Source organism: Prionailurus bengalensis, chromosome C1 (assembly GCF_016509475.1).
Source record: "Prionailurus bengalensis isolate Pbe53 chromosome C1, Fcat_Pben_1.1_paternal_pri, whole genome shotgun sequence".
In the NCBI taxonomy this organism is placed as follows: Eukaryota; Metazoa; Chordata; class Mammalia; order Carnivora; family Felidae; genus Prionailurus; species Prionailurus bengalensis.
The window spans coordinates 8,754,272-8,812,093 of record NC_057345.1 but is presented as its reverse complement, the minus strand read 5'-3'; the positions used below and the strand labels follow the sequence as shown (position 1 = coordinate 8,812,093).

General features: G+C 52.6%; 2 protein-coding genes across 9 annotated transcripts; both read right to left on the bottom strand.

Moving 5' to 3' along the window:
* Nucleotides 1–288: 288 nt before the first annotated feature.
* LOC122479939 (migration and invasion inhibitory protein) lies at nucleotides 289–10,122 on the bottom strand. Of its 2 annotated transcripts, XM_043573778.1 has the most exons (10): nucleotides 10,014–10,122; nucleotides 8,335–8,524; nucleotides 7,754–8,089; nucleotides 7,257–7,341; nucleotides 3,582–3,690; nucleotides 3,448–3,500; nucleotides 2,618–2,747; nucleotides 2,338–2,434; nucleotides 1,441–1,566; nucleotides 289–1,185 (listed from the first exon to the last, which is right to left on the bottom strand). In XM_043573778.1, exons 2-10 carry the CDS (start codon nucleotides 8,461–8,463, stop codon nucleotides 1,108–1,110), a joined length of 1,143 nt encoding a protein of 380 aa, XP_043429713.1. In that variant the 5' UTR covers nucleotides 8,464–8,524; nucleotides 10,014–10,122; the 3' UTR covers nucleotides 289–1,107. The 2 variants fall into 2 exon arrangements, with proteins under 2 accessions (XP_043429713.1, XP_043429714.1); XM_043573779.1 differs by lacking the exon at nucleotides 7,754–8,089.
* Nucleotides 10,123–20,850: 10,728 nt separating this feature from the next.
* Nucleotides 20,851–46,800, bottom strand: MFN2 (mitofusin 2). Of its 7 annotated transcripts, none has more exons than XM_043573773.1 (20): nucleotides 46,553–46,765; nucleotides 45,174–45,313; nucleotides 44,695–44,762; nucleotides 40,631–40,809; nucleotides 37,273–37,408; nucleotides 33,704–33,866; nucleotides 32,890–33,014; nucleotides 31,633–31,741; nucleotides 31,406–31,513; nucleotides 30,208–30,361; nucleotides 29,930–29,997; nucleotides 29,662–29,783; nucleotides 27,549–27,675; nucleotides 27,058–27,162; nucleotides 26,685–26,787; nucleotides 25,975–26,231; nucleotides 25,006–25,161; nucleotides 23,373–23,569; nucleotides 22,437–22,571; nucleotides 20,851–21,034 (listed from the first exon to the last, which is right to left on the bottom strand). In XM_043573773.1, exons 4-20 carry the CDS (start codon nucleotides 40,803–40,805, stop codon nucleotides 20,965–20,967), a joined length of 2,310 nt encoding a protein of 769 aa, XP_043429708.1. In that variant the 5' UTR covers nucleotides 40,806–40,809; nucleotides 44,695–44,762; nucleotides 45,174–45,313; nucleotides 46,553–46,765; the 3' UTR covers nucleotides 20,851–20,964. The 7 variants fall into 7 exon arrangements, with proteins under 7 accessions (XP_043429708.1, XP_043429706.1, XP_043429712.1 ...); XM_043573771.1 differs by having other exon boundaries at nucleotides 44,695–44,779; nucleotides 46,553–46,764; XM_043573777.1 differs by having other exon boundaries at nucleotides 26,011–26,231; nucleotides 44,695–44,779; nucleotides 46,553–46,761.
* Between the last annotated feature and the right edge of the window lie 11,022 nt (nucleotides 46,801–57,822).

The window sequence follows — 57,822 nt, the reverse complement described above, 5'->3', positions numbered from 1 at the left end:
TTTTTTTAAGAAAGGGCAGAAAAGAAGGGTTGGCGAGGATGTGGAGAAACTGGAACCCACAGAGGCCAGCCACTGAGAGCTGGGGATTCATCAGTTACTGCGGCAGAACCTCCCTCACCCTGATTAACATGTGTGTTGTGAGCCACACGGGGGGGGGGGGGGGGGGGGGGGGGACACGACACCAGGCTTTCCCGGCGTCACAGCCATGACGGCTTCCTGTGGAAGCCACAGGAGACCACAACCCTAGTTCCAGCCCTCAAAGTGGAGAAACCTCAGAAAAACCACGTGCCTCCTTGGGGCTTCAGTTCCCCTTTTATTTCATGTTCATCTTACAAAACCAGGAATTTTATATCGTTCAACCTATGGGGGGAAGACAGACACTGGCTGTTAATCCACGAGGGGGGGATATCTGCACTCACTGCCAGCCCTGCCTGGCTCTCGGCTTCCCCACCTGTGCCTGCGGCAGCTCTGGGTCCCCTGTGGCTTCTCGGGCTGGGCTGGGGAGAGCAGTCGAGGAGCCACTGGCCCAGGGACTTTAAGAGAAGCCCTCTGTCAACGGACCCCAGCTTCAGAGACCAGGAAGGGGAGAAACTCACTCATGGTCCACAGCTTCAGCCTCATCCACAGGAGACAGTCTGGGTTCCAGAGCGCCTCCCTCCCACCCGGGAGGCCATCTACCCAGAGTTGGAAGCTGCACCGAGAACCAACCTCAGGGCACTGGATCCCTTCGGCCCAGTACAGGTTGTCAGACGTGTCTTTCCCCAGGCAAGGGAATAGGCTGCCGCCAGAGCACCTCCTGGGCACTGAGGGCATCAGCAGGGCGGACCCAGCACATGTGGGAAATCTGGTGCTGCAGACGCCACTGAGCTTTATTTACAAACATGTCACCCCATCCTCTTTCACCTGCACCCCCAACCCTGGAGTCCCCACCTCTGTCTCCAGGAAGCAGAAGGGCCTGAGCCCATCCGCCTGCCCAACCCAAGAGGGTGGGGACTACATTCACCTCCAGCTGAAGCCAGGCAGGGCTCCCCTCTGGTGGGTGCCCTGCCAGAGGAGAGGGGTTAGGGGGGATGGCAGGGGCTCTGTCCTCCTCCGGGTGGCCAGTCCTCAGGGCTTCGGCCAGGGCGCGCGAGGCTGGAGTTGTGACCGGAATGGGGTGGAGGGTGGGACTCGTGTTGGCTGGGCCTGGATGGTGAACAGGGAGGGGTCAGAGGGGACCACTGTGGAAGTTGCCCCCAATTCCCACGTGATCCTTCCTGGGGAGGGTGGGGTAGTTGGCAAGGAGAAGAGCCTGGAAGGGTGCTGTGGGCTGGGCTCCTGCAGAGAGAAGCTTCCAGGCTCTGCACTCCCTGCCCCAATCCACCCCACCCCTCTAGGGACTCTGCAGACCCCAGGCCTACTCCTAGGCATCTGTCCCTCCTGGGGTACCCTGGACCATACCAGGCGGGCAGCTGACAGCTTCCGGTGCTGGGCCTCGGAGGAGACACAGGACCAAAGGTCCAGGCTCTTGGGAGCTGAGCTTTTCTCGGGCTTCGGAGGGAGAATGTCCCAGCCCATCAGGCAATGCTGTGGAGAGCAAGGGATTAAGGCACCTGATCTGTGGCAGGGCTCTGCTCTGATGCGGCGCACCCCAGGGAGGGGCCGTGCCTCTCCCCTGGGACTGACTGCCTGTATCCTGGGTTACCCCAGGCATCCCTTTCCTTACCCCGCTGACCCAGGCCCTGGGCCCCTGGCCTGAGACGGGAGAAGGGAAGGCCGTGGATACTGACAGAGCACTTCCTGTATGCTGGGCTCTGCCCCACGCCTGATGGGGACTAATTCCCTGAACTACCCACCCCCCGCCCCCGGTCTGAGGACTCATGCGTTCATTTTGCAGGCGAGCAGGCTAACTTTCTTCGGCATCCTTTCTCCTCTCCCCAGTCTCAGCTCCCCCAGCCTCAACCGGCAGAGGAGGGATCTCCACTGACCCCCACCCTTACCCAGAGGACATAAAGAATGTTTCTAGGAGAGACTCGATGGAAACATTAAGGACCTGGGTTCAAATCCCAGCTCTTCCACCTGCGGACCGGAGGCCAGTGCCCTCCCTCTGCCTTGTCTCATCTGGACAGTGGGACGCTTATCCTGGAAGCCACATCGTGGGTGGGGAACAGGCAACAAGCATAATACAGGTGATGGAAATGGCCCAGCCTGAACTCCAGGGATCTGGGCACCCACCCTCCTTGTGCCCAGCCTCTCTGTGGGCCCTGGGACAGTCTGTGGCCCTCTCTGGGCCTCAACATCCACCAGGGAACCTGGGCCCCGCGCTCAGCTCCACCCAGGCCCCACTCGGCTGCTCACCCGGGGCAGGGCCAGCGTGTCAGAAGCGTCGAAGCTCTTCCGTCGGTGGACGCGGTGCCGGTGTGGAGGGTCCAGGACAGACAGCGGGATGCTCACCCTGGGGGCAGGGGCAGTGGACAGAGAAGGCGTTGCTTTGGGCGCCTCCGGGCCGCTCTGGGACCCCAGCCCCGGACCCGGCCTTCCCTCCCTAAGACCGGCGGGCCTCAGGCTGGGCTCCTCTCCTCGGTCGCTGCCGCCTCCATGGCTGCCCCTGGGTGTCCTACCTACTCTGGCCACTCACCTGACCTGCACGGGCTCCACCAGGGTCTCGGGGCCCCGCTGGTCCCGAGGTGTCCTGCACAGGCGGCAGGGGGAGCCAGGATCCGAAGGCACCAGAAACAGGCGCCGGTTGACGCGGTAACAGTACACGCCTGCGGGGCCGTGAGAAGCGGCAGCTCCCTTCAGCCGGGGGCCCGGATCCCTGGACCCCCTTCCTACCCCAACCACACGGGCCCGCTGACGCCACCCCCCCGCCGGCAGCTGCACGCACAGGCGCACGCAGGTGTACACGTACGGAACACTAACACGCACCTGAGCTCACGTCACAAAACACGGAGGACACACACTCGCACGCGTGCGCACACACCCATCAATGTGACACGTGCAAACCCAAAGCACGGCTCTGTACGGTCACATGCACGGACACACGTGCGCGTGCCTAAACTGGCAAGCACACACGGTGTGCACGCACACACGTGTTCACACGAACGGCCCTTCCTTACGCGTGAGGCACACACGTGAATGCACCACGTGCTGCAGACACAAACCCAAAGCAAAGACTCAGGACTCTGTGACTGAGCCAGCACCTCTCCCCCACCCCACCCCCGGAGCGCCGACTGGAGGAAGTGGGGGGCACACAGGAAAGGAGGCAGCTGGCGAGAGGTAAGGTGACAAACGTCCGGCCCAGATCTCCACAAGTCCGGGCCTCAGTGCACCCTCACCCGCCCCCCCCACCCCAGGGCCTGCCCCACCCTGTCCAGACCCAAGGCCTCCCTCCCCGAGTCCCCGCCACCCCAGCTGCCTCCCTAGGCCCCCGAGACCTTGGCCAGGCTGCCGAGAATTTACACTCACATTCGTGGTCTTGGTCCACCCTGCTGCTCTCCCAGAGGCTGAGGGACCGGGGTCTGTGAAGTGACAGGGGTGAGCAGGCCAGGCGACGGGGTCCCCGAGCCGCCCTGCCCACCCCCTCGGCCAGCCCTGCTCACTCGGGGTCACTGTGAATACACTCCTCCTTGTTGGCTTCCCGGAAATCCTGCAGCTTCGAGAAGAAGGCCTCGGGCTTGCTGGTGATGGGCGAGGTGTTGTCCAGAGACCCTGGAGTGGGCAAAGCACCGGGGAGCTGCTGTGTGGCCACTGGCCGAGCCTCAAGGGGTGCTCGGCACAGCACTCCAGTCTACCTGCTTTGCCCCCCACTCTGCCTCGTGCAGACCTGGAGGGGGCCCTCTGTTCACCGTGACTGCTGGCTTTGTCTGTGCAAGCATCCAGGCAAAAAATATTTACAGAGCCCCTCCTAGGGGCCAGACACTGGTTGTTGTTTTTTTTTAAGTTTTATTTATTTGTTTTCAAAGAGAGAGCGAGCGTGCAGGAGGAGCAGAGAGAGAGAGGGAGAGGGAGAGAATCCCAAGCAAGCCCCACACGGTCAGTGCAGAGCCCGACACGGGGCTTGAACTCATGAACCCTGAGATCATGACCTGAGCCAAAACCAAGAGTTGGATACTTAAAAGACTAAGCCACCCAGGCGCCCCATGCCCTCATGAGCCTCACAGATATGGTGGCAAAAGGGGCACCTGGGTGGCTCAGTCGGTTAAGCGTCCGACTTCAGCTCAGGTCATGATGCCACGGTTTGTGAGTTTGAGCCCCGCGTCAGGCTTTCTGCTGACAGCTCAGAGCCTGGAGCCTGCTTCAGTTTCTGTGTTTCCTTCTCTCTCTCTGCCTGTCCCCTGCTTGTGCTCTGTCTCTGTCTCTGTCTCTGTCTCTCTCTCTCTCTCAAAAATAAACATTAAAAAAAATTAAAAAAAAAAACCATGGTGGCAAGAAACTAGTCACCAAAGAAACCTGTGACACGAAACCAAATAGTGACGCCTGCCAGGAAGTAGAGCAGAGTCAGGCACGCATGCAACACAGAGCTCACGGATGACAGGGCGGTGTCGGCAGGGGACCGAAGCCCAACCAAGAAAAAGCGAGGGAGGGAAACTGGAGACGGCGAGTCGAGAGAGCCCTTACGAGGAGTTCTGTTATAAAGAAAAGCAGAGATGGGAATGCAAGCTGGTGCAGCCACTCTGGAAAACAGCATGGAGGTTCCTCAAAAAACTAAAAAGAGAACTACCCTACGACCCAGCAATGGCACTACTAGGCATTTATCCACGGGATATGGGTGTGCTGTTTCGAAGGGACACATGCATCCCAATGTTTACAGCAGCACTATCAACAATAGCCAAAGTATGGAAAGAGCCTAAATGTCCATCGACGGATGAATGGATAAAGAAGATGTGGTGTGTGTATGTGTGTATGTGTGTGTGTGTGTGTGTATATACACATACACAATGGAGTATTACTCGGCAATCAAAAAGAATGAAATCTTGCATTTGCAACTAACTATGTGGATGGAACTGGAGGCTATTATGCTAAGTGGAATTAGTCAGTCAGAGAAAGACAAAAATCATATGACTTCACTCATATGAGGACTTTGCGAGACAAAACAGATGAACATAAGGGAAGGGAAACAAAAATAATATTAAAACAGGGAGGGGGACAGACTCTTAAATATGGAGAACAAACAGAAGGTTAAGGGGAAGGGTTGTGGGAGGGGGGGATGGGCTAAATGGGTCAGGGGCACTAAGGAATCTACTCCTGAAATCATTGTTGCACCATATCCTAACTAATTTGGGTGTAAATTTTAAAAAATAAAAAATAAAATTAAGAAAAAAACCAAAAACCAAAAGACGAGAGAAAGAAAGAAAGAAAAAGAAAGAAAGAAAGAAAGAAAGAAAGAAAGAAAGAGAAAGAAAGAAAGAAAGAAAGAAAGAAAGAAAGAAAGAAAGAAAGAAAGAAAGAAAGAAAAGCAGAGAAAACAGGCAGTGACCAGAAGCAAACATAAGATAAAGAGAGAAATGTTTCGGGGCACCTGGGTGGCTCAGAAGTTGGGCGTCCAACTTCAGCTCAGGTCATGATCTCATAGTCCGTGAGTTCGAGCCCCACGTCGGGCTCTGTGCTGACAGCTCAGAGCCTGGAGCCTGTTTCAGATTCTGTGTCTCCCTCTCTCTGCCCCTTCCCCGCTCATGCTCTGTCTCTCTCTGTCTCTCAAAAATGGATAAACATTAAAAAAAAAAAATTAAAACAAAAAAAAAAGAGAAACGTTTCAGCGGGATAGAAAATAGCACATTGCAGCTTCACCCCTGAGCAGAGGGAAGACTTCGCTAAGTGGCTCAGCCCTCGTGGCTCGGCCTTGTCATCCGTCAACGGGGACAACAGCAGCACCCAGCTGATAGGGTCACCGTGAAAAGCAAAGGAGAGAACAGGAGTAAAGCCGAGAGAAGAACAACACACATAATGAGCACCAGGTAAAACCACCACTCATCACTCCTCTGGGCTGTTCATATGCTGCTGGGACCGAGTGAGGAGAGAATCACAAGAGGCAAATCCTCTGGGAGGCTGGAGGGGATGGGGCAGAGCGTACAAACGCGGGGACAGTCCTTAGATGGGAGCGCTCGCTCACCCTCGGAAGAGAGAGCGAGCACAGGAACAGGGCAGGCGGGAGGCGGATGCCTCCATTTTCCACAAATGGCAAGCAAGGCAGTGAGCTGACAGGCTGGGAAATCCTTGGGATGGGGCCTGAGTCTCCACCACCCCTGGTCCCAGCAACCCCATGGAGCACCTGCCTTCAGGAAGCAACTCAACCTCTCCGTGCCTCAGTTTCCTCCTTTGCAAAACGAGGATCCAAACAGCACCCACCTCTTGAGGCCACTCACTCTCTCATTCAACAAGTGCTGTCTAAGGGCCTGCCATGTGTCCCACACCTAAGCTCAGGCTTGGGAAATACAGCAAGAAGACAGCTATGGCCCTGCTCAAATTCGTTCTAGCGTTCTGGTGGAGAACTCAGACAAGACACAAGGAAACAAGGGGTGCCTGGCTGGCTCCGTTGGAAGAAAGTGATCTCGGGGTTGGGAGTTCAAGCCCCACACTGGGTGTAGAGATTACTTAAAAACTTCAAGAAAAAAAAAGAACAAGGAAACAAGACGATTCCTGAGAACAAATGATACGAAGAACATACAAATGATTAATGCCACAGGCAATGACGCAGGGGGCAGTGGCCCTACGACAGTATGCTCGCAAGAAAGGCCTAGACTTTAAGATGGGCCCTCAGTGACGAAAAGGAACCACAGGGTGTGAACCTGGGGAAGCGCACGCCAGGCAGTAGGTATAGCAAGCGCAAAGGCCCTGAGGTGACCATGAGTATGGCAGGTTCAAGGACCACCAAGGAGACCAGAGAAGCTGGAGCAAAGAGCCAGAAAGTGGATAGTCAGAGGTCATGTCAACAGAGCTAAGTGAGGCTAGGTCATACCCCCTAAGTCTAAATGAGGACTTTGGGTTTTCTTCTAACTGCTAAGTATTCTGATCCCCACGTTTAAAAATTCATTCTGGCTGTCATGTCAAAAATGGATAGGAACAGGGTGGACGAAGCCAAAGGGAGAGCAGCTGGGCCACTGAGGTTGCTGGGGGTGGGGGTGGAGGGGGATGGGCAGTAAAAGGTAAAGAGTGACACGCATACAGAGTTTTGCAAGGGCCTAGCACCAATAAATACTAAAGAATATGGCAGCTCTGCCTCATTCATTCATTCAGTCCCGACAGCGGCTCAGGCAGGTATCTGGAAGCGGCCATACCTGCGATCCAGTCGTAGCCCAAGTATGGTCTGAGGCGCCAGCTCCTGTCAGGCACTGAAGACTCGTCACCGAAGGTCACTCTTGGCTGAGGAGGGAGACAAAGAGGGGCAAAGACTAGGCCTGCAGGCCCAGCCCGAAGGAGGTCCCACCTTGGGGGAAGGAAAGGAGCTGTGTCTTAACTTGTACCCTGACATGGGCCCCGGGGCTCGGCCACGGACTCGGGAGCTGGAGGATCAGAACGGGCCCCCCAAGTTCCCCTTATGTGTGACTCTGACCAAGCCTCGGAGCCTTGGTCTTCCCATCTGTATAACAGGCTCATCACCTTCTTCCCAAAGTGCTGAGAAACTAACACCACCACTTTTCGAGCACTTAGGGTGAGCTGGACATGACTCGAGGCACCTTCTGGAAGCCTCTCACCCCGTAAGGGGGGCTGCCCGTGACTGCATTTGTCAGACAGGCGAACTGACGTTCAAGGAAGTTCTATTCTCCCACGTTACCTTGGACGGCCTGCTTTGTTGATCCAGGATGGACCTCTGGGCCTGGGCCTCCTGAGGCCCCGGCCTGTCCGGCTCTCCTGAAAGCTCTGTGCCATCCGGGTCTGAGATGGCCAGTAAGGGTGCCGAGCAGGGCCTCAGTGAACCCAGGAACGGCCGGCGTCCGTATGCGGCAGGTGGGAGGGACATCACTCCAGAGCTGGCCCTGCCAGCCCAGGACATATCACAGGGGCCACCCTGGTGGGCACCCTGAAGGCTGGAGGCTCTCGGGGCCACCGAGGACGTCTCCTGGGACGATGGAGTCTGGGAGTCACAGCTGCTGCTGGAGTCCCGGGTTGACTGGAACAGAGAGGCCAGGTCACCAGGCAGCGCCCTGGTCACACACCCAGCTGGCCTGCACTAGGCACGAAAGCCTGGGTCCTCATTCCTGCTCCGGCCTCTGCACGTCCCACCCAGTCCCTTCCTCGCTGGGCCTCAGTTTCCCCTTCGCCACTAAACTGGGCACGCTGCACTGGAGGTCTGGATTCTGGCCTGGTCAGGCAGCCCCCTCCACACCCCCGGGAGTTCTCAAGGCGGGTGCTCACCCCTGAGGCTGCCTTGGCCACCGACCGCCGCACAGCATCTTGCCCGACCCACAGCTGCCTCAGGAGCACCAGATTGAGCTGCCGGAGCTGCACCGAGTCCTTGGTCTCCACCATCCCAGGCGTTATCATGAGGCTTCCTCCTGGGCTGCGGAGCCCCCTCCGGGCCAGGAACCAGGCCCAGCTCTTCTACCTGAAGCCAAAACAGCATGACACTGGGCTGCCAGTGGAGCCGGAGGCCTGGGTTCGAATCCCCGCTCTGGAACTCCCTAACTGTGTAGCCCCAACCAAGTGATTTAATCTCTCTGTGCCTCAGTTTCCTCATATGCCAAACAGAGATGATGACTGTCTAACTCGTAAGGTTACTGTAGAGATTTTTTTTTTTTTAAGTTTACTTATTTTTTGAGAGAGGGAGAGCAGGAGAGGGGCAGAGAGAGCAGGAGAGAGAGAATCCCAGGCAGGCTCCACGCCATCAGCGCGGGGCCCGATGTGGGGCTTGAACCCCAAACTGTGAGATTATGACCTGAGCCGAAACCAAGAGTTGGCCACTTAACCGACTGAGCTACCCAGGCGCCCTATTTTTAATTTTATTTTTTTAATTTTATTTATTTTTGAGAGAGACTGTGTGTTACTGCAGGGATTAAATGAGATAATGCATGTTAAACCTTACTATGGTACCTGGTACAGAGTGAGCATCCCACAAACGTTCTCTTATTACTAAACTGGCCACAGTGTGTTCGCTTACATGCCAAAAGAGAACAATCCTCTTTAACAATAAAATTTGGATAATATGTACAAATATGTAGATATTAGGATAATATGTAGAAAACAATTAGGGCAAGTCTACAAATGTAAAGTATTATAACTTGTGACTCCAACACAAAGCAGGCTCCTGAACGGGCTCTTCCCTCTATCCTGCCCACCCTTCCATTTTACAAACGAAGAAACCAAAGTTCAGAAAAGTTAACCAACTTGCCCCACGTCACACAGCTAGTGACAAGGCCGGGATTTGAATCCAAATCTGGCTACAGGGTCCATGGTCACTCCAGCCTCTCCCTTGTGCAGAGAGGTGCTTGGGAAGCCTTCTCCTCTCCTCATTCTTTACCACCCCCCCCCCCCCCCCCCCCAAGGATCCAGGCTCAGGAACACAGAGATGCTTCTGGAAGGGATTTCTGCAGACTAGGGGAAGGCGCTGCCTAATCCTCTCAGGGCTCCAGGCCCAGGCTCCACCCAGAAACTCAATGTCCCGGAATGTGCACCATCCCGGTTTTAACACTGGGTCGGGCCAGACCCTACTCGCAGAAACCCGGCCCGACCCCCAACCCTCCCTCCCACCCACACTTCTGGATCGCCGTCACCAGGAGCCCCCTTCTCAGGGCCAGGCTGCAGGGGCTGAGGTCGAAAAAAACAGACTACACCGGACACGCCCCCACACACGCGTCCCGAGTATAGACGATTCTTGCTGCGGCCACGCCTGGGAAGCTAACAGCGGCGCAAATGCAACGGGAAGGCGACGTTCACAAGACAAACAGGGGCAGCAAAACTGCCGGACGCTCCCGGGAAAAGAGGCTCAGCCTCCCCCTTCCTTCCCATCGCGGTTCCCGGATCCTCCGCGGGGGCGCACGTGGGACCTCCCGCCGAGTCCTTCCGCCTCACGGCGGCCCCGCAGCTTCCGCGCTCACCTCCTGGAAACCTGGAAACCCGCAAGCCCGACGCCGCTTTCGCAGCCCGTAGTCCCGCCCTTCTCGCCCCACGCGTCGCTGCCGCTGGGGGCGGAGCCAGATCCGGCCGTCCTGAATGGTCAGATTGCGGGAGGAGTCGGACGCTCCTGCGAACGTTACTCGGCATTCCGAAGCGGCAGTTTCAACATTGGGGCGGGACTAACAGAGGGACTCAATAGCTGATTGGTCAATTTCCAAGGTCGTGTACAGGGCGTCAACTACCGGTCTGGAGCGGGCTCCCGGAGGGCGAGCTCTGATTGGTCAGGATGGGGCGGCCGAACTCGCGGGGTTTGGCTGGGGCAGTTTCTAAGTCTGGACCCGGCGCTGCTCCCGCTAAGCAGAATTCTGCTGAGGGATGCCAGGCGGGGCTGGGGTAGGCGGTGGCTGGAGACCCATTCTTCCATACTTTCTTTCCGGTATTTATCGTGCCTACTTTGTGCTAAGAGGCACTGTACTAGGCATTGGGGGGGCAGAGAAGAATGAAGAGGGGTCCTTGCCTGGAGGAAAGGGAGTAAATTAGCACGAATATAGATACCTATAATGTATGGAGTGCTATGTTCCAGGTATTTTCTATAGGCCAGTGCATGCCAGCCCCATTTTACAGCGAAAACAAAAATGAAGCCATAAAAGATGAAGTGACTTGCTCAGAGCATTTTTAAACTAATCAGCTGGATTCAGCAAATTAACAGAAAGGAAGAAAGGATAGGAGGGAGGAAGGAAGGGGAAAAAAGGAAAGGAGAAAGAAAGAGAGGGATCATTTTGGGGTGATGGACATGTTCTAAAATTGGATTGTGGTGAAGGCTGCACGACTTTGTAAACTTGCTTAAATGATTGAATTTTGTGGTACGTAAATTACACCTCAATAAAGCTGGGTTTTCTTTTCATTGAATTCGTATCCTCTATACAATCCAGTCATTCTACCCCTAAGCATTTATCCAAGAAGAAAAAAAATTGTCCATACAAAGATTTGCATAGGAATGTTCACAGCAGCTTTATCCAAACATCTGTCAACAGGTAAATGGATAAACAAATTGCGGTATATCCATACAATGGATACTTCTCAGCAATAAAAATGAATAAACTATTGATATGCACAATATGGATGCATATCAAGACAGTTACACTGCATGGAAAACAAAGAGTACATACTGTACTTTCCATCTGTATAAAACTTTAGAAAATGTAAACTGATCTATAGCTCTATAGCGATAGAAAGATAAGTGGTTGCTAGGAGATCAAATGGAAGGAGGCATGGTAAAGGGGCACGAGGAAACCTTGGCGGTGATGGATACGTTCACTGTCTGGGTTGTGGTGATGGTCTCATGGTGCATGTGGTGCATATATATGTCTAAAGTTATTAAATTGTACACTCTAAATGTGCAGTTCTATATAAATTATCTTATTTTTTAAGATTTTTAAAAATGTTTTTATTTATTTTTGAGAGAGAGAGAGACAGAGTGCGAGCGGGGAAAGGTCAGAGAGAGAGGGGGAGACACAGAATCTGAAGCAGCTCCAGGCTCCGAGCTGGCAGCACGGAGCCCGACGCAGGGCTCAAACTCACGAACCATGAGATCATGACCTGAGCTGAAGTCGATGCTTAACGCACTGAGCCACCCAGGCACCCCTAAATTATATCTTTTTAAATGTTTATTTCTTTTGAGAGAGAGAGAGGAGGAGGGAAGGGGCAGAGAAAGAAGAGAGAAAATCTGAAGCTGCACTGTGCAGAGCCCAACCCAGGGCTTGATCCCATGAACCATGAGATCATGACTGGAGCCGAAATCAAGAGTCAGACGCTTAGTGAACTGAGCCACCCAGGCGCCCCTATAAAATTACATCTTGGTAGGAGTGCCTGGCTGGCTCGATTGGTAGAGCATGGAACTTTTGATCTCAGGGTCATGAGTTCAAAGCCTCGTGTTGGGCGTAGAGCTTACTTTTAAATAAATAAATAAATATAAATAAATAAATAAATAAATAAATACCGGATAAAGCTGTTAAAAGATGTGAAGCAAGTAAAGGAAACAAGAACTTGGCCTCATGGGGCACATTGTGTTTGTAGTAGCTGGAACGGACAGCTGCCACTTTCGTGCCACCACGCCCTCTCAGGAGTGGCCCTGAGGACAAAGACAAAGGCTAATCCTTGCCCCAGTGGACACAGCTGTGTGCTTCACACTTGGTCACCTACACATAAAGAGGGATGTACACCCTGAGGAACAGACACGCACAATGCCCTGGGTGGTGGCAAATGGCTGGCGGCCTGGAGCCTGGAAGGAAAAGTTTGGAAGATGGGGGGGGGGTGGGCAGGAGAACTGGGGAAGGGGTAGGAAGATGAGCCTGTGAAAACCAATGGGAGGGGCACAACGGATTAAGTCTCTGGGTCTCACGTTTCCAGTCCATCAGAGAATGTCCGATGCCGGGGAGAAGGTTGGTCAACAAACAGCTGGAATGGGGCATCTGGGCGGCTCAGCTGGTTAAGCGCCCAGCTCATGATCTCGGCTCAGGTCATGATCTCACGGTTCCTGAGCTCGAGCCCTGCATCAGGCTCTGCGCTGACAGTGCGGAGGCTGCTTCGGGTTCTCTGTCTCCCTCTCTGCGCCTCTCCCGCTCGCACTCTTATCTCTCTCGAAATAAATAAACAGTTAAAAAAAAAAAAAAGTAGCTGGAAAGGCTGATGTGCTGCTAGACGTCAGCAGGCCTCCCTCCTCAGCCACCCTAGAGTGGGTACGGGGGACCCAGGGACAGACAGAGCAGCCGTGAGGACAGGGGTCAAAGTGGCCTGGGCTCCCCTCCCAAAGGCTCACGGAGGTCCCTCTGCCACCGAACGCCCGGTCTGCTGAAGCAGGAACAAAGCTGAGCCCTCGATATACCATCTCCGAGGGACCAGCCAGCCACTGGTAGCAGATCGATGGCTTCAGTCCCCTGATGGAAGGGGGCCATTTGTACCTATTGAAATTGATACTATTCTACATACCAGCTCCCCTGACCTGCTTGCGGGGCCCTCCCCCGGACGGCCATGTGAGGGCTTTAGATCACCTGAATGCAGTGACCCGGGACACACACATGGCCTCACGCCAACGTGCCGGAGTCCAGCTCCCGCGGGTCCAGGGGTTCCCGAAGGATGAACGGCGTCGGCGAAAAAGTGAAAATAAAACAAAACTAAAATAAACCACTAAAATAAAAACGGACACAGACAACAGCAGCGTGTTGAACTGGCCGATTTATCGTAGCAAACGCGGCATTATATTTGCTAGTGATTTCCTTGTAACATACGTCATCTATGTTTTCTGGCTTTACCCAATTCTAAAATTGTTCCTTAGTGTCATCACCCAATAAGGAATAATATGATTGGGTTTTTTTTTGGTAACGTTCCCTCCTGCCCTTTGCGTATTGATTAATTTCTTTCATTGTTTTTATTATGCATCTACGTTTATCTATAATCTATAAAGTACTTGCTTTGCTGTTTTCATGAAAGGTCATTTATCTCTCAACACCTCAAGTGGAACAGTTACAGGGACATGACCTCTTAGTTGTTTCCCTGAACCATTCGTGGTTTTGAAGAACAAAAGTGTTCGCCTGGGTCCGAGGTGCCAGGAGGGGGGCCGGGAGGGCCTTAGAAACCCACGCCTTGTACGTTCTCAGAGAGACCCTGCACCTAGGAACCAATGAACCATTCTGTACTTTAACCGACTAGGTTCAGTCGTCATCTGGAATGCTTCCTGGGGGCCAAGTGGGCCCAGGGGTTAGAGTGACCTGCGTCCATAGATACGCTCCTTAGTTACCGGAGTGGGGCTTTCGGATCCATATGTCTCTCCTTCGTTGGCCGCCTTTGCTGGCAAACGCATGAGGCTATCCTTCCTGTGAGTAGGAGTCTCCATAGGGGATGGCAAGGGCTAAACGTAAGGCCGCACAATTTCTTGCGGAACCTTATTTTCTTCCCTAATGGTTCTTTTCCCAGGGGGCCTGTCGAGGGCAGTTCCCCAACAGACAATACCCCAGGTAGTCTTAAGGCCGAATTACCTAGAAGCGGGAGGACAAGAAGCTTCACTGTCAGTGGGCCGCCCTGCCGTCGCCAATCCATCCACACCCGGGCTCTGCCACTCAGGCTGGGAATAGCTCGTCTTCCAGCACCAAAGGGCCATTTTTTGGCAAAATGTGGAACAATGGGCATCCGACTAAAGGGTCCACCGATCTCACCAGGAACCCCAACACCCAGGTGGCACAGTCTGAAAGGACCAAGCTCAGGAACCATACCCCGTAGCTCTATTCTCTAAGGAGCTGAGATACGCCACTGTGTCCCCTGCGGCTATAACACACAGGTACAGGAAGCAGAGGGTGGAAGTCAAAAAGGCCTCTCCCCTCATCACTCCAATGACCCACTTCTGGAGTTTGTGTTTCCTGTGCCTGGGGGTAGGAAGCTTCTGCCCAGGGACACAATAGGGTCCCATCAACTGGAAGATGTGACCTGGTCATTGGCCCCCTCCTGCTGGCAGACCAGCGGGCCTGTGGGCTCACCCAGAAGAGCCAGGGCTGTGCAGTGGGGCAGGGGGGTGTCGGGAACCCCCTTGGGTGTCTGGCTCTTGGTGTTTCCACACCCACTGCTAACAGTAAGTGGCAACCGCGGCGATCACAGCCCAGCCAGGGCGTGACGACCAAGGGCTGGGATCCCCAGGGATGAAGTCTGGATCACCCCACCAGGAAATAACCAGAGGAGCTGCAGCACGAGGCATAAGGGAGATCTAGGATGGAGGCGGACGAGGGACCAGCTGTAGCAGCAGGGCCTGTAGCCAGGGCCACTGGTCCTCTGAGGCAGAGCCGGTGCTGGCTACCGCCTTGTAGGGCTCTGTTGGGTCAGACCCAGACCCCGCCTCTCAGGAAAGAAGGGAGAGAAGACAGCGCTCTCTGAGTGAGTTGAGGGGTGGGCTGTCTGGCACAAGCCTTCTGCACCCCTTCAGACCCTCCCGGCCTCCCTTGCCTGTCGCGCTAGCTCTGCCTGGGCTGAGTGATGTGCAGCTTGCACAGCCTGCCCACACCCCACCCCTGGCCCACACCCGCCCCGCGCCCCTCACCTCCACCACCCGCCGTGGGCCTCAATGGGGGGCCCTGACGTTCGTATGCACGATCCAGAAATGCGGAGTCGGTGCCCCAAAGGGCAAATCTTCCACCAAGGGGAGGAGAGAAATAGTGGATAAATTCTTCCCCCTTCCTCCCCACCAGGAACGGTACCGGGCATCTCAAGGTCACAGTCTTAGTCTGCAGGCACGTGTAATGGTAGCCAGCTGGATAAAGCATCCTTCTCCTAGCTCTCCCTCCTCCTCATTTTCTCTCCCTCCCTCCCTCCCTGCTCCTCTCTGGGGTTGTTCTGCAGAATCAAATGAGGGTGCGTGAGCCTTCCGCTTGAAGCTCTGCTTCCTGGGGAAGTCTGGACAAAGCACCATCCGTGTGCTGACCCCCAAGTGTGTGTCTCGGGGCCAGACTCCTCCTGAGCTCCAAGTTCTCATACCCAGCTACAGCAGAGGGACCTTAGGTTGAACAGGTCCAACACGGAACTCCTGATTTCCCCCAAACCTGCTCCACTAAAGCTCTCCCCATCCTACCACGTGCCCAGAACCCTGAGTCATCCGTGAGTCACGACGTGGCATCTGTCAGCGCATCACATCATTTCTGTCCTCAAAAGGCCTCCAGAACCTGACCACTTTTCACCACCTCCATCGCAGGACCCCATTAAGATGGAGGTCAGCTCACGTGACTCCTCTGCCCAAAGCTCTCCAATCACATCTACCTCACTGAGAGTAAAGCCAAAGTCCTTACCCGTAAGATCCCGGTCTGTTTCCAGTTCCGTTTCACACCTAATCTCCTACTCCTCTCTCCCTCCGTCACTCTGCTCCAGCCTCACTGGTCTCATTCTGTTGAAGACGTTGGGCATGCTCCTACCTCAGGGCCTTTGCACACGCTGGTCCCTCTGTCTAGAACGCACTGCCCCAGATATCCACAGGACCGGTTTCATTCCCCCACCGTCTTCCTCCAAACGTCATCTTGATCAATTGGACTGCGTTAAGAACTTCTCGTCAAAAGACACCACTAGAAGAACGGAAGAGGGCCCGCCGGATGGGAGAAGATCTGAACAAGACGGGGAAAGGGACAGAACACGGGAGAGGCACATCACCCCTGACAGAGAGGATAACTGGGGCGTGAGAGGTGCCCGGCCTCATGGGTCACCAAGGAAATGCAAATTAAGCCCACTACAGACCCCTGGAGAGACCGAACTCGAAAGGGCTGACACTATCTAGTCGGCAAGGACGAAGAGCATCCAGATGCAAAGCCGTGCGCCGGCTCAGCCCGCCCAGCAGGTCTCCTGTACACGTGCCCCACAGAACGGGTCCTGTGTGCACCAGGGGAAGTGCTAGAACAGCCCAAGAAGCACTGTTCATAGGCCTACCCCAACCTCACTCCCACGCCCTTCCCTGCCTCACTCATCTTCCCCCATGGACCTTATCTTCTGATACATTATGTCTTTGACTCCATTGGTTTGGCCTACAGTCTGCCTTCTCCCGCTAGCATATCAGCTCTAAAAACACCAGGAAGTTTTATCCACTTCATCCATTGCTGCCACTTCTAAAGCTTTGCACCGCGCCCATTAGCACCAGCAGGCACTCAGTATTTCGCTGAATTAACCAAATTCCTCATTTGCACAAGGAGGCAAAGAAGTCACTGATTTTTTTGAGGAGATTTGGGTGCATGCGTCTACACGCCTGACACACCCAAGTTCTCATTAAAAGTTGGCTGTTCTCATCTCAAGCCTGAGAGTCTGACTCAGAGACCGAGATCTCTGTCCTGGAGGACAGAGTGGATTTACCTGACCTCTGTGAAGAGGGCCCAACCTTAGAAGAGGGGTACATCCTGGCTACATACTTTGTGATTAAATAGGGACATTGTTACTGGACGACCGAAAATCCCACCTCTCGGGATTCCTCAGAACTCTCAGTGGGCAGATGAGGTAGGTTGAGAAACCACAGGCATCTGGTCTTGACTGGGGCGAGAGAACCAGGCGGTGTTGAGTGAGGAACACCCCTCTTGGAAGATGGGTCATCACCTCGGAGTAGCTGGTGAACAATTCGGTGCATTGCAAACAGCAGCTGAAGAGAAAATACACAGAGAAAGGGTACCGAGTGACCAGAAATTTTTGGTTTCCCCTATACGTATATGCGCGTGTGTGCTCGTTCATCATGTTTCTAATTGTGGGTAAGGGTAAAAAGAAAAAAAGAAAAAAAGTTTGAAAGCCGCTGGGCTTTGGGAAATCAGGACTTGGGCTCCAATCCAGGCTCCATCAGCCCTCCAGCTGCTGAGATTTGAACATTTCAAAGCCCCTAGTGCCATGCCTACTTTGGGGAAGTTTCCAGGAACATTTGTTAACCCTGGCTCCCAACCCTGGAGGGCTGATAATGTGTGTTACCGGGACAGGATTCATTAATTCAGCGGGTAGTTACTGAGTTCTGATTCTGTGTCAGGCACTGGGCTAGATGCTTGGCACAGACCGGTGAACAAAACAGACAAAGCCTCAGGCCTCGCAGGGCTTATGTTCTAGCACGTGGACACACAAAACAAACAGTATTAGGTGTTGGAGGATGGCTGTTAGGGAACAGATCTATTCCAAATGCTGCAGGGTGAGGGGCCTGAGAAGCGCCAGGCAATAGGGGCAGAGATAGGGATTTTATTTTTATTTTTATTTTTTTTAAGTTTTTTTAATGTTTACTTATTTTTGAGAGAGAGAGAGAGAGAGAGAGAGAGAGAGAGAGAGAGAGAGAGAGACAGGGCATCAGCAGGGGAGGGCCAGAGTGCGAGGGAGACGCAGAAACCGAAACAGGCTCCAGGCTCTGAGCCATGAGCCATCAGCGCAGAGCCCGATGCGGGGCTCGAACCCACGAACAGCGAGATCGTGACCTGAGCCGAAGTCGGACGCTCAACCGACTGAGCCACCCAGGCGCTGGAGATAGGGATTTTAAATAGGGTGGTCTGGTAGACCCAGACCACAAGAGAACGTTCCAGCAGGCTTGGAGGTTAAAGAATTAGCGGTGGCAACGTCCAGAGGAACAGGCAGAGGGTCAGCCTGTGCAAAGGCTTAAGGTGAGTGCCTCGCAGTCCCAAACAGCAAGAAACCGGTGTGGCCAAAGCAGACGGTGTCAGGGAGCAAGGGGCGGACGGAGGCAGTGCAGACCCCGAAAGGCCACCGGGACGATTCGGGCCTGTTCTGGGTGGGCCAGGAGCCAGGGTAGAGGAGTAACGTGAGCTGAGTTCTGGTTCAAATCTGTGGCGAAGTCCCTGGCTGCCTGCTGCCTCGAAACAAGCACAACGGGGCAGGGGTGGGAAGAAGAGGGGACGGGTTAGGTGGCAGTGTCCGGGGCCGGAGCAAGGGCTGTGAGGGACCGGGGAAGCGGTCAGGGTCTAGAGGCATTTTGGAGACCAGAACTGACAGGCTGGATGAAGCGAGCGACACCGGGGTCCAGGATGATGCCCCAAGTCTGTGGCCCGGGAACGTGGAAGGATGAGGCTCCCACCCACCGCAGTGCAGGGAGTGGGGGCGCCAGAGCCCGGGGGGACAGGTGTGGTGGGCCAGGGAGGCTGACTCGTCCCTGCTGAGGGCCCTTCAAAAAACAGAAAGAAAAGCTCCCAACCAAGTTCTCAGAAGGCAAACTAGGGTGGGCCAGTCTGAGTCATTACTTTTTAAGTGAAAAATGAATGGCTTGGAGTTACAGCGAAATCTGTCAAGAAATCACTCTAGATTTCTGGTTCTCAAAGATCAGTTATGCCCGTTGTTCTTCTGAGAGTATCAGCGTCCTTCCAAGAGTAAGAGGAACCCGCAGGCAGATTACAGTTGGAACTTCCCCTAAATAAACTTAAGGTCATTTCAGAACGCGGCCTGCAGACCCGGGTTTGCGTAAGAACAGTAAACTGAGATGCCACAGAGGGTTTCCAACTAGGTTTTATTTTAGTTCCAATGTTATCGGCAACGATACAGGAGCAGTTCAGGCAAAGATACCACCTCAAATACATCGGAGGAAAAACTCACTGTGTCAAGCACGTCTCACACTCCAGCAAATGAACGTAAAGACAGGGAACAAAGTTAGCAGCATGAAATTAAAGTGCTTTTTGCCACACTTCGGTCAGAGTCTTTCCCTCAGTGGGATAAATTTAATTTTACTCATTGTATAAGAAACTCAAAATCCCATTCACCGCCCAGGGGCTACATTCAAAAAAATTCATGTTTGGTTATTCGAAATAAAAAAAATGATTCCCCCCAAAAAGCACAAAGTTCATTGGAATCGTGTGACACTGATTTCTCCTGACACGCCGTGAAGTGACCACCATCTAGGTCTGGCAAAAAGCTCAGAACATCCTCCTGCCATGTGACTGTCAAGGCAACACCCACCACTTTGCCCCACACGCCGTCCGCTGAAGGTCTGAAAGACAAGCAGGCACCTGGAGAAGAGGCCACCTGCGTGGCCACCCACCAGTGAGCAGAGGCCACCAACTCATTTCCCGGAAGCTGGAGGGCGGGGGGCGGGGGGATTCAGGAGGACAGGCCCCACCTCTCTGCCAGAGCCCCACCTCTTTCTGGGAGAGAGAGCTTTCTGGTTTCTAGGAAGTTCTCCGACCTGAGTTGCAGAGGCTGCTTGCCCCAGTTAACACCCTGGGGACAGGAACCTGCCCCCTCTTCAACCAGTAACGATCCCAAACTCAACAGGAAACATTTCTCAAAGTCCACACGAGGTTGATGAGGGGAAGAGGCTCTGGGGGTCAGGGAGGGTGGCTGCTGGGTTTCCCACGCTGTCTCTCGGCCAACTGCAGCCTCAGCGGCGCGGGAGACTTAGTCAGGAGGACTGACTGGTGGCCAAGGGCAGCCTGGGCCAAGGCGGGGGTGGGAACACCTCTTAAGGGGCATAACGGGGATGCAATCAAGCTAACCGTGCGAGCTCTCGGAGCCTGTGAGCCCCTCACAGGGCAAGGTCAAACAGCCCTGTTCTCCGTGGACTCCACATTCTCCAACCATCCCGGACGCCCCCCTCCCTCCGCCATCTTGCCTTCTGCTACATCCTCTAACGCTCTGGACCAACCCATCTATGACCAATAATAAAACCAGGCTACACAGGCTAAAGACTGAAAACAGAACAAGGGACACAGTGAAGAGAAGGGAGGCCAAGCCCCTCCTCAACGCGGTACCAGCTACCTGCTCTCTCCACACGCCCCTCCCCTCGGCCACCGACCCCGCCCCGGCTTCTGCAACATCTTTCCCGCCCCCTCATGGCACAAGGCCCCCCCTCAGCCTCCAACCCAATCTCTGCCTCCAAGACGTGTGGGAACCGCTCTGCCGATGCAGCGAAGCTCAGAAGCTGAAAAACCAAACTGACGCTCAGGCAGCAGCCCTTCCGGAAATGCGTTCCAGTGCGATCGGGGAAGAAATCCCACCCTCCCTCGGGCGGCCCTTCTTTGCAAGCGTGGAGCGGAGCGGAGCGGACGTGTGGTCGGGGGTTAGTGTCACTGGAGGACGGGGTCTGCCTGACGCCCTCGGAGGTGCCGACCGGGCGTCCCGCGGGGCCGGCGGATCCCGAGACCTTGTCAAGCACTCAAAAGAATCTCAGTCAAGTGCACTCGACAAAGCAAAGACTCGACTCCTTGGTACCACGCGGTCCACGGTCATCATCAAAAAAAAAAAAGGCTCCTTTAGGGGTACGAGCCTGAAGATCTTCCTGCAACGGCAGGCAAAGGGGGGGGGAACTAGCGTTTCAGGGGCTCAAAATGGTATGAGACGGGGGTGCTTTCGTTCTCAGGGTGGCAGCACCAGACGGGAGCTGCCCGGGGCCCCGGTGGGGGCCACACAGCACGGCCCCTCCCCAGGCGGGCTGCGGCGCCAGGCTGCCCACTATCTGCTGGGCTGCAGGTACTGGTGCGTGAACATGTTGAGCTCGCTGTCCAACCAGCCGGCTTTGTTCCTGCGGAGAAAGGGTTAATTTGTAGCGCTCACAGCTGCCGACAGCTGACACCGAGTGCTGTTCTAAGGACATTTACTCCTCTGATAACCCCCACTTTGCAGATGAGAGAAAGAGACCCAGAGAACTTATGACATAACTTCCCACAATCACGATTCATCAGCCGTGGAGCCAAAAGTAAGGCCTGTCTGACATTCAAGCCCTATGTCTGCTTCACCTGACCACAGGCAGGCCCCTGAACTGTCCGGAAGTCAGTTTTCCTGCCTGTCTGTGGGAGGTCGGGTTGCTGGATATGCGGCCCATACGGGCTCACCCCGTCCTTGTTGGCTATGAGCAGCAGAGGTATCGGCGACCACCCCCCCCCTCCCCGCCCCCACCGCCAAGGGGTCCTTGAAACTGACTCGCCCAGGGCAGTGGGTGGGGAGGGCACATCAGCCCGGGAAAGTCCACCGTTTGCCCAGGGGTTGACACTGACGTCAGGGGCGGGAGCAGGAAGCGCAGGGTCCCCGGGTGCTGATGTTATCTCAGGCTGAGCGGGCTGAGGACCTTTGCGGAGCGCTTTCTGGTTCAGCTCTGTGGCTCTGTCATGAGATCTCGCTCCATTTTACAGACGAAAACAATGAGACTTAAGAAAGCTCAGTGATCCACCCAAACACAAGTGCCTGGGCCAGAACCCAGGCCTCTGGCTCCTTAGATTGACCCCCCTCAGCAAAGCTTGGACAGAAGCTCCGACTTTCCACAGGGACCCCGCACGGACCTGGGTGCCAGCGGGGGCTCTGCCCGTCACCAGCTGCCTGACCACCTTTCCGACGGGTAAAAATGCCGACATGGCCCCTTCCCTGCGCCCAGAGAAATGGAGTAAAGCATGTGGCGGGTCCAGCCCAGAGACCCCGGTGCACAGTAGACAGAGAAAGACCATGAACGTGCGGAGTGTCCCGGGGTGCTGGAGCCACGCACACCTGGATCCTCTCCTCCTGGCCTCGCCACTGCCTGTGGGACCCCAGACAAGTTACTTAACTCCTGGAGGCTGCAATTTCCCCTTTTAGAAAACGGAGATAGGTGACACGACCCTGCAGGGACACGGACGGGTGAGCGGCCCGGCGCCCGTCAAGTGCCTGAGATGCTGCCGAAGGAGAAGGTGCCCGTGAGCGGTCCCTTCACGGCTCCCTTCCGCCTGGCTCCTCCTCCGCCAAGGCCCCGACGGAGAGCGTCCGCAGGGCAGTAACTCTACATCCTGTCGAACGTCCAGCGCTGGCACCGTATCTGGCACCCAGCAGATGCTAGCAAACAGCTCACGCGGAGTGAAGTTCACGTCCACGCAAGACACAGACAAGCAGCCAAAACACCGCTGCGCCCGGGCCACACACCGGAGCCCACCGCCTCCGGCCTCCCAGGGCGACCTCACCTGAGCAGCTTTGCTTTGCTCTGAAGTGAATCGAGAACCTCGATTTTCTTGTTCATGGCGGCGATGTCCTGCTCCAGGTTCTCCCGGGTGACGTCAACTTGCTGGCACAGGTGGGCAAAGGTCCCAGACAGTTCCCTGAGTGGGAGAGAGTCGGGATCAACGGGGCCACGTGGCTGGTTTGCAGAACACGGGCACTGGCTAGATCCACCTGGTGCCCATCGGTCAGCCGCTGGCAGCTCTGCCCTGCACCACGCCGGTGTGGCAGAATCTTCTCCGCCCGCTGCCCAGACCAAGGACGCCACACACGCTCAGCGTCACCACAGTGAGAGACCCAGGAGCACCCTGCCTGGGGCACAGCAGGCGGGGATTCAGCTCCCAGCTCTGCCGCTAATCACCAAGTGGCAGGGGAAAAGGGACCGCCCCTCGAGCCTCGGTTTCCCCATCTGGAAAAAGGAGACGCCCGCACAAACAATGTCTACTTCAAAGGGTTCACAGAGAAAATGAAAAATTAGGTGCGGGCAAGGGGCCCACCACGCAGCAGTGTGAGGAAGGCAGGCCGGCACTCCTCCCTCCCCGACTAGCCAGGCAGGCAGCCTGGCCCCCTCCTGCCCAAAGCTGTGCCAGGAAGACAGGGCCGGGTCTTAGAATTTCAAAGCTCTGCCTACAGACCTTGAAAAAAACACTACAAGTAACGTCCCTCGTCCGCCCGCATCTCCCTTCCTTGGGGGAACAGAGGCCTAACTGGTCCCGGCCCCGAGCATAGGGTGTCCCCGGAAACAGCTTTCTCCCCATCCCTGGTCTCAGAGCCGACACTGCACGGCTGAAGGCCAGCGTCAGATGATGCTGGGGATCCAGCGGTTCCCAGGGCAGGTCCAAGGGAAGCTAGCGGGAAGTTCTGAACCAGAGGAGCCGGCCCCGGCCCCGCGGGGGACTCACTGCTGGACTTGGTGGCTGCAGTTGGAGCCGGTGTAGCTGATGATGAGTTGTAACTTCTCGCTGGCATACTCCACGAACTGACGCTTGAAGGCCCTCTCCTTGGCCCTGGTGGTCCAGGTCAGACGCTCGTAGACATACAGGAGGCCATAGAGCCCAAAGGACAGGGCAATGAGCCGCCAGCCCACCGCCTTCCACACCTGCAGAGGCACAGCGATCAGCCGATGTGGACCCTCTGCCGCCCCCCTGCCTCTCCCAAGGGCCCCAAAGAGCCTTTGTGTCTCTCCTCAGAACGCCTCCTTCCACACCTCTTTGATCCCACGGAGGCCAGAAGGGCAGGAACCTAATTCAGAAACAGGGTAACTTAGCGTTGGTCACACGAGAAGACTTGTGCTAGGAGGTGGGGGTAGGGGAGGGGCGGTTAGGGGAGTGTCGGGGATAGGGGAGCGTTGGGAGTAGGGGAGGAGGCACTGGCACCAGAAGCATGGAACCAGACACGCAGAGTCCCTAAAGACAAAAGCAGGTGCTCTAAAGTGACATTCCATCCTGAGGACACTGACGAGTAGAATCCCTCACGTCTTTCCTCAGAGGGTGGCTTCTGTCGCTCTGGTCCGTGACACTCTAGTTCAAGGCAGCGAGGTCACAAAAAGCACTGGACACAGAGCCAGAAATCAAGGCGTCAGTGCCACCTGCCGTCCTGGTTGAAACCCACGCCAAGTTTCTTTACACACGTTCCTCCCAAAAGAGGCCTGATGGTCTCTCCAGGTCTCAGGGTGGTTTGGGTAAAATGGGCTATTTGACAGGGTCCCGTGACCACCGAGTACCGGCGCCTCAGCTAATGACCCTCTGCCAGGTCACCGTCTGAAACAAGCCACACGGCACGCCACGTCTGTGGAGACGGAGAGCAAGGGGCCTCAGCTGTGTCCACCCCAGTCTTCCGACCTGAGAGCACAATCCCCAGCAGTTTTGTCCCTGTCACATCTGCCACCACTCTACGGCTCGAACGACCACAGCAGAGAGAGCAAGCCCACATCCCCAGCAAACTCAGGGTGAAAGTGTCCTGGCCGCAGTGTGTCGTGCGTCAGGACGTGGGGAGTACCCCAGCCACCAAGAAGGCAGCCTGCGATCTCAGGCTTTGGAGTGGAAAGGAAAGGGCAAGAAAACCAGGAGACAGACACGCGAGGGTTCAAGGCCCAGCCTGGTCTCTCTGTCTTAAACCCTTGCCAGTTTCGCTCTGGGCTTCCTCACCTCCTGGCCACGCCCACCTGTCTGGACTCCAGCTTTGTCACCTTCTCGGGTCCCTTCCCCGAAGCCCGTCACGTAGTAGAGGCCTTCAGGTCAGAGTTCCAATCCTAACTGTCTTTGGCGAGCCACCCAGACTTTCCTCCTCTGTCACAAGGGAGCGGTGCCGTCTGAACGTCGCATCGGCTGAGACTTCAAGAAGTCAATGACTAACACGCCGAAGCTCAGGCTGAGGCCGCACAGCTCCCGAGACCAGAGACCACCGTGAGAAGCCGCCGGTGGGCGTGAAAACACCGCTGTGTGGACGCAGGGACCCTGACCAGCACCGTGCCCCTCGGGCCCCACCCGCCTGTCCTCCAGCCCCCACCCTTCCCAGGCAGGGCTGCTCACTGACCACGCCTCCGACAACGAGAATGCCCATGGAGGTCCTGGACGTCAGGGAGGCCAGGCCGGTGACCATGGAAACCATGAGCTCTTCCTGGGTGAGGGAGCCCTGCGGCAGCGGGGGCATGCTGGGGTTGGCTGGCGTCAGGGGGATGGGGCGCTGCACCTGAAAAGACACGACAGGAGGGGTAAGAAGAATGTGGCAGGTCTCTGGTTCAACAGAACCCTCAGTGACCCTCAGGACCAGGGGTCCTGGGACAGGGACACAGAGCGGCTCTTCGGTTTCCAAAAAGGCAAAAAGAAAATTAAGCTTTGCGTGCAGCAAGGAAGGACCGAAGCTTTGTAACAGACCTGCCAGCCCCAAGGTGAGCACTGTGGGGACCCCACAAAATGCAAGCAACGGCAGCCCCAAATGCCTCGGTACAATTCCCCCGAAGTGGGGGTGTGCACCAGGCGCAGTACACACGAGTTCGACAGATAGAGACATGAGTGGTTTTAAAAATCTAAATTTTAAGGGCGCCTGGGTGGCTCAGTCAGTTAAGCGTCCAACTTCGGCTCAGGTCATGATCTCACAGTACATGGGTTCAAGCCCCACGTCGGGCCCTGTGCGGACAGCTCGGAGCCTGGAGCCTGCTTCGGATCCTGTGTCTCCCTCTCTCTCTCTCTCTGCCCCCTCCCCTGCTTCTGCGCATGCGTGCTCTCTCTCTCAAAAATAAAAAATTTTTTAAAAATCTAAATTCTAAAATGGTGGTATGTGGATAGACTTAAATCATCTATATTCACAAGTCACACGCTTCATTTGATATACGTTAGAAAAAACACTCGGCTAACGTTTTTAATTCCGCAGATATCGGTGCTTAAGTCAAGGCTGCGTGGATTTGTGGCAAAAACCCGGACCGTGGTGTGGTAGCACACGTGCCGCGGCTGAAAGCTGAAACCTGAGAATGGCTCCTAGGTCTGGAGACAGGTGCAGACTGACCTCTGGTGACACCCAAGGGTGCGGGACACTGCTTGCCTGGTCACCGTAGCCCATCAAGGCCCGGCGGCTGTTCTTGGGGCCCAGGAACCTATTCACCAGCATGGTCCACCCGAGTGAAAAATGGAACTCGATGTCCTCCTGGAAGTCAGCACACAGCTTGTCACAGTTCAGGTCGTAGCTGAGGGAGAAGCACTGCCGAGGGACCAGCATGTCTATCTGACTCCGCACAGACGCAGGAAGGAGGGGCTTCAAACCATCTGTCGGGAACACAAACGAGGGGAAAGCGCGTCGGCTCGGCCCTGTGCCACAGCGGGGTCCAGCCTCGAAATGGAGGCCGTGCCAGCCTCCACCGAGGACGCGGACCGCTCTGCAGGAACGGCCTGTGGCGCCACAAGGGCCCCTCCCAGAGAGGCAGGCCAGCTGGCCCCAGGGGTGTGTGGACCGAGGCTCCAACACCTGCTGACGTTTATGCTTCGGGTGAATTTAAGGACAGGCCAAACTCTCAGCCTGTGACAGTCCCGTGTGGTAACTCAAGCCGGCTCCCCGAGTCTGCGTGTGGAACACAGGCTCTGCACACCCCAAGAACCTGAGGGTACCGGACAGACTCATCGTCAAGAGTGACAGACAAGGAGAGGCCGTTATTCCTGTGGACTGGCCTCCAAAGCTGACCGCTGGGCAACCCAAAGCCCCAGTCTCAAGTCCCCACTGACCTATCATGTCCTGCTGCATGGTTTGCAGAGAGCTGGTGATGGCTGTGGAGCAGCGGTCGGACATATTCCGGCCCAGTCCTTCCTCTATATGGCGGTGCAATTCCTGCAACAGGGAGGCAGAGGTTCAGAGAGGCAACGCCCCCGTCAGGAGTTCGTTCTGGGGAGCCAGGGGACAAGGAAGCCCGAGGCTGGTCAGCCCGCACCCAGCAGGTGACCGCGGAACGCGGAGTGGAGCCTGGGTCCTATCTCCCCGGCTGAGGGACCCTGATGCAGACCAGCAGGGGCCGAATCACTGTCGCGTGGCAATTCCACCCAGCGGCCCAAGGGATTAAAGCGAGTCCCCGTGCAGAACACCTGCTGCTTAACGACTCACGTTCTTGTAGACCTTGAGGACCACTGGGGAAGGGTGGAAATCCATCTGGTATTCGTCCACCAGCACGGAGAGGCGCCTGATCTCCTCCGCCATCGCAGTGGACACCTGCGGGAGAGGGACGCGTACCGTGAAGCATGGAGGGCAGGTGAGCCTGGTTCCCTCCTGCAGCGCCAGGAGAGCCTAACGAGTCCTCGCAGACCGCATGAGCTTCCCCACAAGCCAGCGGTCTTCTCAGCTCCCCTACGGCGGGAAAGCTTTTGAGGGAGAAGGGATGTCCGAATGGCGGGCAAATGCTCCTCGGAGATGTGGAGGGGAGGCCCAGAGCACAGGGACTTGCCCAGAGTCACACGAGGGACCAGGGAGCCCAGGGAGGCTATGCGCCCGCTCCAGCCAGGGCCACAACTTCCTTCTGGAAGGCTGAGAAACCGCCAGCACCCTGGACACTCCTAGGCAGTCCAGATCGCCCAGAGTGCTTCCTCCACGATCCGCACCTGCCTCTCCACCTCCTCCGTGATCTGTTTAATCCGCAGCTTATAGTCCTGCGCCAGGAGCTCCAGCTGCTTGTCAATAAACCTCAGCCGCTCTTGCCGTTCTTCCCGCATCTCCAGGCAGTAGACCCTGAGAGAAAGCGCGCTGGGCTCAGGAGCGGGTCCCCACCCAACCAAGCGGAGGAGCGAGGGGACGCCAGGAAGGCTGCACATGCCCCAGCTGGGGCCCCAGCAATGTCAGACGGTGCCCAGAAGCATGTTCTCCCCGTTCCTGAGCACCAGCCTTGTGCCCTTAGGTCTGCCAGCTGGGAAGAGGTGGTGGGGGACCAAGGAGGGTGCTTGGGGGGGGGGGGGGAGGGGGGCGTTTAGAACAGATTCTGCTCATTAATCCGGGAAAAAAAAAGCTCAGCCTCACTAGTCATCGGGGAAATGAAATTAAAAAGAGGTACTACTCTACGCAGGCAGGAACCTGGCAAAAATCACCAAGTCTGAAGTGCCGGTAAGGCTCAGGGAATGCAGTCCCAGCACGCACCGCGGGGGAACTGGGGATGCATTCAGACGTTTCAGAGGGCATCAGAGGAAAACGCTAAAACTGAAAATGCACACACCCTAGGACGAAACAGTTCTGCCTCCAGGAGTTAAGCTCTTAGACATAATCTTACAAATGTGCACAAGGGGCCACTTGAACCGGTGTCCTCTGCAACAGGGTTTGCAACAGAAAAGAATTAAATCTAAAAATTAATCCACTGGCTGGGGCACCTGGGTAGCTCGATCAGTTAAGCGTTGGACTCTTGGTTTCAGCTCAGGTCACGTTCCCAGAGTCGTGAGATCGAGCCCCATGTCCGGCTCTGTGCTGACAGCGCAGAGCCTGCTTGGGATTCTCTCTCTCCCTCTCTCTGCCCCTCCCCTGCTTGCACAGGTGTGCGTGCATATGCTCTCTCTCTCTCGCTCTCTCTCAAATAAATATCAAAAAATAAACAAAAATAAAAATCAACCCATAGGAAAATGAGGTATATTGCCAACGGGATGCTCTATCTCAGTTAACAGAAACACCAACTCTGTGTTACCAGCTCTGTGTTACCTGAAAGGGATAGGGGACAAAACCAAAGCCAAGTGGAAAGAAACACAAGGTGCCCTGACACATTCAGTATGACACCCTGTCCACATGCCTGAGGCACATCCACAGCAGTGTTATGTATTCTTCAGGATTTATGCAAAAGTACTTTCTAAATGGATGATGGGGCTACACACCAAATTCATGGCTGCCATTGCCTCTGAGGAGTGGGCAGGGTGACAGCGGGGGAGGGGCTGAAGACTCAAAGGGTGTTTGATGTTGTTTTATTTCAACTTTAGGATAATATAAAGCAAACACTAAAGAAAGCAAGATGTTTTTACGTTATTCTCTGTATTTTCCCATATTTTAATTTCTATTAAAAACAAAACAAAACAACAACAACAAAAAACGGGGCACCTGGGTGGCTCAGTCGGTTAAGCATCTGACTTCAGCTCAGGTCGTGATCTCACGGTTCGTGAGTTCGAGCCCTGCATCGGGCTCTGTGCTGACAACTCAGAGCCTGGATCCTGCTTTGGATCTGTGTCTCCCTCTCTCTCTGTCCCTTCCCTGCTCAAGCGCGCACTCTCTCTCTCTCTCAAAAATAAACAAACATTAAAAAAAAAAAAAATGTTATTTTTAAAAAACTGTGCCCTGGGAGCACCTGGCTGGCTTAGTGCAGTGGAGCATGCGCCCTTGTTCCTGGGGATTGAGCTCAAGCTCCACGATGGGTGTAGAGATTACTTACAATAAAATAAAAACTTTAAAAAAACCAAATCCACGTCTCCTGCCTCTAGCTCTGAGAAACGCTGCCATGCTCAGTGTGGTGTCGGCTGAGGCCTCCAACACTGGGCTTGTGGGGCAACACTTCTAAGAACCACCACACAGACCACGTGGGATGACCAGATACCCACCCAATGGCCATCCTCACCAGGCTGCTCCCTGGGGATCTCACTAGTCCCGGTGGCACCCCAGAGACTCAGCTCTGCCGGCAAGTCCCCAGGCTGGGGTGAGCGATCCCCTCCCAGCTCTGCCCTCTGCGGGCACGCGGTGTCGGGTTCTTACCGCTGCTCCTGTGCCGCAACGTGCAGGGAGTCCATGATGAGACGCACCGCTTCCGCAATCTGCTTGGCCCGGACCGTGTGCTGCTCGAACTTGGTCTTCACCGCAGACTGGGAGATGCACTCCTGGAACAGACAAGAGGTGCTGAGGAAGGCGGAGGCCACTGGGGTCCACCAGCCCCAGGCGAGGCTCTGGCGTTCACTGCCAGGGTCACGGCTGGCGGGTGCCGGGGAGGCACAGAATAATCAAACGCTGGAATCAAAGGGCTCACCTCAAATCTCCTTTCAAAGTTCTGAAACTCAAACATCCTCACTTGAAAGCCTTCTGCAAGAGCGCCCCCTAGGAGAATTACACCATATTAGTCCGGAAACAACAGCAGAAGGAAATGGTAACATCGTCCAAAGCCAAGCCGACGGGGCACTTGGCTTAAACACTGGCCGAGAAGCAAAGAGCTTCTCCCTCAAGGCTCTTCATCAGAACCATCTTTACGGGCTGAGCACAAGCCAGATGTCTCAACCATCAGGGAAAAGGAAGTCTGTTCCATCGTACCTCCTTCAGGCATGCCCTGGGCCTTCTGGATCCTGGCGTTGAGCACCTCCTTGGCAGATACAAAGAAGATGCGGTCTCCAGCCTGGCCTCGGTCCACCACGCCCAGCTCATCCACCAGGAAGCTGGTACAACGTTCCATGTGCTGCCGCCGCACCTGAAGCCCAAGCAGATGGGTGGGTGTGACCAGGTGGGGTGCCAGTGGCCCCCTCCCAATGGAGCCCACAGCCCCAAACTGCCTCTCTTCTAAAGAAGAGGTAAGGTAGTCACATGGTTCAGTATTCCACAGGTACAAACACACACCTCCCACACACATGAGGAATCATCTCCCACTATCGCTGTTCTCTAGCCACCAAGTTCCCCAGAACCCACGTCATGGGGGTTTCTTGGGGCACAGGCTGCCACAAATATTTTATGCACATACAAGCAGAAATGCCTATACCTGCCCCAAACTACCTCTTGTTAGAACCCACACGGCGTCTCACTTTGGTGCCCAGAAGGAAAGGAACCCGGAGCCAAGAAACCTAAACTTGGGCTTCACCCTGCCAAGCCGAGTCCTCCCAGGGCCTCGTTTATAAGATCAGTGGACGCCACCGGGAAATCCCTTCTAGCTCTGAAATCCTCAGGTTCTACTGGCAGGTTCTTTCCTCAAGTCAGCAGATTTCCTCCTTCCAAGAACTCTGTTCCACGCATCTCATAGACAAGGAGCTTCCCCATCACTGTCCAGCGTCAGCCTGCGGGCCGCGCGCCTCGTCGTCCCATGTTACCAGTCTGTTAATCCTTTTCCTTCCCTCTCATGCAAAAAGGTAAAGAACTAGAGGATTTGCCAGTAAGAATCAATTATTCTTTGCTCCTCCTTTAAGCTTCTTTCCTGGACGTCTTCTGAAAGCTGAGCCTGTTCTATAACGAGTAACTCTTCATGAACTGAAGTGAGCACTGGCCTCAAACAAGGGTGTGGTTGATGCGGTGGGGACGCTTTTCAGGCCTGGATGACAGCCTTTGGAAGAGTAGAGGGAGCAGGGGAAGTGAGCAGAAGTGAAGAGAGTGTTCCTAAAGCCCTCAGAAGACACCACAGTGACCCCAGGGAACACCTGGGAAATCTCTAGCGAAGAAGTCAGTCACAGGCCCAATGTGGCCGGAGAGCCCACGGAGAGGCTCTGGGTGGACACGGTCCCAAAGTGATGACTAAAGAGCTACTCACCTCTTCCATGTACTCAGGCTCCGAGGCGGACGCGTCCCAGCGGTTGTTCAGGATGAAGATGTTCGGGCGGGACAGGCGCTCACTCACCTTGTGGAAGAACTGCTTCTCCTGATGGGGGACAAAGACCTCAGTACAGGAGGGGCTGTGCTGGCCAAGGTCGTCAGCCACACGCACCCCCTGCCCGCTCAGCTGGGGTCCAGGGGTGTGGGAAAAGGTGGAGGGGTTACCGTCTGCATCAGGGTGGACTCTGAGTTGGCCACCAACACAAACACGTCGGCGTCCAAGCAAAACTTGTCAATCCAGCTGTCCAGCTCTGTGGTGACGTCGATGCCAGGGCTAGAGGTGACGGGGTAAAGCATCATCAGGCACACAGACCTTGGGCCCTAGTCTTCCTGCTCTGCACAGACTCGAGGCAGACAGGCAAAGGAGGAGAAAGTTACAGGTGTGAGAGAAATCGGGCCTGGCCTTTACCGGAGGGATAATTACTTTTCATTTCATATCCTTCCTGATAGTCTGAAAATACGTTTTGTGTTTTGTTCCACCCGTGTATCACTTTTCTTAAAACAACGGTTTGGGGCGCCTGGGTGGCTCAGTCGGTTAGGCATCTGACTCTTGATCTCGGCTCAGGTCATGATCTCATGGTTCAGGAGTTTGAGCCCCTCACTGGCAGCATGAAGCTTGCTTGGGATTCGCTCTCTCCCCCTCTCTCTCTCCCTCCCCTGCTCTCTCTCTTTCTCTCTCCCCCTCAAAATAAACATTGAAAGAAAATAAAATTAAAACATTAAAAATAATGACTTGTGGGGCAACTGGGTGGCTCAGTCTGTTAAGCGTCCGACTTTGGCTCAAGTCATGATCTCACAGCTCGTGAGTTCGAGCCCCACATTGGGCTCTGTGCTGCCAGCTCAGAGCCTGGAGCCTGCTTTGGATTCGGTGTCTCCCTCTCTCTCTGCCCCTCCCCCACTTGTACTCTGTCTCTCCCTCTCAAAAATAAACATTAAAAAAATTTTTTTTTAACAATGGCTTGTAATTTTGCTTTGCAGATACACAATTAAGGTGAAATTTTATATTTCTGTGAGTCCAATAAGCACTACGGTACCGTACTTCTCAAGACAGTTATGACCTGCCCCAAAGTGTTCCTTCGAGAGAAATAAAATACCACACGGACCCCAGCACCACAAGCTCCCAACCCTAATACACGCACCAACCTCGGGTTACAGCTGAGGACCTCCTCCACTTTTGGGCCTCCCTCCCACCTGTCTTTACGGATCGTCACTGGGACATTTCCAGGGCACTGATGCCAACGGCTACAGCAGCCAGACCCGGGGAAATCCGGGAGGCGGGAGGATTTGGCTGAGCCAGTAGGAAAGGCAGCACGAGAAGCAGAGCACCAAACAGGCCCCAGGGGACCCTGGCTGGAGGATGCAGGAAAAGAAACCCGGAGAGGGCCCAGTGTGGACCTCCTACGGAGGCACTTTCCCTCTTACCTGTCCATCAGCACGAGGTCATCCTTCAGAAGTGGGCACTTGGAGTTGGGCCACATCACACTCACTAGGCTGCCAGCATGGAGCTGCTCGTCCTGGTGAAGGGCATGGGCCAGCTGGTTCACAGTCTGACGGGGGAGGAGGAAAAGAACGAAAGAAAGAAAGACCGGAGCTGAGGAAGACTCGCTGGCCGCCAGCCTGCCCGTGCCGCCTGGCACGCGGGGCTCAGTGGCCCAGTGCTGCGGCCTGGTCTGCTTCCCCCACTCCTTTCATTTCACACGGAAAAGCCAAGGGCCGGGCCGAGCCAATAAGAAACAACTACTCTTCACTCCTTTCAAAGGCTGCTTTCTTGGCTGTTGTCCTAAAGCTGCAGTTATTTTGCACTGATGAGTTCTCCACGCACCGGAAGGAGCTTCTGGCCCCAAACAAGAATACCAGCGGCTCTCAGAAAAATAAAAACGGACCAGCCACGGGCTATTGGCTCACAACCACGGGACAAGTGCAGGAGTCGCCCTGTAGCAACAGCCCAGCAAACGAGGCACACGCACTCTTCTGAGCAAGGAAAAGAGCCACCGGCCTGCTTGGCAACACAGGAACTGGAGCCTCCTGGCTCCTGGCGCTCTTCAGACCCGCCCGGAGGCTCTCAAACCTGCCCAAGCTCAGCTCTGACAGGCCTTCCCATTTCCCACCGCACGGGCACCACCCTCTCCTTAGAGGTGCTGACTGCCCGGTCACAGTGGACGCCCCGGTTGGTCTACGCCCAGACTCGACCCGCCAGCACACCCCCCCGGCACGGTCCCCGCCACGGCACCCTCACCTTGACGCTCCTCTTCTCCTCCGAGCCCTCTGTGAGGAGGAAGGCCTCGTGACCGTCTGTGCCCTCTACCCGCAGGAAGCAGTTGGTGGTGTGGCCGATCCCTGAGGGCAGAACTTTGTCCCAGAGCATGGCATTGATCACGGTGCTCTTCCCGTTGCTCGTCCTGCGAGGACAACCGGCCGTCAGGGAGGCCACCCGTACCTACCTTGCAGGCTTCCACACGGAAGCTGCCGGCCTGGGAGCCCGAGTCTCTGCAGTGGCACCAGTACCCAGACAGGCGGAGCGAGCACTCTGTGTTTATGCAAACGGATGGACAAACACCTCTGGCCTGTGCCCATGATGTGCTCCCAGGTCATCACTGCAAACCTACCCGCGGGGGCCACCCTAATCTTGGTAACTAGCGTGGTAATCTGTAACAGGGGTGCTAAGTGCATGCGATTGATTTACTAACCCTCCCTCTGTTACCTATTAATCCCACATTCCTCTCTAGAAGAAGACAGACTCCTCACGTGTCACAGGAGTCAGATCTCTTGCACAACGCTTGAGCACTGAAAGCTGCAGACAGGAGCCACTAAATCTGTCTGTACAGAATCGAAATGTTAAAGGCCCCTGCACCCCCTCACTGATGAACGACCCTTGTCCCTTTAAAACCCTCACTGGGGTGCCTGGGTGGCTCAGTCAGTTGAGCGTCTGACTTTGGCTCAGGTATCTCACAGTCGGTGAGTTCAAGCCCCGCATCGGGCTCTGTGCTGACAGCTTGGAGCCCGGAGCCTGTTTCGGACTCTGTGTCTCTCCCTCTCTCTGCCTCTCCCCTGCTCATGCTCTGTCTACATCTCAACAATAAATAAAAACATTAAAAAAAAAAATTTAAAACCCTCATGGCAACACAGAAACTGAGGAGTTGGTTATTGGGTAACAGTCCACCTTCCTCCCACGTGGCCAGCCTCCTAAATCAAGCGCATATTCCTTTCCTATCAATACTCATCTTTTCTTTTTTTTTTTTTTTCTTTTTCAACGTTTTTATTTATTTTTGGGACAGAGAGAGACAGAGCATGAACGGGGGAGGGGCAGAGAGAGAGGGAGACACAGAATCGGAAACAGGCTCCAGGCTCTGAGCCATCAGCCCAGAGCCCGACGCGGGGCTCGAACTCACGGACCGCGAGATCGTGACCTGGCTGAAGTCGGACGCTTAACCGACTGCGCCACCCAGGCGCCCCAATACTCATCTTTTCTAAGCTTACTTATATATTTTGAGAGAGAGAGAGAGAGAGAGAGAGGCAGAGAGAAAGGGAGAGAATCCCAAGCAGGCTCCACTCCGACAGCGCAGAGTCCAACGTGGGGCTCAAACCCCTGAACAGCGAGATCACGACCTAAGCCGAATCAAGAGTCAGACACTTCACCAACTGAGTCATCCAGGTACCCCTCAATACTCATCTCTCGAGTACTGGTCATTCGAGGGATGGGGAGCCGAACTTGGGATTCGGTAACAAAGTCACAGGTCATTAGGGGCAAGACTCAAGGCAGAGTGCCTATTCCTCAGGCCACTGCATCCAACCTGTCCAGGTGTCTTTGTTCTCTTTATTAGATTCTAATCTTTTTAAAGATTAGACATAAAAAATACATTTGGTTTTTGTCCCTTTACTGGCACAGTGCTTCTAAAATCCTTGGAATTTTAGCAATGGGAGTGTCTTTTGTCATTCACAGGAGCCCCTTTTGAGCACACCTGTCTATGCTAATGAGGGGACGGAGGTTGGGGCCCCTACTCTCAAAATGGACTGGTCACCAGAAAGACCAAGCGATTAGAGGGTTAGGACTTTCAGCCCCACCCACCTACTTCGGGAAAGAGGAAGGGCCTGTGGATTAAACTCCATAAACATCTTGAACAATGAGGTCTGATGAGCTTCCGGGTTGACGAAGACATCCATAAGCCTGGAGGGTAGCGCTTCTGGCCCTCACCCTGTGCCCCTCTTCACCTGCTGGTTCTTCTGTATCCTTTACACCAAACCAGTAAGTGTGAGTCACTGTTTCCTCAGCTCTGTAAGCAGCTCCAGCAAATTAGCCAAACTTGAGGAGGAGTCATGGGAACCTCCATGTCACTGCCAGTGACTGCCAGTCACTCCAAAACACAGATTTCCAAATGGCATCTGAAACGAGGCCCGTCTTGGGGGACTGGGCCTTAACCTGCAGGATCTAATGCTCCCTCCGGGTAGACAGTGTCAGAGCTGGGTTCAATTTGCAAGACGTGCAGGGTCTGCTGAGAACTGGAGAACCTCTAGTGTCCACTAGACCTCAAAGTGTAACAAGGAGATCTGATGGCTAAAACTATAAAACTCTTGGAAGAAAACAGAAGAAAAGCCTCACGACATTGGATTTAGCAATTCCTTGGACAGGACACCAAAAGTCTAGACAACAGAAGGAGGAATAAACTTAATTGGGCTATATCCAAATGAAAACACTTCTGGGCATCAAAGCACACAGCCAACCGAGTGAAAAGGCAACGCACAGAATGGGAGGACACATCTACAATCATGTATCCAGTAAGGGGTTAATATGCAGGCTATATACAGAACTCTCACACCTCACAAAAACCCCACAAACAACCCCATCTGAAAATGGACAGTGGACCGGCACAGACATTTCTCCAAAGAAGATACACAAATGGCCGAGAAGCACATTAAAAGATGCTAGACATCACTAATTAATAGAGAAATGCAAATCAAAACCACGATGAGATTCCACCTCACACCCATGAGGATGTCTATTAGAGAAGAAACAGAAGGCACCTGTTGGAGGGAGTTGGAGAAACTGGAGCCCGTGCACTCCCGGGGGGGTTGGAAACCGGTGCGGTCGCTAAGGACAACAACATGGTGGTTCCTCAAAAAATTAAAAATGAAACTACCATACGATCTAGGAATTCTATTTCTGGGCATGTACCCAGAGCATTGGAAGGTCTCGAACAGATATCTGTACACCCACGTTCATACAGCATCATTCACAAGAGCCAAGAAGTAAAAACAACCTAAGTGTTCGTTGCGGATGAACGGATAAACAAGATACAGTCTATACGCATGGTGGCATGTTATTCAGCCTGAAAAAGGAAGGCCATCCCGGAGTGCACAACAGAGGGGACCTGGGGACATTATGCTAAGTGGAAGAGGTCAGTCACAAAGGGACAAACACTGTACGATTCCACTTATTGGCGGTTCCTCGAAGAGTCAAATCCATAGAGACAGAAAGCAAAGCAGTGGCTGCCAGAGGTTGGGGCAGGGGTGGGGGTTCCGGGAGGACAAAAGCGAGTGTTTCATGGGGACAGAGTTTCAGTTTCTCAAGATGAAGAAGTTCTCGAGATGGACGGTGGTGATGACCGCACAAGCTCGTGAGCACAGTAAATACTACCAGACTGTAGACTTAAGAGCAATCGTGACAATGGGTTTTATGTCATGTGTATTTTGCCACCATTAAAAACTTAAACAGGAGGAAGAGGTACTCAGACTTCGAGGCTGCACAAGCGCCCCCCTCCCCCCCACCCCCCCCCCAGGCAGGAAGGTGTGACAGCTTCACAGACTCACCGGCCGAAAAAAGCCACTTTCATGTGCCGCCGGGCCAACACCTCACTGATGCCCCTCACTTTGGACAGGTAGCCTTTGACGTCCACGACCTGTTCTTCTGTCGTAACGGGGTCCAGTTCCGCATTCCTGTAGGTGTCTGGAGGTGGAGACGGAACATGGGTCACCACTGTCCGCGGGGGACAGAGGCCCCGGCCGCAGCTCCCCGCCACTGCCCGCTGAAGGGCAACCTCCCTGCTGGGGGCCGCAGCGCAGACACCCGGGCTCCAGAGCAAGGAAGTACTGCTTTGCCACCTCTTCCCAGCTGTGCGACCTCAGGCGACGGAGCCCAGTCTTAGACCCCTGACTCTCACAACAAAGAGCAATGCCCACCTCTTGCGACTGCCGCAAGGATGAATGAACGATGTCCATTTGAGCACTAGAATGTTCCCTGCCGTCACGTCCAGGCGTTTTACTTACCAAACAGTGTTCCCTACACACCAGGCACTGCTCTGATCACCTTTCAAACACAGTCTCACCCCATCCTCGTCATTTACCTGCCCCACGCCCCACGCTCGGAGCCAGGACGGGACCCTGTGCACCTTCATGAGGCCCTTCCTGACCGGCCCTGCCTACTGCTCCAGTAGGGCCTCCTGCCAGCCCCATCCTGCACGGCACATCCCCACCCTCGCCATGCTGCCTCCGGTTACTCTGGGCTTTGCTCAGTGCACCCCTCCCCCTCCCCCCGCCGATGCACAGAGGCGCTGCCTTGGGGGGCTCTGGCTCACTCCCACTTAGCCTCGTCTAGCATGGACTGCACAGCCCCCAGAAGCCTTCCCTGACTCCCCCAACCTGAGTGAGAGCCCCTTGTTTGTGCTCCCAAAGCACCCTGTACTTCAGCGCTCACCTCACCATGGTGTGACCGTCTGGTTCAAGTGCATCATCTCCCACATGAAAGCCAAACTGTGCGGTCCCTGCACTCAGCAGGTGCACCACAATTGCTAAGCCAGTGGGTACTGGGATCACTGCACTGCTTTTTCCCAGGGGCTCTGAGAGGCAGATAGGCAACGGATGACAGAAGCAAATGAGCAAGGTCCGGCCCCACCCCATCTAGTCTTGTACCAGGAAGGCGTGTCAGCTGGCGGAGTACACGGGCGCCTGGTCCCTCGGCACACGCTCGCGGCAACGGACTAAATGTTTATGCCCCCACCACGTGATGGGTCATGAGGATGCAGCCCTCGTGACTAAGATTAGTGCCGTTATCAGAGACCCGGAGAGCTAGCTAACTCCTGCCGTGTGATTACCTGGGATGTGACACAGGAAACGACAGCAATCCAGGAAGCTGGCCCTCACTAGACACCCAATCTGCTAGAGTTCGGACTCTGAACTTGCCAGCCTCCAGAACCGTGACAAGTGAGCTCCTGTTGTTTATAAGCTACCCAGCGTGTGATATTTCTGCTACGGCAACCCAAGACGATGAGGGTACTGGTGACCACAGGCGGCATTCAGAGACCACCGGGTGAGTCTCCCCTGCATGATGCCACGAGGGGAAGTGACCAAACCGCCAAGGCCTCCCAGGTCCCCTGGTCACCGCAGTCTCAGACCCATCACCCCTCCTCCTTCATAGGGGCACATGGGCGTGGCTTCTGCAACGCTCCTGAAAGGAGCTGGGCTCTCAAGCGAGTGGCCACATTTAAAAGAAACAGCCAGAAGACTGACCAGGCGGCCACCATCCCCGCCCCTAGCCAGGGCAGGCCCAAACACATACCCAGAGCACTCCAGCTCTTTCCCCTGCAGCCCACCAACAGGACAGGCCTCCTAGTCTCACAAGAACAAGAACCAAAACAGCCATCCCTAATGCCAGCGCACAGACCCCTTCATTAAGCACGTGTTCGTCCACGGCACCAACAAAGTGAGTGAGTCAGAGCATCACAGACGGTCAGCCGGAGCTCTGGAAGGAGTGACCTGGTCTGCCCCACCTCTGCGTGCACAGAGCCAGGTGCACCCGAGTTACTGCCAAACAAACGGGTCATGAACTGGAATAACTTCAGCTACCAGTCTTCTAACTGTAAAACTCGGATTTTCACGTTAACAAGTATGTGGGGACCACCTTCTCTTGCATCAAGCACCACGCCAGGGGCAGGGCAGAGAGTCCGTTCTCAGTCTTGGTTTGCTCAGGCTGTTCCAATGAAACCACACAGACTAGGCGGGTCATACACAACAGACACGTACTGTTCCCAGTTCTGAACTGGAAGGCTCAGATCAGGATGCTGGCCCGGTTAGGGGAGGGCCCTCTCCCAGGTCACAGATTTCTCACTGTATCCTCACGTGGCAGAAGGGGGGCCAGGGAGCTTTGTGGGGTCTCTCATAAGGGCACTAATCTCCTTCATGAATGCTCCCCCATCGTGACCTAATCACCTCCCAAAGGTCCCACCTGTGAACCCCATCACATTGGGTCTTAGGGTTCCAACATGAGAATGTGGGGGAATGCAAACATTCAGACCACAGTACTGGAAACATTCCCTCTCTCTAAAGGGAGCCTTAAGAAGGAGCCTGTCACATAAACCAACCCGAAGCCAAGCCACGCTAGTGGAAAGTAGACGGTGAAGCGTGTCCCTGGGGCGTTTCCACTGACCATGGAGAGCTCTGCGGACTAGAATTTAAAAAGCCCTGGTCTCGCTTGAGCGTCTCTTTCACAAACAAGGAAACCAAGGGCAGATGAGACTCAGCTACTGGGTCTGGACGGACAATCCCAGACACAGGAGCTAACGTGTACCTTCTAGAGAGGGAGCCTCAGACAACCAGAGGCTGGGGTTGGCAATCGACTGAGCGGGGCCCTGGGAACCTGTCCTCCTCTGCTGATAGAGCAGGCACCAGGGGCTGGGCTCAAATTAGTAACCAGTGGAAAAGGTGCCAGTGACGCAAGTTTCCTTTCCACAGCCCCGCTGACTAAAAATATCAGAGAAAGAACACCCTGGGCAGGGACAACCAATACCCGCACAGTCAGGCTGAGGAAAACACCTGGGCTTAGGAGTCAGAGATACCTGGTAGAGCCCTGCTGTGTCACTTACAAGATATCGAGCAAATCTCAAAACCTCCATCTGCTTGTCTTCTACATGGGACTGAGATTCACCTACCCCTCACGACTAAATGATACAGAATACACAGAATTCTTACGTGACAGGTCTCTAGTTTTCCTGGTCCGATCTCCCTGGAGCCCAATTCCACATGATTCCCAAAGCACAACACTGCTGAAGGTGACAACCTACCTGGGGATGAGCTCCCCAGGAGCAAGGTTCTACCTCCCCTCCCCTCTATCCTCCCACCTACATATGGAAACTGACAGGTGTGGGCCCGGCTGAGCAGGCCCCGCCTGTCTCACCTTCAAGGAAGGTGGCGCTCTCTTGGATGTAGGCCCCCAGTTGCTCAAAAATGCCATTGATCTTCTTCTTGGCAGTGACAAAGTGCTTGAGTGGGGAAGCATTCACCTCAGCCATGTGTCTCTTGTCCTTCTTGACTGTAACAATGGAGTTGCACCGAGAGAAAAGCAGGGACATCGCGCTGCAAGAAAAGACAACGTGAGTGAACCCAGGAATGCCCAGTTTAGACGTTCTGCTAGGGCTGTGGCGGGGTGCCGTGGGGGGCCTGGGGCTAGCCCTGGAGGCCATCAAGAACACGGGCCCTCCAGGACCAGATCCAGGATGGTAAGGTAAGACTAGCGTCCTCAAGAATAGGAAGGGACCGCCGAGGACGTGTGGGCACCCAGACAGCTGGAGCCAGGGCGCTGGGTTTAGGCCTTGCGCTGGCTGATCCCCGCCTGTGGAAGAGCAGCAGACCCAGCCTTCCCCACCTCAGGGAGTCAGGCCGGGATCACGAGGGGACACGTGAGAAGCCCTCCTCTCGGTCTCAGGCAGAGAAGTGTGACAGAAACCTCACTTCTTTCCTACACATCACCCACCTAAGAAAAAGCAGAGATGACTGAAAGCAGTGAAAACAAAGTGATGCTCAAAGTCAGTGACCCCCGCCACCCTCCCCTGGCCACTCTGCTGTCCAGGTCACGACGGCCTTAATTCTGAACGGGTTTTTTGTTTGTACTGGTGGTGGTCGGGGGTGGACAAGGAAGGGTGGTACTCAAGCGAGAGAGGTCTGCATCTACTGTTTACTTAAAAACACTTATTGGTCTCTTTCACTGCAAGCGTGTGCACTGTAGAAGATGAGGGAACTGGAGGGAAAATCCATAACCCCCCTCCTGTGATAACACTATTAATACCCGTCTATCAGCAGTCTGTTTTGGGGTAGATAGCTCTCTTGCCCTCGATCGTTACAGCCTATATTTTCCAAATAGCAGTAACATACTAGGCCTTAGAAATTTTTGCTCAAAGTCAAAAGCGGCAGATAGAGCCGAGAAGGTGGCATCCAGATGTGGCTGGAGATCTCTGGTCCCACAAGTGCACTGCCCCTGAGTTCCCACCATGCACAGAGCTATTTCCCCAGCACGGCCCTCAGATCCTGGATGTCAAAGGACAAAGGCCCCTCCAACCCCACACAGCTGCGTGTGCCTGGTTCTGCGTCTCCAACACCCAGCAAATTCTCCCTCCCAGGCCACCCTAATCATAGCAACATGGGCTCTCCATGGGAGCCAGCACTCAGCACTCGCTGCATCTGGGAAATGAGAAAGCTCATGAGGGAACATACACCAGACACTTCCCAAGCGTGCCAAAAGGTACTGAACAAGTTACTGAGAAGCAGAAAGAACATCCAGAGAAAGCGCACAGTGACTGAAAACTGGTTCTTAGGATCTAATCATCCCAAGGAGTGGGCAGACAGACAGACTCACAGGGAAATATCAACCCACATGTTTTGCATAACTTACAAATTACTTTGTTAATGATTTCTAGGGAGATAAGAAAGACAAGTAACTGTCCATTTCTACTTTCCTCCTCCTTAAATCGCTACAACTGTGCGCTTTTCTTAGCCTGGGGGTCAAGGCGTCAAGGAATTGTGAGGCAACAGAACTCTTGAGAAGGGGAATCGGGAAGAAAGCACCTCCGCCTCCTCCAGAGCAGAAGAGGCACTGGAATCAGGCTTCGCGTGGCCCAGCAGGTTAAGACTCTAGGAGACCGGGGGATGAGTGCAAAAAGAGAAAAGCATCAAAAGGAAACGGAAAGGGATCCGGATGGAGCATGACACGGCTGGAGGGGACAGATTCTGGAACCAGAGCTGGGTTCAAACCGTACTCTTTCTGGGCCACGTAAACTTGAGCAAGTTATTTAACCTCAGAGCCTTGAATCCTTCATGTGCAGGACAACCGTGATGCCACACAGATGGAGAAGGCTCAGGCTGACACAGGACAAACTTAAAGGTGATTTTATGGGGGCGCCTGGGTGGCTCAGTTGGTTGGGCGTCTGACTTCGGCTCAGGTCATGATCTCGCGGTCCGTGAGTTCGAGCCCCGCGTCGGGCTCTGGGCTGAGAGCTCAGAGCCTGGAGCCTGTTTCGGATTCTGTGTCTTCCTCTCTCTCTGCCCCTCCCCCGTTCATGCTCTGTCTCTCTCTGTCTCAAAAATAAATAAATGTTAAAAAATAAATAAAAATAAAATAAAAAAAAAAAGGTGATTTTATGTGTTATGAAGTAACAACAATGATAAACTCCACCAGCAAGATCGGGCAACTCTCCCCTCCAACACCCAACCTTCAGGGAAGGGCAGAGACGACTCCACCAACACATCCTCGGCTCCCCCACCGTCACGGGGGACCCAGTGAACAGGTCTGCTCAGGGCTGAGGAACAGCAGGGCCCACCCCCAGAAGTGACTTGCTTGCAGGCAGAAAGCTCCCTGAGATCAGTGGGGCTCTTAGAAGCATGTGCTTTCAAGTTCTGGTCATTGTTTGCCAGCCCAAAGGATCCGAAACCAAAAGTGCTACTGTTCGGTAAGTGCAAGATTCAAAGGCGCGCACGCTAGGAAAAGCTTAGCGGTTCAAGGTTACGAGACGTGCTCGGAGTTGCCAGGCCAGGACCTGACCTGCTCTCACCATCCCCCAGCCTGCAGCCGCATGCCCCAGCCCTCTCAGGGATCCTCCCTCCGACCCATCCAAACTGCCTGATTTCTCTGGCTCAGTTAACCCCCAAGCTGAGGTTCCCTGTTTGTGTTGTACGTGCTGCTTCCGGCCTGGGATCCTCTTTTCTTTTTCACCCATTTGGCACACTCCTACTGTCCTTCTAGACCCAACTGTAGCGTCACCTCTCCGTGAAGCCTTCCCTGACATCTCCAAGGAGGACACGCAACCTTATGGTTTTTAAATCCCCGTCTCCTCGTCTAGTCTGTGACCTTCCAGAAAGATCACCGGACACAGAGTCGTGACCCGTTTCCAGGTCTACTTTCCTCCTCCACAACTGTGAGAGACACGGAGGAGTTAGCGAATGCCCCTTCACAAGAGTGCCTTCTTCCCCTTCCATCCCTAGAATACACACATCTACTTTTTTTTCTTAAAAAGCAGCTTCGGACTAAGCATCTGTTTCTTGGTGTTTGGAGCTCACGGAATCAAGAGAGTTGATCAAACCTTTCAGATCCCAGGATCCGATCCTTCAAAGAGCAAGCTGGACATACGTATGTGCACAAATGGACCCAAGTTACGGAACACACACAAACAAGCCAAGATGGGGGGGGAGGGGAAGGCCCACTATCTCAGGGCTTCGCCTGCTGGCTGCCTACCCTTACAGAGTGGTAGGAAGCAGCTGGGATCCTGTTCCTCCTCTGGAAAGCCCTGATAGTCCCTACTTCACCACAGAGCTCACTGCAGGCATGCAGGTCCAGTCCCCTGGGCACAGCTAGGTTAGAGTGGCTCTGATACCAGCTACACATTAAGTGGCATGCTTCAAGCTGGGGTGACAGGCGCAAAGTGCTCTTCAAGTCAGGGTTTCAGATAGTTCAGGACAGCATTTCCCAAAGTGCGGGCCACAGAAATGTAGTGCACCCAATGCTCCATGTAAAAAGGGATCCACGGTAGAAAAAATTTCTAAAACACTATATGCCACGGTCATCCTCCATCAGAGCACATGACCAAAGCAAGACTCTGGAAAAAGGCCTGTTCTAAAAACACTAGCTGAGTTGTATTTAACGCAGCATGTCACAAACGTATCTAAACAAGATGTTCCGCTACATAACGGTTTTTAAAATCCTGAAGAACATCCTTCAGGGAAAGCCTCATTCATCCTGGTCGTCTCCCTCTCCCACCCCAAAAAAGTGCTAGGGGCACAGTATTAACAGATAGTAACCTAAGACCAGAACCAAACCCAATTCCAAACTGAAAAAAAAGCTTTGCCTCAACCCAGGCTATTTATTAGTTGAGGAGTATTAGATGCCTTGCACGTGAAAACAGCAGTAGAGAATTCACCGCATGGTGTGTTTGGATCCCAAGCACAGTCCCTAAATCCACACCACCTCCTTACCCAGTCTTATGCACAGCAACTCCTAGCAGGGAAAATAAAATAGGTCCACGGATCGTCTGCTGGCACAACTGGAACAGAGGAGAAGCTGAGAAATTGAAACAAAAGAGTATACAGGGTAAAAGGGGCAGAGTAGACTCTCAGAAGAGCTGTGATAAGGAGCCAGTCTCTGCTGGGCAGAGACAGGGAGGGAGGAGCCAGCAGAGCAGAGAACAAGGGAGACAGAGACTAATTCTTCGGGGAGCCCAAAGATTCCAGCCACCTTCTGAACTGTCAACCTTTAAATAGGCTCTCTCCGCCAACAGTGAAAACCATGGAAGCAGAAAGGACATACATACAGTTTTTTTCAGCACAGACTGGAAAACTTCAGCTCTGAGCAAAGATGACCCCATCCATGACACTTGCCACTGGACAGCCAGCAGAACATACCCCTTTCCACTCAACCCAGATCCAGGGTGCCAGACGTCCCAGCTACCACTTACTTTTTGGATGGTAAGAGACCTTCACAGGCTGGGCATCATGGGCATGGCTGGAGTCAAAAAGACGAAAAGAATCTGAATTCTCCTCTGTCCTGTCTCAGGTTGAGGTTGGCTACTGATTGTGTTGACTCCACCAATTCCAACTTATTGGGGAAAAAAAAGGGACATGTCAACAAGCAGCAAAAAAAAAAAAAAAAAAAAAAAGGGGGGGGGCGCAAAACACGTTTAACCAGGTTTAAAGCCAAACAAACTCATCCCTGAGGGAAGCTTAGTCATTGCCCCGTACTCTGTACTCCGATGGTATGTGAGGAAGTGCCCTGGGGGAAAACACAACACACAGGTGTGGGGACAATCTCGGGGACACACAAACATGTGCTGGTGAGAAGCAGGAACCCTGGTAAAGACAGGTCCATGTCCAGAGAGGTGAGAAGAGAGGAGGTAGCAGACCAGGACAAGGAGTGGTCTTGAGGATTGTGGAACTGAGGACTAGAGATGAGTGGGTGGGGGTGTGGAAGAGAAGTAGAACTTATTGAAAGACTGTGTGTGCTACATGCTGTAAAATGTATCTTACTTAATTTTTAATTCTATGGGGCAAACAGAGGCTTGGGATACTTAAAAGATTTATAGACTGCTAATAAGTGGCCAAGCTAGGAACTGAGATACCATCTCCCTTTAACTCCAAACCATACTTGTTTTTAACTTCGTGGATCTGCCTCACTCCACCCTTCCGGGTGGGAAGGGTGATAATCAGAGGCCTTTCTGGGAGGAAGAAAAGACAGACGATGGAGAAATTGAAGAAACAGGGCAACGAAAGATTACAATAGAGAGTGGGCAGTTTAGGCTTCAGGCATCCAAACAGTAAATTATTCCGCATCGTCTGTGTGCCTGTGTGCATGCTAGGCGCTGAAGTTAGGGATGGGTAAATCAGTACCTGCCCTCAAGGGGCTTACCTTCAGGTGAGAAGTCAAACAAGAAAATAGGTGACTGCACCTGAGCGCAGAAGGTGCCCAAAGTGGGAGAGGGTAGGGCGCCACAGTGGTCAACGTGGGCACTTATCTTGTGCTGAGTAAATGCTGGCAAATATAGAAGACTGGATACGAAAGGAAGAAAGGGCTGGGGTGGAATGGGGCCGCGAAGGTGGGAAGGCTGGGGGAGACGAGGAACCTCAAGGAACCCCACCCCCAGTCCAGACACCCACGTCCCGCCCCCTCCTCTCAGGGCCGCGGAGGGCCCCGCAGCGAGGCCGGGGCGTGGAGACGCCCGCCTGCCCGGATCCCGAGTTCCCGGGGTTCCAGCGTCCCACCGGTCCCCGCCGGGCTGCTCAGGACTCGCCGGGCTGGGCTGGGCGGGTCCTCACCCCTCCGGCGCGCTCGCCCTCTCACCTTCACCTTCCCGGCCTCGCGGCGGCCATCATGCCCTTAACGTCACCAGACGGCGCCACCCCTGAGAGAGGCGGGAGGAGGAGGGAGGTCGCTCACGTCACTAGCCGCCGCACGTTTGCCGCCCTGGCCCTGATCAATCGGTGGACTCCGAGCTCAGGCGGCTAGACCTTATCACTCCTTACGGGTCAGGGGGCCTGCCGGCGGAGAGCCCCGAGAGGCGGCTCAGCGGGCTCGCTTACCGCCGGGGCGTCCCAAGCCAATGACGTCAGCAGAAGGACTCCAGCTGCATCGTGGGGGCTGTAGTTCCTCCGGGCGCCCGTCAGGGCGGGGTGGGCGGGGCCTCGAGCTGTCCAAAGGCCAAGAAAACAAGGGCGTGGGTTAGAGGTTCCCGCTTTTTCGTCTGTTGCACCAGAGCCTGACCCTAAGGCCCTTGCCGGCTCTGTAATCCCAGCTTGCGTTTTGTAATTTTAGAGAAGAGCTCTTAAGAGAAAGAGAGGAAGCAAACTTGGGCCTGTTGCCCTTCGGTTGACTTTGAGGAAATGAGAACAGCAATGGTCGCGGAGCAGGCAGGGTGCCTAACATACATGCATTTTGTTTAACCTTCAGGACATTCCCTGGAGGCTCAGAGGAGACATTATTCCAGCTCACATATGGCAGACCACTGGGCCTCATTATGTGCCAGGCGCTAGGACACAGCAGTGAACAGGTTGTCTGGTGGCCTCAAGCCACAGCAGGGAAGGTTTGAAGCCTATGCTCTCTCTCCAGTACCGCAGCCACCAGCCACGTGTGGCTATGGAGCCCCTGAAAGGTGGCCAGTGCCAACTGAGATGTGCTGCAGACTCGTACCAAAAAAAATAATAATAATAATAATACACACACACGTATATGTATATATATATACACACACACACACATATATACATATGTATATACACATATATACATATACACATGTATATACATATATATCTATATATACATATGTAGGCACATATATATACATATATAAACATATATCTATATATAGATATAGATATACATATGTGTGTGTATATATATATATATATAGACACCTGGCTGGCTCAATTGGAAGAACATACGACTCATGATCTTGGGGTTGTGAGTTCAAGTCCCATTGGTGGGTATAGAGATTACTAAAAAATAAACTTTATCTTTTTTTTAATTTTTTTTTCAACATTTTTATTTATTTTTGGGACACAGAGAGACAGAGCATGAACGGGGGAGGGGCAGAGAGAGAGGGAGACACAGAATCGGAAACAGGCTCCAGGCTCTGAGCCATCAGCCCAGAGCCTGACGCGGGGCTCGAACTCACGGACCGCGAGATCGTGACCTGGCTGAAGTCGGACGCTTAACCGACTGCGCCACCCAGTCGCCCCTAAAAAATAAACTTTAAAAAAGGTAAACAATTTCATTAATGCTTTTATGTTGACTATATGTTAGTGATCGTATTTTGGATAAAGTGAGTTAAATAAAATATATTGCTAACATTAAGTTCACCTGTTTCTTTTTACTATTTAAAATGTGGCTACTAAAACATCTAAAATTGCATAAAATGGCTCACTGTGTGATATTGGGGTTTATGACAAATACATATTTTGTCTTCATCCACTGTTTCTATAAATTGGGTGCCTCTTGTTATTCATAATGAGCCCGTTTCAACCACACCTGGGTTTATGTGACTGCAGTAACTTTTGGAAACCCCTAAGGATTGAGGCTGGTTGCCAGGGGAACCAACAATGGATTAGAGGGTTGGAATTCCAGCTCACTACCTGTAAGCAGAAAGAGTTAGAGGTCCCCAGGAATAGACAGACATAACTTTCCTGACATAAGTCATTTTAGGGGTGCCTGGCTGGCTCAGTCAGTACAGCATGTGACTCTTGATCTCAGGGTCATGAGTTCAAGCCCCACGCTGGGCATGAAGCCTACTTTTAAAAAGGGGGGGGGGCACCTGGGTGTCTCGGTCAGGTAAGTGTCTGACTCTTGATTTTGGCTCAGGTCATGATCTCTGGGTTCGTGAGATCAAGCCCCAAGTTGGGCTCTGTGCTGCGTCAGGCTCTGTGCTGACAGCACTGAGCCTGCTTGGGATTCTCTCTCTCTCTCTCTTAAAATAAACAAACTTAAAAAAAAAAAAAGTCATTTGCAGCTCCCCACCATCCCACTGAAGAATGCTAGAACAGCCACACCCAGGCCAGGAGATAAGCTAATCACATCAGGACAATAATGAGTGGTGAAATCCTCAGTGTTGATTCCAAAGTGAACAGTAACCTGACACACATTCTTGAGCTATCTCTGCAGGATCTAAACCCCTGTGAGCACTCAAATAGAGGGCCAATTGGAGCCAGAGAACTGATGCTGACTTTTGCCAGCCCTCTGGACTTTGACCTGGACTCAGTCACCTTCAGATGACTTTTGCCCCCAAGTCCCCGCTGTATTCCCCCTTGTGCCAGCCCCTTCATGCATATGTATGCACTCTTACCTTAAAACTTCCCCGATGTTGTTTCTGGAGACACTGCTTTGGGAAATATCCTTAGTGTTCTCCTTTTCCTTGTTGCACGGAAATCCCTTTCTTTTCCTATTCTTTGGCTTGGTTGTGAATTTTGGCTCAAAACCCATCCAGAGGAGAGCCCAGGTCGGGTAACAAATTTGGCAACTCTGGTGGGAACTCTCACCTAACCCCTTCAAGTTCCTTCTGTGGGGAAGGGCATAAGAGAATCCCTCTTGATGCCTGATTTGTTGAGTCACCTCAACTCACTGAATGAGCTCAGTGGCTGTGCCAAACATTTTTTTAACGTTTACTCATTTTTGAGAGACAGGGCGTGAGTGGGGAAGGGGCCGAGAGAGAAGGAGACACAGAATCTGAAGCTGCCTCCAGGCTCTGAGCTGTCAGCACAGAGCCCAATGCAGGGCTGGAACCCATGAAGTATGAGATCATGACCTGAATCGAAATTGGACGCTTAACCAACTGAGCCACCCAGGCGCCCCCCAAACATTTTAATCAGAGAGTCCCTTCAGAGAGGTCAATGGCAATTATCTCACAAATCAGATTAGGGTTCTGCCGCTATCTCAAGGGGAGAAAAGGAGGGCTGGAGGTCTGAGCAGCTATCTGGTCTGGTCTGGTCTGGTCTGACTGGAGAGTCAAGACTTGTAAGACGTCCTTGTCTCCCCCAAGTTCTGGAGGCTGAGAAGGGATGCCTGATCATTGAAGGCCTCCGTGAGATAGATCTCGGGTTCTGGAGATTGTCTGCAAATTGTCTGGGTAGAGAGGTGCCAGTTTGGTATACCTCAACCAGCTGGGTGTCCCTTTTATTTTTTTTTTTAATTTTTTTTCAACGTTTTTTATTTATTTTTTTGGGACAGAGAGAGACAGAGCATGAACGGGGGAGGGGCAGAGAGAGAGGGAGACACAGAATCGGAAACAGGCTCCAGGCTCCGAGCCATCAGCCCAGAGCCTGACGCGGGGCTCGAACTCACGGACCGCGAGATCGTGACCTGGCTGAAGTCGGATGCTTAACCGACTGTGCCACCCAGGCGCCCCTGGGTGTCCACTTTTAAATGATCAACTGAAAGAGCTTACTTACCAACTCTGCAGGACATTTTCAGTGGGCTGAGAAGAGCTGAATTTGTGTGGACACTAATCCTTATTGCAGATCTCTTCGTAGTTGGAGAACATTTGTAAAAGAGCTCCATTTGATTGGTTATAAGGCAAGTGCTTATCAAAATTCAGCATTCGAGGGATGCCCAGGTGGCTCAATTGGTTAAGCATCCAGCTCTTGATTTCAGCTCAGGTCATGCTCTCATCGTTCGTGAGTTCAAGCCTTGCATCAGGCTCCACACTAGCAGTATGGAAACTGCTTGGGATCCTCTCTCTCTCCCTCTTTCTCTGCCCCTCCCCAGCTCATGCTCTGTCTCTCTGTCTCTCAAAAATAAATAAACATTAAAAAAAAGAGGATTTTATTTTTTTTAAGTAGTCTCTACACCCAATGTGGGGCTCAAACTCACAACCCTGAGATCAAGAGTCACTCACTCTGCTGATCAAACCAGCCAGGTGCCTCTGTAAGTACACTCTTAAAAAGTTTCCAAAATTTTTGGTTACTTCAAACTTTGAAGTTTTTCTGGGTCAAATAATAAATTGGGTTTGATTCAATGGATATCTAAATCTTTTCCAAATAAGATCCTGGTATAACAATTCACAATTGCTTACCACTTAGTTTCCACTAGACATTAAGGTTTCTGAGAATTAAAAATATAATTAAGAATACTGAAAATAATAAGGGAAACAACTCTGTATGCAAGGAAAGATACATGTTTTTGGCAAGAAAGGTATAAGGAATGGGGATACTTTTTTTTAATTTAATTTTTTTTTAATTTACCTCCAAATTAGTTAGCATATAATGCAACAAGGGAATACATTTTTTTAAGAAAGTAATTTTGTCCTAAAATGAGACTGGTTGTTATTTTTTTCTAATACTTTAATGTTTTAATTTAATTTTTGAGAGAGAGAGAGAGAGAGAAAGCATGAGCATAAGTTGGGGAGAGGCAGAGAAAGAGGAAGACACAGAATCTGAAGCAGGCTCCAGGCTCTGAGCTGTCAGCATAGAGCCTGACGAGGGGCTTGAATTCACGAGCCTTGAGATCTTGACCTGAACATCTGACCCGAAGTTAGATGCTTAACCGACTGAGCCACCCAGGGGCCCCAATATATTTTTTTAAGATTTTATTTTTTTAAGCAATCTCTACACTCAGCGTGGGGCTCAAATTCACAACCCCAAGATCAAAACTTGCATGCCCCACCCACTGAGCCAGCCAGTGCTGGCTAAGAGCTAAGTTTTCCCAAAAAGTTAAAAACAGAACTACCCTTCAACCCAGCAATTGCACTACTAGGTATTTACCCAAAGGATACAAGGATACTGATTCGAAGGGGCACATGCACCCACCCCGATGTTTATTATGAACAATAGCCAAATTATGGCAAGAGCCCAAATGTCCATCGACTGATGAGTGGATAAAGATGTAGTATATACATACACATAATGGAATATTATTCAGCCATCAAAAAGAATGAGGTATTGCCATTTGCAATGATGTGGATGAAGCTAGAGTATATTATGCTAAGGAAAATAAGTCAGTCAGAGAAAGACAAATAGCATATGATTTCACCCGTATGTGGAATTTAAGAAACAAAACAGATGAACATAGGAGAAGGGATAAAAAAAAAAAAAAGAGAGAGAAGCAAACCACAAGAGATTTTTTTAAGTTTATTTATTTTGTGTGAGAGACAGCAGGAGTGAGTGAAGGAAGGCAGAGAGAGTGTTGCATCCACAGGACTCCTGAAACGGAATGCTACGGGCACCAGTGACAGTCACAACAAAGTTTATTGCAATGAGAAGCAAGGCTGACCGATCGGGACCGACACTCTTGACCAGAGTGTGGCCTTGAACAGCCGGGGTACAGAGTTTTTATAGCCAACCACATCGTCTTATGATCGCCTAGGAACAGAACAAAGAAATAGTTCCCAGACGGGGGTAGAAACAGTTCAGACCTGCCCTTGCCCCAATCCAATCAAACACTAATCCAGTTGATTTTCCTTGAACTTTTGTTCCCTTGATTGATAGGATAAGGCTGTTATCTCTTAACCTACAGCATTAAAACAAAGCTGTTATTTCTCAAGGCTACAGGTTAGCCCTAACACTACAATTTAACCCTTACAAGAGAGGGAGAGAAAGAATCCCAAGCAGGCTCTGTGCTGTCAGCTCAGAGCCTGACATGGGGCTTGAACCCACGAACTAGGAGGTCATGACCTGAGCCAAAATCAAGAGTCAGATGCCCAACCAACTGAGCCAGCCAGGTGCCCAAAGATTTTATTTTTTTAAAGTAATCTGTACACCCAGCATGGGCTTGAACTCCTAACCCTGAGACCAAGAGTTGCTTGCTCCCCAGACTGAGCCAACTAGGCGCCCCAAGGAGAATAGATTCTTTTCTCTTTTTTTTAATGTTTTTTATTTTTGAAAGAGAGAGAGAGAGAGAGACAGAGTGTGAGTGGGGGAGGGGCAGAGAGAGGGGGAGACACAGAATCTGAAGCAGGTTCCAGGCTCTGAGCTGTGAGCTGTGAGCACAGCTTGAACTCAAGAACTTCGAGATCAAGACCTGAGCTGAAGTCGGACGCTTAACCAACCAAGCCACCCAGGCGCCCCTAGATTCTTACTGAACCTATGCAGATAACTGTAATTGCCATCAGAGTAAAAATACTCACTGAGAGTTTCCAAGTTTTACAGGGATCAGGTAGGGAGAAAAAGAGAAATGTTTCAATTTGTTCACAAAGGAATATTTTACCAAATTTCTGTAAGTCACAGATATGTTAAGAGAAAAAGTTTCCTTAAATCTGGAAGAGCAAACATTGAAGAACCAGCAATGTGTCACATGAGAGTGATTAAAAATTATAATCATTTTCCTTAATTCATTGAGTCCCACGTTATTCTTGTTCTGTTTGAATGCAGTTTTTCCATTAGTTCTGAAAATTCTTACTCAGTTTTAGTTTTAGGATCTGAAGGGTATCAGAAACCTGTATTCATCAAAAGTCCTGTCCATGAATCTCCTTGAAGATGAAAAACATTCGTAAGAGCATCAGAAGAATAATTGTAAATGACGAAAGACTCAAAACTGGCCCTGGGTAGGGGTGCCTGGCTGGCTCAGTTGGTGGAGTGTGCAACTCTTGATCTCAGGGTTGTGGGTTCGAGCCCCATGTTGGGTATAGAGAGTGTTTAAAAATGGAATCTTTTTTTCTTTAATAAAATCCTTAAAAAAAAAAAAAAAGGTCATGGTTAACAATCTGATGACAGCACATTATGACATACCTGACAAGGAAATTTGGTTATTTCTGGGACACACAACATTTCAATAACTAGAATTACAAGTGATGACATTATACCATGGCATAGTAAAACTTTAGGAATTTCATATAATTTCTATGACAACTATAGCATGTACCCATACAATATAACCGGAGGGGGTTTATCATCACTTATTTGACAATCCTTCCCATGGGATTGAAGATGCCAAATAAATAAGTTTATTTTTGATCAGTCAAAAAACTTCCCTTAGAGGAGGCTGGGTGCCTCGGTCGGTTAAGCATCTGACTTCGGCTCAGGTCATGATCTTGAAGTTCTTGAATTCAAGCCCGGCGTGGGGCTCTGTGCTGACAGCTCAGGGCCTGGAACCTGCTTTGGATTCTGTGTGTCCCTCTCTCTCTGTATTCATCCTGTCCTGCTCCTGCTCTGTCTCTCTCTCAAAACAAACAAACAACAACAACAAACACCAAAAAAAAAAAAAAAAAAAAAAAAAACCCACACACACACAAAATTTTTTAAACCCAAAAAGAATGAAATCTTTTTAAAAAAATGACTTGTTTTACAAAGTAGTTTTAATTTGGCTATCTTTGATGGAAATGAGGGTGATTTTGCAGAGAAAAATGTTTCAGTTACACATACTTATGGATGTTAAATTCTAGTTCTGATCGTCTTTGAGTGTTTGTTGGTTGGCCTATGAAACTGGGCTGGATCCTGAATTCTTATCTCGAATATCTAGCTATAATTCACCAAACTAAAGTTTTCAATTTTCTCCCATTCTTGGACTTGACGAAACCTGTCTTTTCCCCTAAAGCCCTGCAAACCGGAGCTAGGTACCTGGAGGCAAACTTCAGAGAAACTTCCACAGTGGCCCGTGTTTATGCCATGTTTGTGCCTGTTGCTGTCTGAGTCATTCAGAATGATCGCGGGAGACCTCGGGAGAGAGGCTATACAGAAGAGTGTGTACTGTGTTAAAAACTCACAGAATAAACTCTGACTCTGCCTCTAGCCAAGGCTGTGTGAACTAGGACTTTGCCTGGGGAAGGTTGGCAGGTGGATTTTAGTGTTGTGTCCACTGCCTCTGGGGGATTTAAACACCTTCTGTTTTTTCACAGATACTTTCACTGGAAGGATGGAGGTTTTCCTTGTGGAACTGAAGGGGCAGATGGGGTAATCAAAGGGTTGCCTGCGGGGAGGATTCCTAGCTTTGGTCTTGCCTGAACAATACAAAGTGATAATGGACCAGCATTTGTTTTAAAATAACTCTGGGTGTGGCCCGTGCTCTAGGGACAAAATAGAAGCTACAGGCTGCCGGCAGGGCACAATCATCTAGAATGGTCTTAAGTAAAAGGCACCTTTGGGAAATGCTCTGGGGAGATTGAGAGCCTAGACATCCCTTGGGGGGACCATTGAAAGCTACAACCGGACTTTAAGTGGGGAAGACCTTACCTGATGCTGAAACTAAATAAGCGATAAAGCTTATAATTCACCTAGGGGACTGTCATGTCTGCCCTCAACAAATACACAAATATGAGCCTGCCTTTATCAAATGAAATAAACTCCATTCCTATGAACCAAGTGACTGGGTTTGCTTGAAGACCTGGAAATCAGGGTCATCTCAGGATCAGCTCGGCCCTATCTCAACAGGACCCGACTTGATGCTATTAACCACTCACCCTTTTAGAAAGCTACAGAAGGGGGCACCTGGGTGGCCGAGTCAGTAAAGCGTCTGACTTCAGCTCAGGTCATGATCTCACGGTTCGTGAGTTCGAGCCCCGTGTTGGGCTCTGTGCTGACAGCTCGGAGCCTGGAGCCTGCTTTGGATTCTGTGTCTCCCTCTCTCTCTGCCCCTTCTCTGCTCATGCTGTCTGTCTGTCTCTCTCTCTCTCAAAAAGAAATAAGGGGCGCCTGGGCGGCTCAGTCGGTTAAGCGGCCGACTTCGGCTCAGGTCACGATTTCACGGTCCGTGAGTTCGAGCCCCGCGTCGGGCTCTGTGCTGACAGCTCTGAGCCTGGAGCGTGTTTCAGATTCTGTGTCTCCCTCTCTCTGACCCTCCCCTGTTCATGCTCTGTCTCAAAAATAAATAAACGTTAAAAAAATTTTTTTAATTTAAAAAAAAAAAGAAACATTTGAGAAAACTAAAAAAAAAATAAAATGAGGAATGCAATATCTCAAGTGTAGGGAGGGCAGATTTTATAAACAGAAAGAGTAAAGAGCTCCTAGAAAAAAGAAAGACAGACATAGCTTTCTTGATGTAAGAAAAGTCATTTTAGGCCCCAGAGGCACTTTGTTAAAGAATGTAAGAACAGCCACTCTCAGGCTTGGAGATAGCTTAATCATATCAAGACAATAATCAGCAATAAAACTCCCAGTGCTGATTCTAAAGACTGACCTGATGCACACTGAATTATCTCAAAGTGCCCTTTGAGCACTCAGATATGGACCAGAGAATTGAAGACCCTTACCCTATCCAGCCCAATCCCATGCTGTATTCCCCACGGCACAAGCCCCTTCATGAATATGTATGTACCCTTACCTTAAAACTTCCCTAATTTTGCTGTTGGGGAGACACTGCTTTGGGTCATGTCCCCAGTGTTCTCCTTACTTGTTGCACATAAACCCCTTCATTTTCCTATTCTTTGGCTTAGTTGTGTCTTTTAGCTTGACACCCACTAAGAAGCAAACATACTCCCTTGGGTAACATTCTCCCTCAACCTCCTGGGAGGAGAGAGGACTGAAGATTGACTTGATCAGAAATGGCCAGTGGTTTAATCAATCGTGCCTATGCAATGAAGCCTCCATAAAAATCCCTGAAGGACGAGGGTAGCAAAGCTTTCCGGCTTGGTGAACACGTAGAGATATAGGGAGGGTGGTGGGCTCAGAGAGATGGCGAGAGTTCCTTGCCCCATCCCACATACCTGGCCCTACACATCTCTTCTATCCGGCTGTTTCAAAACTGCAATCTTTTTTTTTTTTTTTTTTAAGATTGACTATTTTGCTTTTTTAAAAGAAACTTTTTTAGTGCTTATTTATTTTCGAAAGAGAAACAGAGCATGAGAAGGGGAGGGGCAGAGAGAGAGAGGAACACAGAATCTGAAGCAGACTCCAGGCTCTGAGCTGTCAGCACAGCAGACTTGAACTCACAAACCTCGAGATCATGACCTGAGCTGAAGTTGGGCGCTTAACCAACTGAGCCACCCAGGCACCCCCAAAACTGCAATCTTTTATAATAAACCAATAATCTAGGAGGTGAAGTGTTTTCCCAAAATCCGTGAGCCATGCTTGCAAGTTAACCGAACACGGGATAGGGTTGTGGAAATCTCCAATTTATAACTGGTCAGTCAGCAGCTTAGGTGACAATTTGCATGGGTGATTGGTGTTTAAATGGGGGTGTGTGCGGGGGACAGTCGGTAACAACACTGAGCCCCTAACCTGTGGACTCTGATGCTATCTCCAGGTAGATCGTGTAGAATTGAGTCACATTTGTAGGATACGCTTTTGGTGTCTACCGAGAATTGGAGAATTGCTTTGTGTGGCTTGGTGATCCGAAGTGGAGTATCATGTAGAATAAAAAGGAAAACAGTGGTTTTTCTCTGCAGTTGGATTTGTGGCTCACATTATATTTCTACTACACAGCACTGCTTTATAAGCATGGTCGAATCTTGCCACAAATACTTGAAGAGGCAAATCAGTACCCGCAGACCGACCAGCTTATCAGTTCCCAGTAAAGTTGATCCAAGGGAACGTTCCAGCTCTGAGTGAAGCAGCAGCCTCATGTCTAGATTCGGACTCTGCACTGTGAGGCCACTCCCAGACGTGGCCTCTGGGTGTGGCCAGGCCTTTGGGATGGGGCACATACCAGGGCCTGTGACCCACTGCCTGGTAGAGTGGCTGTTTCCTCCTTCTAGCTCCCTGGCCTCCCTCAGGGGACCAAGGGCAGGAAATGAGTTCCATTTCCTTTCTCTTCTTTGGCAGAATCTTGCCCAAGTCAGGTGGAGGCCTGGAGGTTCTTCCTCCTCAACATCTGTCTTGTCTATTTCTGCAAGCTGTGGCCTAGGTCCTGGTCATGTGACTGACCTGCTCCAGGAGGCTTGGAATCCACCCCCAGCCCTCTGGTCTGGCGCTCCAGCCAACACCCCGGCTTTCTCTCTGAAAGGGTTTCAAGCCATGAGGTTCTCATCGACAAGACTCCCCCAGTTCGACTGACAGTATTATAGGTGAGGGGTACAGGGCAGGGCTGGGGCCCAATTACAGACCTTTCTTTTCTACATTACCTACTTCTATTTTGGATGGTTTTTTCTAGGTGCACAGGAATTGAGTCGTAATCAAAACCAGGTAGTAGTTGGGGCGCCTGGGTGGCTCAGGTGGGTAAGCATCTGACTTCGGCTCAAGTCATGATCTCACAGT

What these genes read in the sequence shown, in the direction of transcription:
- LOC122479939 (XM_043573778.1), bottom strand. Translation starts at nt 8,463, where the DNA reads ATGATAACGCCTGGGATGGTGGAGACCAAGGACTCGGTGCAGCTCCGG. An exon ending in TGGCCAAGGCAGCCTCAGGG is followed by an intron (nt 8,090 to 8,334) that starts GTGAGCACCCGC and finishes TCTCTGTTCCAG; the next exon opens with TCAACCCGGGACTCCAGCAG. An exon ending in GGGCTACGACTGGATCGCAG is followed by an intron (nt 3,691 to 7,256) that starts GTATGGCCGCTT and finishes TGCCCACTCCAG; the next exon opens with GGTCTCTGGACAACACCTCG.
- MFN2 (XM_043573770.1), bottom strand. Translation starts at nt 40,805, where the DNA reads ATGTCCCTGCTTTTCTCTCGGTGCAACTCCATTGTTACAGTCAAGAAG. An exon ending in AGTCCACCCTGATGCAGACG is followed by an intron (nt 31,514 to 31,632) that starts GTAACCCCTCCA and finishes GTCCCCCATCAG; the next exon opens with GAGAAGCAGTTCTTCCACAA. An exon ending in CGGAGGAGGTGGAGAGGCAG is followed by an intron (nt 27,163 to 27,548) that starts GTGCGGATCGTG and finishes CCTCTCCCGCAG; the next exon opens with GTGTCCACTGCGATGGCGGA.